The 72,089-nt window shown below is 37.5% G+C and overlaps 1 protein-coding gene across 3 annotated transcripts; it reads left to right on the plus strand.

Annotated features, from left to right (window-relative positions):
* Positions 1-6,072: 6,072 nt before the first annotated feature.
* On the plus strand, positions 6,073-44,140 carry LOC117415400 (heparan sulfate glucosamine 3-O-sulfotransferase 1-like). Of its 3 annotated transcripts, none has more exons than XM_034025685.3 (2): positions 6,073-6,576; positions 42,658-44,140. In XM_034025685.3, the coding sequence occupies exon 2, from the start codon at positions 42,806-42,808 to the stop codon at positions 43,748-43,750; it is 945 nt and encodes a 314-aa protein (XP_033881576.3). In that variant the 5' UTR covers positions 6,073-6,576; positions 42,658-42,805; the 3' UTR covers positions 43,751-44,140. The 3 variants fall into 3 exon arrangements, with proteins under 3 accessions (XP_033881576.3, XP_033881575.3, XP_033881577.3); XM_034025684.3 differs by having other exon boundaries at positions 6,073-6,555; XM_034025686.3 differs by lacking the exon at positions 6,073-6,576 and adding an exon at positions 6,589-7,435.
* The last annotated feature ends 27,949 nt before the right edge of the window (positions 44,141-72,089 follow it).

Below are 72,089 nucleotides of genomic sequence, written 5' to 3' on the forward strand. Positions count from 1 at the left end.
ATTACCATGATCTATTCCATGAGTGTATTTCAGGCAGAAATAGTATAAAAGTAGACATCAGGGGCTATATTTATCAATCGTGCGTACGCACAAATGTCATTCTAAACTGTGCGTACGCACAGTCTAACAGAAAGTATGAGCTTTAGCAACATACAACTTTGCGTGGAAATGTTCGTAAACTCATGCACACTCTGGACCATGCGTACGATCGCTCATAGCTGAAATTTTACTTGTCTATATAATTAGCCTAATATGATCAGTATTATTCACGCAGTGGATAATAATATTGATTATCACCACCATGAGTATTACAAACTAAATAGAAAACAATGTTTTTGTTGTTGTTAGTCCTTTCTGTCGTGCATTGTGGATTGCAAAATAATATAATACGTAGAAATAGACTTGCAGCCTATTAATACGTAAATATTTTAAGTTCACAGAATAATTGTAAATAATTGGGATTTTCATTTAATTGCTGGATTCCCCAATACCGTTGGTGCTACAGACTGTATCTTCTTCCAATTATTTAACATTAAGAAACAAAAACGACACAAATCCAATGTCTTTTGTGTGTGATTACGTCACCTACCTGCCCTACTGCTACCTACCCCCGTGCACGCTACAATATATACAGACGTGCTCAAATTTGTTGGTACCCCTCCACAAAAAACGAAGAATGCACAATTTTCTCTGAAATAACTTGAAACTGACAAAAGTAATTGGCATCCACCATTGTTTATTCCATATTTAATAGAAATCAGACTTTGCTTTTGATTTTTTATTCAACATAATATTGTAAATAATAAAACAAATGAAAATGGCATGGACAAAAATGATGGGACCGCTAACCTAATATTTTGTTGCACAACCTTTAGAGGCAATCACTGCAATCAAACGTTTTCTGTAGCTCTCAATGAGACTTCTGCACCTGTTAACAGGTAGTTTGGCCCGCTCTTCCTGAGCAAACTGCTCCAGCTGTCTCAGGTTTGATGGATGCCTTCTCCAGACTGCAAGTTTCAGCTCTTTCCATAGATGTTCGATAGGATTCAGATCATGACTCATAGAAGGCCACTTCAGAATAGTCCAATGTTTTGTTCTTATCCATTCTTGGGTGCTTTTAGCTGTGTGTTTTGGGTCATTATCCTGTTGGAGGACCCATGACCTGCGACTGAGACAGAGCTTTCTGACACTGGGCAGTACGTTTTGCTCCAGAATGCCTTGATAGTCTTGAGATTTCATTGTGCCCTGCACAGATTCAAGGCACCCTGTGCCAGGCGCAGCAAAGCAGCCCCAAAACATAACCGAGCCTCCTCCATGTTTCACTGTAGGTATGGTGTTCTTTTCTTTGAAAGCTTCATTTTTTCATCTATGAACATCGAGCTGATGTGACTTGCCAAAAAGCTCCAGTTTTGACTCATCTGTCCAAAGGACATTCTCCCAGAAGGATTATGGCTTGTCAATATGCATTTTAGCAAATTCCAGTCTAGCTTTTTTATGTTTTTCTGTCAAAAGTGGAGTCCTCCTGGGTCTTCTTCCATGGAGCCCACTTTCGCTCAAAAAGCGACGGATGGTGCGATCAGAAACTGACGTACCTCCACCTTGGAGTTCAGCTTGTATCTCTTTGGCAGTTATCCTTGGTTCTTTTTCTACCATTCGCACTATCCTTCTGTTCAATCTGGGGTCGATTTTCCTCTTGCGGCCGCGCCCAGGGAGGTTGGCTACAGTTCCATGGACCTTAAACTTCTTAATAATATTTTCAACTGTTGTCACAGGAACATCAAGCTGCTTGGAGATGGTCTTGTAGCCTTTACCTTTACCATGCTTGTCTATTATTTTCTTTCTGATCTCCTCAGACAACCCTCTCCTTTGCTTTCTCTGGTCCATGTTCAGTGTGGTGCACACAATGATACCAAACAGCACAGTGACTACTTTTCTCCATTTAAATAGGCTGAATGACTGATTACAAGATTGGAGACATGTGTGATACTAATTAAAGAAACTAATTAGTTTGAAATATCACTATAATCCAATTATTTATTATCTTTTCTAAGGGGTACCAACAAATGTGTCCAGGCCATTTTAGAATATCTTTGTAGAATAAGCAATAATTCATCTCTTTTCACAGCTTCTTTGCCTTATTCTATGACATACCAAAGGCATGCAAGGAAACATGATAAAATAGCTTTTAATTTCATCACTTTTCAGGAGGAATGAAGCATTATTTCAATGAGCTGTAAGGGTACCAACAAATTTGAGCACGTCTATATATATATATATATATATAAAGATGTGTAAATAAAATATGTCAGCATTGTCTATTAAGAAATATCTGTTTTGCACTGTATTTGTGTCGTTTTTGTTTCTTAATGTTAAATAATTGGAAGAAGAGACACTGTGATTATTAAATAAAAACACATTTCCCACAATTCCTTTCAACGTCCCGTCCCTGCCTACTGGCTGAGCGTCGCAGAGCAAGCAGGGGCGGCACATTCAAATTTCAAACTGTACAGACAGACACGGAGCATTTCGCTTATTTGTTTTTAAGTTACTAAGTGTCTCTGTTGAACCGAATACTGTTTTGTTTTTAGCAGTATTTTTATTTTCATCAGCAGACGCGCTCTGGATGCAAGTACAGTGCTGACATGTCATTTCCTAAAATTATATTAAGCGAGGTTTCGGGTAAATATATAAAGAAAAAAAGGGAGTGTATATTTTAGCACTAGTACAACAAGACCATGTACGGAATTAAAATGAATGGACTATAGAATAGTCCTTTTTTTGTAACAATTTAATTGGTTTAAAAACAAACAAGATTATCCAGAAACGAATGTTAATAGAAATAAAATATAAAAAGAGAATTTCGACAAAAGCTGCCGGGAAGCGCTGTTGCTGCTGATTGGTTGTTTCTACGTGCCTTGAAAAGGGAGTCTCGTCTTCCAGAATATCACTTACAATGTGCGCCATCAAAAATAAAAATAAAGTTTCTAAAAAAGATGATTTCAACAAGCTAAAACACCACACGAACAATTGTCATGTGACACTTCCTATATTGGCTTGCTAGCTTGCAATTGGCTGCTGGTCCGCGGCGGTGCAGCACTGAGCGCTGGTTTAACATGTTACAGGTGCATGCGTATCGGGTGATATATTATACCAACAAGTTTTAAAACAAGAAAATATTTACCTTATATAAAAGATAACATTTCTGGAAGTGTAAAATCAATTTTCTAAATACACATGATAATGGTAACGGGTCCCAAGCACATTATTATAAACTTAAACACTGGTATGAATTACTGTAACATACGTATTTGTAAAATAACATAACTGCCAATAAAGAAAATGAAAAGGAAACTGTGAAATCATAACATAACAGCGACAGCTGGAGTGGTCCAGACCACTGTGACTGAGTGGTCCAAGTGGTCCGGACCACTGTGACGTCACAGCGCTGAATGGTCCGGACCATGGGCCACAGAATGCTACAACCCCTTCTCCCAAATCTGAAGCAGCATTTTGTTGATCCTGTTTTTTTTTATGTTTATCCCTACTATCCCACACATCACCTGCCATTTTAGAAACTTTCACGCAAATTCTGCCGAGGATATCTGTGCAATGGAAAATGCGCTGTGATAATTATTTCTAATATTTATCAATGTAATTTATGGCGGACACTAACATGGAATCTTGCCTTCAAATTAATGTGCAGCAATGACCGTTCGAATATTCAGTTTCTCCCCACCAATGAGCACTGACACAAAGCGAAATGGGCGGAGATTTGTGAAGCATGCCAAAATGAAATCGATCAGAATGACAGCTTGGCCAATCAACATGCAGTGATTATACTGACGTTAACGGTGGCCAATAGCAGCTAACAGAAACAGAAGCAGCATCAGGAAACAGAATGCAAGCAGCTTAAACTTTGTTGAATGAAATCACATTTGAGAAACGTTGCACTAGTGGAGGCGGCACGGTGACGTAGTGGTTAGCGCTGCTGCCTCACAGCGCCAGGGTCCTAGGTTCGAATCCGGCCTAGGGTACTGTCTGTGTGGAGTTTGCATGTTCTCCCTGTGTTCGCGTGGGTTTTCTCCGGGTACTCCGGTTTCCTCCCACAGTCCAAGGACATGCTGTCCAGGTTGATTGGTCACGCTAAATTGCCATCTGTGTGAGTGAGTGTGTGTGTGTGGTGCCCTGCGATGGACTGGCGTCCCGTCCAGGGTGTAGTCTCGCCTTGCGCCCTGTGTATGCCGGGTTAGGCTCTAGCTCACTGCGACCCTGTAAAGGAGTAAGCGGTTAATGGTAATGGATGGATGCACTAGTGGACTCTGTGCGTGGATGGAATGTATCTGTATTGGATGAGATGGAGGAGGTAACATAAGTTCCGGTACAGAATATCAGTGAGTTACGGCAGAATTTCACCCCTGGTTAAGGTTCATTTACTTGTGTTCAGGAACTCTTCTTCAGTTCTAGTTGCCTTCAATAAATATATGTAACACAGATCAGCCAAAGTGTATTTATAGAAGTAAGCACCAGCGCCATCTAGTTCATTTTGTTTTGCTGGAGATACACTGTTGTGTTGGCTCTTACTAATAAAGACATTGTGACTGTGGCAGCAGTGTGGAGTAGTGGTTAGGGCTCTGGACTTTTGACCGGAGGGTCGTGGGTTCAATCCCCGGTGGGGCACTGCTGTCGTACCCTTGAGCAAGGTACTTTACCAAGATTGCTCCAGTAAAAACCCAACTGTATAAATGGGTAATTGTATGTAAAATAATGTGATATATGTATAATGTGATATCTTTGATATAACAATTGTAAGTCGCTCTGGATAAGGGTGTCTGCTAAGAATTAAATAATAATAATAATAATAATCCAGCCAACACAACATGAAGAACCAAAGAATTTAATAATATGGCAGATAACTAGAACAGAAGATTGACTCCTGAACTCACAGTCAAAACACCATACAGAGACTTTAAAAATAAACACATTTCTATATGAGTTATTGCATAAAGAAGCACTGGAATGATTGCAAGCATGATAAAAAAAAAGTTTGAGGACAGTAAACAAAGAGCTATTTCCTCTTTAACAAAGTTATACAATTCAGTCTCCTAAACACTTCGTTTTTTAACCTTAGATTTTTCACTATTCAGAAAGTAGGAGTTAATTGAAGACTGGAGTAACTATTTGAAAATATACCCCCACATCTGTATACTGGTGATTTTCTTTATACTTGGTCACCCATAATTAGTCCACATCCACACCAATACACTTTGGCACAATTGTTACAGAAATCAACAAAACACACTAAGTCAAAAGTAATATAACCTACACTTATTTTCTGTGATTTCGTCTGCATGTTACTCACCTTCCATGAGCACCAGTTTGAAAAAAACCAAAACAAAAACAGTACAAGATAGGACTGCAATGCATTTGTACTAGAGCTGTAACTTATTGTGATCTTATCTAGGAATTAGTCCATTTAGGCTTCTGGTAGTATCAGGAAAGCTGGTTTTGAATTAGGTTTGCCATTATCACTGTGACATATTTGTTTGATATATCAAGTGGTTCTGTCACTGTGCATCTATCCAGATATATTCAGTCCTTATCTAAACTGTATATCAATTTAGACTTCTGCTTTATAGTAAGTTCTCTTTAAGACTGTAGATTGATACAATAAGACAACAAAACATTAGCACCTTCATTGAAAAAGAAAAATTGTATACACTGTAAAATAAATAAGCTAGCAAATACAATACATTCAGAACATCTACGGTAGGTTCAGTTCTACTGTACCTTAATGAATAATTGAAAAATATTCAGTTGTTGCTGATCTCATACTGATCTAAATAACTTCACAACAGGACACGGTACTTGGTTGTACGTCCCTAAATTGATTCTAAAAAATCCATGTTTTTATCATTTGTCTTTTAAAGTTCTATCCCAACCCACTGTCAGCAAACAACGGATCATTAAAAACAAATAAAAGCATCGACGATGCATATGTAGCCTGTGTGGTTTAAAGGAGTCTAAATTATATAATACAACTGTATCACTTGCCAAGATAGGAAATAAAAACGCGCGATATTTTCAGTTCAGAATCACAGAATAGTATTGTTCTGAGATTGAGCATTAAAATACAAACAATTGGCAGGTATTGTAAGGGTTGGCAGCAATAGAAAACAAAGCCATTTTACCTGATCATCTGACGCGGGACTCCTCCCTTTTGGTAATGCCTTTACTGGTTTTGTGTACAAATGGGCTTTCGTGATTGTTGGTGAGGAGCATTTTGTTTCAGTGCAGGCGGTAAGGGATGGTGTTAAACTAAGGACTCTGGGGGGAAACGATATTTTTCCTGTTCCCTTTCCTTGTCTCTGGCTTTGAATTCATTAATAATGAAGAGGCTGCTGTTTTTAATTTGTTTCTATGGGAGAGACAGTGGTATAACTGGCTGCAACCTTAGCTCCTGCAGACTGGGGTGAAAAGTGAGTGGTTCGGTTCAGCTGCATTCAGTGTGACGGCGATGACTTAGAAATTCCTTCAAAGCCACTGGATTCTTTCAAGGTAATGTCAATTCAACTGAGAGTAAGTTATTGCAATTTATTTTATAGCTCAGCAAGATAATAATAATAATAATAATAATTATTATTAGTAGTATTATTATTATTATTGTTGTTGTTGTTATTTATTTCAGTTGTAATGTACGGGGTAAACTTTATTTTAATCCGTTCATGATTTTATGGAGATATTACAGTTACTATTTTGGGGCATTTGACTGAATTATCTTAAATGGTTATCTTCCTCAGCAAACCGCTATGGGCATTTGTACGCAGAGAACTGAAGATATGGTCATTATTTTAATGTGTATGTATACATTAATGAAAATGACAGCACCCAAAAAAAGTAAAGATAATAACCACGCATGCACTTTTTACCCATTTTATTATTATATAACCACACTAACACACAAGAACTGCACTAGCCTACTTAATGTAACAGAATGATGCTGATTATTATTATTATTATTATTATTATTATTATTATTATTATTATTATTATTATGCTTGAAAGGTACCACGCTTCTAACATAATTTATATATCCACTGTTAAATTTAAGAAGGTGACTGAAACTTTTGGCTCTGAGAAAAACAATAGGCTTTGACACGGTTTTGTTTCATTAACAGTTTAGCAGCTCTGTGTAGATACAGCGGGTTCTTTACTGTAAATAAATAAGCTAATTTTAACAAGCGTCGGACTTGTTTGTAATTGTGTAATGGCAAAATCAATTACAGGTGAAGCATGAAATGTCTCTGACTTGGTTTATGGTTCCAACTGTGCACTTAAGTGTTTAGGGAATGGGATGAATATTATTTTGTGCAAGTATCGCAGTCACATTCTTGAACACAGAGGATACGCCAACAAAGAATTCAGTTCTGCTACATGGGTGAGTGAAGGATGGCTGTTTTTCGGTAGTGTTTTAAAATGATTGCTCGATACTTGTTTAGATAGCTATCTTATCTGTGTTTAACTTTGTTCTAAATATGTTGCTTGACAAGACAGTAAAATGTGTATTACACGGCTCTGTTTCATCACATGAAGTTTAACAAAGCAATATCCAACAGCTATATACCGTTATATCGGTAACTGAATATTTTTGGCAAAAGGGATAGTTGTGTGTGTGTGTGTGTGTGTGTGTGTGTGTGTTTGTGTGTGTGTGTGTGTGTGTGTGTGTGTTTTCTTTTTTTGGCGTTTACTGGTTGTTAAGGACAAGTGACCTCTTAGCTTAGTTGACTATAAATAAAGTAATAATACAAATACTATATACATTGCATATATCCATTGTAAAGCTGAATTATTAATAGTGTTCTAGAATGTAGTACTACTATTGAATTAACTTCAATCTCTCATAGGAGTCTTTTCCTGTAGATAATTGCATTAGAGCTGCACTACATCTGTGTACTGTATGAATCCTAGCAATAGCAAATTACTAAAAGCAAATTCTTAATATGTGAACTCATTCAATAGCTCTCCGGAGCCTTGGCACTCCAGTCAGGTGTATAATTACTGGTATGATTATAAAGACGTTTGTATTATATCTTTTAAATATTGTCGTGTGTCCCTATAAAAATATTGCAGTTGTTTGTTTATCTTTACAAATGGTGCTGTAGTATGCAGTTAATTCAATAGCACTTACAGGGGGTCTGCTGTTCTATAATCTTGTTGCCTATAATTTGGTTACAGCTTTTTTTTTTCCCCATAACAGCACAAAGTGGCTAACTGACCTTGTATAGAGTCATATTTTTAGGTCAAGATATAATAATGTATAAGACTGAGGAGGGAATAAAAACATGATTTTAGTCAAGAGCTTGAAAAATGCCATGAAACCAGTCTGTAAAACTGAATCTCATCTTGTGCCAATAGCAGACCAGGGCTTCTATAGACTGCAATCCAAACCTTCAACCAGACATTACACTAAAGTCAGAGATTGATTCTTCATATAACTCATGATTTTAAAATGAACAGGATCATTTTTATATCACTTTCAATTCAAATATAGACAAATGGAAATGACGTATGCTATGTTAGAGACACTACAAACTGGATTTCTACACCATTAATGCAAAGTTACTATGTCAAAAATGTTCAAAATGCATTATGTGTTGTGCAGTATCCTCAAAACGGAAAGACAATGAACAGTGTTAAGAAGGCACATTTCAGGATTTTCAAATACCAGTGTTATTGTATTGGACTCGTGGTATAGTAACGAGAGCTTTAGTAGCAAGTGATTTTCAAATTAGATGTGTTAATTAAATCAATCCATTAATGCTTTGAAATTGCGTCGGTCAGGTCCTTAATGAACACATTTCTTGTCAAAAAGTGCCGCAGGTCACGTACATCACTTCCTGTCTCAGCATCTAAATAAGGGGAACTCGTTAAGCGAAGTGCATGTTAACGAGATGAAGAAAAAGGAATGGAAGCAAAATTCTCTCTTATGGAAACTAGTAGCGTACAGCGACACGGCTCTCCCACCAGCGAGCAGCAGCCAAATGGAAATACAAAATAATGTAAACTTCATTTAAAGTTGTGCATTTTGTCATGCAGAATGTACATTTATTTAGAACGCTTCACATATAAAATGTAAATGAAAACGGGATTTGGTATAATTTAATGATAACGCTATTAATAATAAATGAATCATGATTATAGCAGCAGTTTTTATTATTAGTTAAAAAGTACAATGTTGGGCTGTCAAATCCTGTTTTCAGAAAACATCAGCATGGACATTATATACAAACCAATGGAATACCGTTATGTATGCACGTGTTTGTGTGTGTTTAATAGAGACAGAGTACATGCACATCTCCAGTCATATGTGGTTTTCACGATCACTTCGCCTTAAGTTCTAGCCAAAATTGTAGATATTTATTAGTAGTGCCATAGTCTTATCTTTTCGCCTGTTGATTTGCTCCATTGCCACTGTATTTTATGCATCCATGCATCCCTTCCTGCGATGTCATTGGGCAGTGTGTTCTGGTCTTAGGGTTACACATTGTTAAAAACAAGTGAATAAATCTCATTCATAACCATACAAGTCTAAAATATTTTCATAACTAAAAATATTGAATTATCTAGGTAGTCTGTATCGTCTGCGTCACAGCCGCGGTCTGTTAAATTTCTGTTTCAAGATGAGATATACTGTTTTGTTAATTAAACCTATCCTTTTCCATGTGCAAATTAACTCCTGATAAATGATGACAATTAATGCTGATTTGCTTTTAAATTCCCACGCAAACAAAAGAAATAGTCGTAAGAAGCACTGCTGGTTAAAATATTAACATTATTTCATAAATCAACATAATTTCGGAAATCACGTTAGCATGTTATTTAATAACGAGATAGGCATAACGACCGCTTGAAAATGCCAAAATCAATATTGCATACCGATTTTTTGATTAACAGTGGAGTTACCATTTACGACCTTTTGAAAATCCTGCTCTATATGTTTCCCATTGGTGTTTTCCAGCAAAGGAGAATTATTGATCCCTTACACTGGCAAGGTTTGAAAAATTACTAAGGAGAACATCATGGTAAATGGGATTTAAAACATAATTTAAGATAATTTATGATATAATTGAGTAATTGAAAATGTACTTCTCATCCCCCCTATATGTATAAGTCGGGTAACCATTTTGTAAGGGAGGCCTAATTGTGGTTGCATTTAATATGCCTAAACTGTAAAAGAAGAATTCCAAGTTTCCCGATAATTGGTGCCATCAAACAGTTGAAGATGATATTGCCACCTTACCCAGATATCTGCATGCATGGATACTATACATCCTGTCTAATCAGTATCCAAAACAGATATAACACAATTAATTCACTTTTAAAGTTTCATTATCACAGTTTTACATAATGCCCTAGAAGAACAATGTGCTAGGAGCTGATAGAAATCTAAGTAGAAGGGCATCCCACAACACAAAAAATGTGTTTTCTTTGGGGGGGGGGGGGCGGGGGGGGTTCATTTCCTTCTTGTGAGGTAGCTCAGGGCTGGCTATACTTGCAGAAAGAATACAAAATAGCCTCTGTTTCCACATGTAGCCTCCCCTGGACTATGGTCTTTGAGGGTTTTTGAAAGAATCAGTATTTGACACGTGTGACTGCGAATTAAGCGAGTGAGGGAAAGCTCATTATTTTCATACTTACATTTCATAAAATAAACTAAAGCATATTAACCATAAGAAAGAAATCTGTGGGGTAAGAGCTGGTAGGTAGGCTGAGTGTATTTTATTTTGTGGTCTGTGGGAATCAAGTATAATGCATGGTGTTTAGTTAGCATGACAAGCATGTATACATTTGATCATTGATTTATTCTAGAACAGGTTGCTTGTTTTGTATTGTGTTTGGGTAATATTAATGCCTGAACTTTGTATTAAGGTGAAAAGAGGTTCATGATGACAGTGGCTTTCATCTTAATTGGATGATACATTGTAATACACACCATAATAATAATAATAAGAAACACCAATCAGTGTTATGCATGTGTTTTATATGCTATAAATAATAGACAAAGCTAAAGAGAATGCTCTATTTTAAGATGTAAATGTATTCAGAATTTGGCTAGAAAATGTTGACAAAGTCCCTTTGGAAATGATAAGATATAAAAGCAGCAATATTTTTCAGCATAATGCGTGTGAGTTTCAGCACCGTTTTCTAATGTCTAAGTTTAATTAATATTCTCTGTCATACATTATGCAAAAACAACGTACAGGCAAAACAAGATCCCAAACCTATAGGTGCTGCTGTTTGGATTTCAAGTTCAATTACGAGTGTTCAAACTTTAATTCTTTTGAGTGTGGTCACTGAAGGGCATTGCCAGAGATTACACACATATGGACTCCCTACCTCTGCTATAATCATGACCCCATGAATCCATTCAGCAATGGTAGTGATATGGGAAACTAACAAGATTTTAGATCAGCCTTCTGGGAGATGTTAATATTATGGTTAGCTTGTAAGAGCATGAAACCCTATAGAAGTGCTTGTTTATGATGGGAAATCATTACCTAATGCATTCTCTAGAGATCTCATTTAGCATGTAGTTTTAGCATTACAGCTCCCGCCAATGTTAATCCCTCTTTACATTGTTATATGTGGCTGTGAAACTTCTAAGAGTGAGCACTCGTACGTCATAATGGCAGTGCAAGTCTTTCCTTCTATCAGGTGGTCGTAAAATTATTAAAAAGTCACTGCCAGTTACTGTATGGGGAACTGGACTCGTACTATGATTTGAATATTAATAAATAGTTGTATTTTTTATTTATGTGTAAGTAAAGCCACGCTGAGCTAGAACTGGTAATTCTACTCGCTTCTAAGATACCATGCCTGTGTTAAACTGATAATGCATGTCAAAAATACTGTTTTTTTTTTTCTCCTCACTGGAAATAATGCCTGAACCTCATAATCAGCCTTCAGTTTTATTTGATGCCGATTGCTTCATAAGATTCTCAGATGACAAGCTTTGTGATTTCTTCCATTTTAAAATGATTACTACATCTTTTGACATTAATGCACTAAGGGAAAAACACAAAAGAAGTAATTTTGTGTTTCAGCTTTTTTTTTTTTGATTATTATTATTATTATTATTATTATTATTATTATTATTATTATTATTATTATTAGAATAATAACAATAATACACTTTTGGTAACAAACCTTTTTTTTTTTTAAGAATCTGTTTATGCATTTTTTATTGATGTTTGGAGTTTGCCTGAAAATTTTAAAGCCATTATGATTTGCTTTTGATGTAATCTAAATTAATTTGCAAGAAATTAGCGTTCAAACCAATGTTTAATTTATTATTGTTTGTTATTGATTTTTGGGAACAAGCCTCTTTTGTTCCCTTTGATATGGGGGTGTACGTTTTACAGAGATGGTTCTTGCAGATTGGTAGTGCTTGAAGCTAAATGAGAGATGTTCTTGAACATGGAAGAAATCTTTGACTTGAAAATGAGCTCATGTTTATTAAACATGCCCTTTTTCCTTCGTTTGGCCTCTGTGTAGGATCCGGTACAGAATATTTAATTTTTTTTTTTTTTTTTTTTTTATTTAAATGCATTTTACTGAAATGGGCTGTAATAGCATACATAGGCAGTTTCACTTGAAGGAGACCTGAGGATAATGAAAAGTGTTTAGCTGAGCTGCTGCTTGGTATGGTGATAAGAAGGTACCCCTGCAGCGCATTTTCGCAAGGAGGATTAACTTCCGTCTGATACGTATACAAATGATACAGTGGCTCCTCTTATGAAACTATCACAAAAATGAACAAAATTGTGTCCTTAGCAGTGTTAACAGAAATGAAATCCATCTCTCTGCTGCCAATGATATATTCATATCTCCAGATCAGGGGATCGTTTCTTTATAGCTAGATTGTAAGTGCCAATATAGTAGGTCTTTTAACCACAACTGCAACTCTCAATCAGTTATGGCCTTTTTCTATATTCCAGTCTAATCACAGTAGGGGTTATGTTTCAATACAACAGGTAGACTAAATAAAGCTACCCCATTCTACATGCCCTTTATCTGAAGATACATGAACCATGCAACCTAAGGAAAACGTTTAGTTAGAATGGTCTTGGAAACCATTGTGTGTTATTTATATAAGAAACAGAAACTATAGGTTTAAATTAAATGACCTAACATCCCATTTTCTATCTACCCTACATTCTGCCTGTGCTATACTAAAGAGACAGTTGCCACCTCTTGGGTATTACGTTATATGCAGCAATATTAAAAGAAAAATGTATTTTTTTTTTTTTTTTTTACTAGAACTGTGCAGTATCGGTTTGTCTTAAGTTTATTATGCCACACTGGAAACAGTAACAAAAAAAGGATGCAAAATAATATCGACATACTGTGTACTTTTCTGTGCCCAGGGCATTAACTATTTCAGTGATTTTTGTTCCATATTTTTTGTTTTTGTAGAATATCCAATTCTACTGCTGTTCTTTCTAAATGGCACTTTATTATTTTTTTGCTAGCTCGTCAAACAAGGTGCAGCTGGGCTTTTGTAAAATGTTCTTGCCGTTTTTTCTTTTTTAGTCTTGCATTCCTCCTCTGAAGGGACTCATTTTTTTCCAGCTTCAGGAGACTCCTTTCTTTCCTCCATTTTACCTTACTAGAATACCTGTACCACAAATCACCTGTATTACCTTTAGCTTATCAAATAAGTGCTTTATCCACCCAAAATAAATATGAATAAGGTTATACTTTTTTGTAAATAAACCCCTAAATGCGTATATTACTGGGGGCCCTTTCACCCACTCAGACCTGTTGCTTACTCTATACTTTAGTATCCCTGAATAGATCATTCAATTATTTTTAATGAGCAATACATGTGACAAGTGCAGCAGTCCCCAGACATGCTAACCATTTGCTGTGAATGCAGAGCCACTTTATTGTCCAATGTATCCCACTCAGACCCTGTGCTTTTCAAATATTGGGGTATTCCTAAATAGGTAGACATTTAAAATATCATCCATTTAGTCTCAATGCAGGCTGGATAAGACATTTGTTCTTCTTTTTACCCCCCCCCCCCCCCCCCCCCCCCACGCAAACGGGTTTCTGCAATTGCGACCCTAGAGACTGGCATTCATGTATATAATTATTTTTGTTTTTCAAAGTGATATCTCTGGAAGTGTTGCACACGCAGTTGGGTGTTTCTGCATTTAGCTCCAGGCTGCTAAGTCTGTAACACTATGGAGCCAGTGAACGAAGGGTAATGAGATACGTACTATCTTTTTCTTTTTTTTTTAGAATAAAACTACTGCATAGTTCAATTGGCTCAAGTCATGAGTTCAGTTATAGCCATTTATTTTACCAGACCAGTGAGTACACATTTGAATGTTTGGGGTGTTCAGTTATTTTATAAACAACACTGGCGGAAGCTATCAGAAGTTATTTTGTTTATTTTTTCCTTTGTCTTGAGATAATGGGACTCCATTTCTGGAGCTAATGATTCAGTAAATGTCTATGGATAATTGAGAGCCATATGTTCTTTAATGAAATGTACGTGCCCCAAAAGGCGAACTCACACATAAAGAATAAGAAGCTTTAAGTGTCATTTGGATTACTTTATGTTACATGTACCTTGCTTGTTTATAGTGTTTGCAATCAATGAGTGGTTCTGTTACTTCAGTACTGAGGAATTTTTTTTTTTCTAAATCTGCCTTTACCTGGCTTTGAGCTTGTTTGGTGAAAATGATGTGGCTGAACAGCTTTCGTCATTCTATTAAAGCTCAAAGCCAGGTACAGGTGGATTTTAATGTCAAAAAATAAATAAATAAATAAATAAATAAATACAAAAGTTGAAGCATAATAAATAATAATACAAAATTATTTCCAGTTTAAACACACTTGTTTGATAAAACAGAACTTTTAATTTGGCCGTGGAATGATACATATATGAAAAGTAATGATTTAGACTTATCCAAAGTTTTTCAACGGAAGGATGCATTGACTATATTCATAAAAGATTCAGCTTTCTTGAAATGTGTTTTCATTATGAGTGGTGTCCTGATAATACAGCTTCATTTACTTTCAGATATTCAGCCTTATTGATAATCAATGAACACATTCATCAGGCTATGAATGGCATTTTAATAGAACAAAAGCAATCCACCCACTCCAATTTTGAGGATATGTTCTATATTTGGAAGCTGAATTTACAAATGGAAATAGCATGTAGAAATAATGTATTCGTATTTTATTAAAAAAAAAGAATAAGATTCCAATTTTCTTTCTTTTTTGATGAGGTGAAAAAAATGAAGTACAAATCATTTGATCATTTGATAAGTTTTCATTCACAGTAGATTCTTTCTGCATTTTTTTTTCCAAATGTCAAAGTTGCTAGACAGTATTGGTGTTATAAATTCATTCTGTCAGCTACTGTACATATCTTGATGAATCCCAGCATGCATTTTCGAATGTTAAAATAATCCCTTTAAAAAAATCCAGTTTAAATACTAAATAATTACACATTGAGGCAATGAGAAAGTCTGCAGAAAGATTGAGAAAGACTGCAAAAAGCTGCCACAATAAAAAGTGCATAAACCAATGAGAAAGCTATATTGCACTTTGAAACCAATCAGTAATCACAGGATTTTGACATATAAGAAATATCTGTAATTCATAGCACATTTCCACAGTGCAACCTATCTGATTCTCTTATTAAACAGACTTTAAAAACAACAATACTGTATGTCGACTATTAAACTGCACAGCCAATAGCACCAATGTGTGCTCGCTAATAATAATGCTTATTGATCTATTAAAGTCAGCAAGTGGGTTTTTGGGTTGTTGTGAAGGAATGGTTTGTTATAAAAATGTGTAAATGTTCCTGTTTAGTTCCTCCACCATTAAGAAAGCTGTACATTCAGAAGTTCTAAACTGCACAAGTTTTCTTAGAAATGTACAAATAAACAACAAGAAAAAAAAACTGTTTGTGTGGTGCACATTGCGCATGCAGCTCAAGCAGTTATGAGGAAGCAAAATGTATGTATTAATGTGTACAGGAGGCCCACACTATAGGGGCCTTTCAATTTAAATTGAATAGTTATCTCTGGGGTCTTTGTTACATTGTGTAATTCCCATTCTGTTGGTCACCTCTTGTTTTCTTCCTCGCTTTCCCACCTATTACAAAGGAATAAATTAGATCAATTGTGTTGGGTTCTTCCGTTCAGACGTGGCTTTTCAAAATCAAACACACCTCTGAAGTTTTTTTTCAGCAGCTTAACATCAGAAATACAAGAGTATAGATTTTTTGTGCAAAGCAGTAAAGCCCAGATACACTCTAGTGCATAACATTAAGCAGAAGAAAAACAATCACTAAGGGCAAAGGTAATTGTGGTAAGCTGGCCTGAGCGGTGACATCAGACCCAGTAGAAACACACAGCACTGCGAGTGAAATGAAAGGAATCCACAGCAGATTGGAGTAATGAATGTGTTGCGGCACTTTTATTAAATGAACAAAATAAAAAGGTTTGAAGAAACAATAAACACTTTGACAAAATAAAGGGCACGTTGGCCAAATGAACAGACACTAACAAACAATGGACGAAACACACCAGTATCGTGCTGGTCCTCCAGCACGGGTAGCAATTGTTTTAATTCTAGTTTTTACTCTCCTGACTCTCACCCGTTCCTTCACTCTTGAACACACAACCCCAAGTGAGTGATTCGTGCCTCTATATATACAATTGTGCCTGGATTCAATTACTAATTAATTATTCATTTGAATCCCGGCACATGAACTAATTTGTGCAATCCCCGTGCTCACATACTAATACACATTTTATCTGCACGTGAAGTGATTGTGCAATCCCCCTGCCTAAATACATATTACAACACTCATGCTACATAACCCAATTTATATCCCGTGCACCAATATATATATATACCCCAACAATAACACACTACATACAACATATAACAAACTACACACAGTGGCAGCGCACCCCGTCACAGTGATAAATGAAAGACTCAGTGAATAAAATGATGACTTATTCAGTATAACCAAGAACAACACTTCCCTTTGCTAAAGAAAAAAATGAAGTTATTGAAGTTTTTATTTATCATATTATTAGATAAGCAAAGATATTTTTTTCACAACATAGCAAAATTGTGTTTGCATGCATGCTTTTCTTTCTTTTTTTTTACGCGATTTGTCTTGGGGTGGGAGGGTGAGGGACAACGACAAACTGTCGGAATTAAATTGCCAAATATTGTGTTACAGTGCTTTGTTTTTAATACTGCACTTTTAAAATAATTTTCACTGCTTTTCTTTGTGTAGTTCTTTGTTAATTTATAATGCCCCAACCTTAATAAAGCAACTACAATATAATAACTGAGATGCGATATTGTCACATACCCGATGGACCCCCTAAACCAATTCAATTGGATATGATAGATTACACTGTATTCACCTGTTAGTCAAAGAAAATATTGAGAGGTTACCCCAGTGCCTCACCTTGTAAAATCATTGCCACTTGGAGTGCAGGGTGAGTCATGCGATCATGGTTGAAGTTGTCGATCTTGGCTGGGGGCCCACAGAAAGTGATGCATTGGCGGCTATCCCACAGCGTTAGGGAGGAAAGTTGGCTGGGGAGAGCATCATGACGTGTCAACAACCCTGTAAAAGGGTAGGGGACTAGCTTAGAGAGCTACAAAATACAGGCGTTGTATTTGAAACACTGCTCAGGCTCCCATGGTTTATTTACGCACAAATCACAGACATTTTAATACATGTAGCGAATTGTCGTTTCAACATAAAAAAGTGCCTGTGCTACGACTAATGACAGTGGGCTGACAATGTACATCTGCTGCAGGACCTCTACTATCTAGCTAGTTCCTATGCAGTCACAAAACCAAGTTGTTTCTGTTTTCGTATTGTAATCCAGCTACTTGTTTACCTCAGTTAAGATGCAAGGCTTACAAAGCCTACTTATCCTGACTCGATTCAAGGAACAAAGCTAACATAGCTGCACAAGGAACAAAGCCAACAGAGCACCTGGCCCTTTCCTGATTATCAATCAGTTTGCTTCTAAAACCAGATTCCCCACGGAGCTGTGCCCACAGTTCAGTTGAGGGTGTACTGCACCTCCAGCCAACACTTCTCCCATTTGGAACCATTTCAATCCAGTAGCCGACTCCAAATCCTATGAGAGTCAGCGCCGGGTCCTCTCATGTCACAGACCCCTACTGGTGGTCATGTACCCAACGAGTCTCGCTAGGGACTTCCTAGGTTGGGTCCTTGCCTCCATGGTTCAGTAGCTTGGTAACATCCATTGCTTAGATAAGTTTGATATTCCGTCATACTGGCCAGGGTGGGTTGCAGTGGTGAGACGGTATACAAACTGCATTTCAAATTGGGTAGAAACATTTTGAAATGATAAATTGAAATACTAAATCTCCCTGGAGTAAAAAAAAAGAAAGAAAAAGAACAATATTGCATTACTACAGCAGAATGTGTTTGGCACACTCATTTATAAATAATGTTATACAGACAAATACAGAGTATATTTCATGGAATGTTTTGATTGGACATTTGAATATTTGTCTCAGCTCTACTGCAGTGTGTTCAGTAATAATGATACTTTTCCAGAAAGTCCTGTTGACATTAATATCCAGGAAATCAAATCATGAAAGTGAAGGGTGGTAATAAAGTAACTTAGCTTCTTCACGCTTCTGTTGTGGAAAATAAATATTCATAGCACTGAAAGTGGAAGCCCCAAAGGATGAGCAACAAGATGTTAAAACTACCACCCGAGTCTACAAGATTCATCGCTTTAAATGTAAAAATGTTTTTTTTTATTTTTCCATAGCAGTAGTGCCAAGTGACACACTAAAAACCGCTGTACACACATCAGCCAGTTAAAACCTCTCTACAGCTGGACCCTGGTTCATTCAAGCACATAACCAACTCTCTGGTCTGGAATATACACTATTATACAAAAAGTGTTGATTCAGATGTTTAATTTAGATTTAAACATACTTTTTCCCATACATTGTATTTGTTATATAAACAGAATACTCCATGAACATTCACAGAGTGCTGTGTTTATTTCACTAATAAGGATGGCCGCAGAAAATCCACTCAACCCCCTCAGATCCCTGCTCGTGGAATAACTACTGTACAGCTCTTCATGGAGTATTCTCTATATATCCATTCAGATAAATATTACACCATTTATAACCCTAAACTAAAAAGAGTAGCTGAAGAAGGTCTATACATGATGTACTTATAATCAATGACAATATGATACTAGAAATCAGTCTGCATAATCAGAAATGTTTACCCTTTTGAAAATGACTCTCAAATCAGAATCTCTGAATCAAATACTAAAGACGCTGTTGCTGGGGCTTAAAATGTTTATCAAATGAGAGAAAACCTTAAATCAGACTTTTCCTGTAGGACCGATTGGCAGAAATGCCTCTCGATTTAAACATTCCAGCATTTCAAGTTGACGTGACTTTTTTTATTATAAAAACAGGCCACACTGCCTGCAGAGCAAGGTCCATGGCCTCTAATAATGATATCTTTATTTTTATATATAGCATCTTTCATAGTGGACCACCATCACAAAGCGCTTTACAGAGGCAGGCTGTGAACTGTGTATTATATGCAGAGTCACTTACAATAGGACACTGATTTAACATCTCATCCACAGGATGGAGCACAAGGAGGTTAAGTGACTTGTTCAGGGTCACACAGTGATTCAGTCAGTGGCAGTGGTGGGATTTGAACCAGTGACCTTCTGGTTACAAGCCCTGGATTTTAACCACTGGACTACACTGCCTCCTTTTGCATTATGTCTGCGTGTATTGTTTACATGTGATGTTGTAACACTAATGTGATTGGTTGTAAGCAGGCACATGCCTGATGTAGGAAACCTACTATATGTGAAGATGTCATTTAGCTTGCTATTGCTTGCAGAGAATTTGGAACAATATGTTATGATAACAGATTACTTTAAACAGTGGCGGGTCTAAATAACGGCACTGTTAAAATGTGAGATTAGGACCAAATCTGTCAACCCTTACAGATGTTGACTTTCACAAATTACCCTTATTTTAATGATTCAAATTACGCCCCTGATGAAATGACTAGACCCCAAATACTGCTAATTACCGTAGACTATAATGAAATGCCATCTAATAATTAAGCAGGTATCTTGGGTACCTGCTAACATAAAGACAGTTATGTCAGTCAGCTAAATCTCTTCAGCTAATTATGTTTTTGTATCAGATCAACTTTTCAATTCAAAATGTATTATCTGGCTTGAGACAAAATCCTCAAGTGAAACATCTGAAATCAAGACTTGTTTCCCCCAGTACGTTTCTAGTTATCAGGCATTTACAACCATAATAGCTTGTGCCCTGCCTAATTAACAAACACATAAAAAATCCACTGACTGAACATAAGGAATAGACAAGAGAGAGCAGGGTGTCAACGCTGCAAGACAACTGGTGTGTTTAAAATGGCAGGAACAAACTGTATTCATTGAAGTTTTTTTCTCTATAATAACCAGAAGCTTTTTTTTCCTTTTTTTAAGCTGTGATTTCTTATCATTACCCATGGTAAACTCTTGAAATAATGTCAAAATTGTTTCTTGCAGAGAAACACTTATAGCTGTATATTTTAGTGATGGTCTGGGTCAGGGAAATCTATCGCAGCGTAAGTAATAAAGTGGAAATAAATGTCTCATTAGAGCACATTGCAGGCAGGTTTATCATGATATATTGAGTGCTTAATTGCATGGTTACATTGGCTGGGTTAACATAGGGGCAATTTCCATGGAAAAAGAAAAATAAATCTCACCTTTTTCTCACTCAGTTTTGGTAGTACTTTCAGGTTGTGTGTGTTTCCACGTATGTATTTATTTTTTTAACCAGAGAAAGTGTTATTCCAAATGCAAATAACCTAATTAATGTTAAAATACCAGAGGGTATATTTAGGTGTTTGTGTCTGAGTTCCAATTTGGCCTTGCGCGACTGCTCAAACTGGATTTCCACAAAGTTTTTAGGATGTATTAAAACACTGGAAGCCAGCCTGCCTCATTTGGCCACCAACAAAATGTAATAAAAAAAAGCACATGGGGGGGGGGGGGGGGGAAATGCAGACATAGCGTTAAACAAAACATTCTGTAAGAAAGCACTGTGTACTATCCTTGTACAAGGATAGTACACAGTGCTTTCTTATGGAATATATTATTTGTTAAACATTTTTGATCTGCATATATATTTATTATAAATCTATTATACAGTAGTAATAATAATAATAATAATACCTGAATTCGAATCCCACAGTGACAGTGTAAGGCTCTCACCAGTAGAATGTGGTTATAATATAATGGAGTAGTGTGGAGTAGTGGTTAGGGCTCTGGACTCTTGACCGGAGGGTCGTGGGTTCAATCCCAGGTGGGGGACACTGCTGCTGTACCCTTGAGCAAGGTACTTTACCTAGATTGCTCCAGTAAAAACCTAACTGTATAAATGGGTAATTGTATGTAAAAATAATGTGATATATTGTAACAATTGTAAGTCGTCCTGGATAAGGGCGTCTGCTAAGAAATAAATAATAATAATATTGTTTGTTCTTGTTGTTATCGATGAACCAGTATATTGGTAGTCTACTAGTTAAGCGCATTTCTCAGTGTTGTCCACCGGGACTTCTGGAACTTCGTTACGTAGTATATTAGTCTTGCAGCAAGCTGCTTTCAAGAACTGTATTGGTCTTTTTTTAACAAATTTGTGGAACAAATTATTATTATTTTTTCTTATTCATGGTTTCGTACTTTAAAACAAATGTTGCTCAATGAATTTGCTCAAGCCTAGTGTTGTAGGTAGTCGGCAGCAATAATACATTGAAGCTATTTGAATACACATTTTGGTCCAAATATGACTTTGTAGGTACCCATGATAGATTGTACTTATTGCTAAGGAGTACAGAGCAATCTAGGCTAAAACAATCAGCTATGTGATGACCATGCTGAAGATAACAAAAGACAGCGTAAAGAAGGGCTTCGTTATTTATTTACGTATTCATTGCAAAGGTTTTTGTTTTGTTTTGTTTTTGTTTTTTTGTAGTAGTAGCTTCAGTATTTTTTATAACCTTGCTTATAAAACAACTTGACTCATAAAAAGTGGTTTATACTTAAATGGCAATAAACTGAAACATTGAAAAAGAAAATTGATCAGTTGTACAGCTTTTCAGCGTGAGAAGACGATTTACCCATCCCTTAAAGTCGTACAATGTTTTAGACGCCCACTTCCTGTAGCGTGTGGAATATGCGTGGTATGTGCGTGCTACATCACATAAATAATGAACAGGGATCCTAGGAATCTATTTGCTGTGGAATAACACGGATTTTCTATGTTTTTGGAGATTTTTTAGTTTTACACTTGGGGAGGGTCAAAAAACATGCAAGGCTTTTTTTGTTTGTTTGATAATAACCAAATCAATACACTTATAATATATAAACATTCACACAGGCAACTTTGCTTTAAATTTACGTAAACATACCTGTCTAATAAAACTGCTTCTGGTATTCAGTTCAGTTTACTTCAGTGTTCACAGCTGTTCAAAGATGCCGAAACCAATAAAAATCAACCCTAAAGATCGGGTCAACGAATTTGGCAAGGACGAATTTCACGTCGATGGTAATGTGCTGTTTTGTACTTCATGCAGCAAGGCTGTAGATTACACTCATAGTCAGACCATTGTAGATCACATGGGAAGCGCCAAATATAACAGCTAAAACAGCAGGGCCGACCATTTCAGAGTCTTACAACTGCCAAAGAACAGCTTGAAACTGTTTCAGATTTTGTCAAAATCTGTGTAAAAGCCGATATTCCTCTGTACAAAGTGGATCAACCGGCAGTTCGAGATTTTTTCATCAAGTACATTAGGGAGGTGGTGCCATTCCAAAGTCAGACCAATTGTAGCTGGAATGCTGCAACTCTATTTTAACAATAGCCATCCGGATGATGAAGACTAACTCGGAGTTGAACTAACCTGAATATTATTATTATTATTATTATTATTATTATTATTATTATTATTTATTTATTTATTTATTTATTTATTTATTTTTTATAACAGGGAGCTATTTGTAATATTTGAAGTAAAAAAAAAGTATGTTTGTTTTATTGATTAATGGTGCTGGTAAGCTTGTAACTTGCTTAGAATTTGAAAATGTAACCATTTTTATTTTATTTATTTATTTAGCAGATGCATTTATCCAAAGCAACTTACACATGTTACACTGTAATACAAGGTTACAGTTCAAGAATAATTACAGTTATAAACTAAAACAGAACATAAAGAGACACAGAAAGTGTAACAAGACCAACAATAAATACTTCCTGTGTTAACTGTTACCCAGAAGTACTGTTTGTGTGTCTTATCATGTGGGAGGAAAAACTCATGTTTACCCCTTTTATTTTACTGGCGGAATAACGCAGATTTTTCTTCTTTTTTTTATCTGAGAATTTCTTTTATAGTGTAAATTTCTTTTATAGTGTATTTCTTTTATAGTGTAAATAAATGTGTAAATAAAACTAATTGTAAATAGAGAGAAGTTGAAATGAGATTATTGTTACAGATTTTCTATTATATTATTTTGAACATAATTCCTAATTTTTCCGGTTGACGATTATTTTCTTCTACAAATCAGATATCGTTAACTGTAAATATTTGCAAGTTGCGTCTGCTGAACTGCAATGTTCAAATGGCTTTAAACAAAAAGCAGGACTCACTTTATCCATTACTATTAAGTTGTATCAAATGAAAGCTTTTATTTGAGAGAAAATGACCACTGAAAACACAATTTGACCACTGAAAACAAAATCGATAAGGAGAGTCTCCTTCACAATAATGCATACCGATTTCACATTCACTTTCTGCACCATTTATTTTTTTTCCGCCAGCGAAGAAGCTAGTCACATGACTTTTTACATCACATCAGAAAGTATCCCTTTCTACATTGTTCTAACAACATGTAGACTAGTGTCCCCATGGCTTAAAAGCAACACTTGGGCCGATTAGATTGTCGTGCCAGTTATAGTTAAGCATATAACAGCTACAGTATTCAACTGCATGTGTGGAGGTGTATTTTTCTAAGTGTGTGTTCGAGCAGTCGAGAGGGGCCCACCAACCTTCATTTTCTTGGCCAGGGGGTGTGGCCGCACACCCTGCACCCCCGCTGGCTCCGCTACTGTCCCTATGACATTGTTACAGTGACTCACAAGCTCACTATAGCAACAGCTTGATTAAATAGGGTACATCATGTTATTAAATGGTCTTTATTAAGCTGTTCCAATAATAAAAATACCCTCAGAACAGTAAACAAGCATAGATAATGTTTTAATATAGAGCCTGTAGAAACCCGATGGTTCCATTCAAACCCTAAATAATCTCACAGGTGACATAGCCGAGGGAACAGCTTGCTCGAAATGTTTCAAGGACATTTGTTACAATAAGGTTTTTTACCCCTGCTTCCTGATCATCTTATTTTTCTTCTTGTTCTACCCCTTCATTCATTCAGAAGTGGCACAAGCCAGACTGATAAACTCCTTGAAACCCATTGAAATGAATACAAACTGTATTGTTTTGAGTTCTGTTTTATTTACTACAATACCACTTTCTAGTTTAACTTTGAAAAATTTTGAATTAATATAATATGAATGTCTACTTCATAATCATAATAGGTTGTCCTTGACTTGGGCATCAGATTCAATTTTATAATAATTAAAAGAACATTTTTAGAAACAAAAAAGTATACCCTGCAAAATGTAAAATACTATACACTTCATATGTGAATATATATATGTGTGTGTGTGTGTGTGTATTTAAATGTTGTGTTCTTATATCCTTGCATGTCTTATGCATATGAATTAGTATGTCGATGTGTAAAACAAATGTCTATTACAACAATGACCTTCATATTCCCCATAGCTCTGACAAACATACTTTAGAAATTAGATAACCTTATAACAACTTCATATACATGAGGAATAAAATAAAACAGTAATATTCTAGTCTTATGCTTGAGTTGGTGTAATGAGAAAAAAAGGATAAGAGGAATAAGGGTGTAATATTACGATAATGTTCCTTTTAAATTCATTTATAGTTGTGGATGAGATTTTTAGCACTTTGATTTGAGGTGCATTTAGATGCTGAGTACCCGCCTGTGTAAAGATATGGAATGGCATTTTAATAGCTAATTATTGGAGAAAATAGAGACCTTTTCCTTAGCCTGAAAAAAAAAATAAATCAAGCAGTAATGTAAGCTTGTGTTTTTCTCTATTGAAGAGGAGTTTGGCATAAACTGCAAATTAAAAAGTCCTTTCAAATGACAACCTTTCTTATCCTTCCTTTTTGATGTACATCTATTGCCTAATTTGATGTGTGAATAAAAAACAGATGTCCCCAAATTGTGCTTAAAACAATTAGTGACCCATTAATATGCAATATATTTATTGGGCTACACTTTCATGAAAAGGCTTAGTTTACAGCGGAGATAGAATACATATAATGATACAGAGGCATCCTCGTGAGGGGAGATTGTATGGGTTTGCTAATATCTCATAAACCATTTCACCTGGCAACTTTACATTTTCATTGTTAGTATCTTATATCTGAAACATTATTAAAGTTATAACATTGCAGAGTATCCCACTCCCCATGTTGGACACTCAATATCCCTTTCAGAGGAAATTATAAATTTTGTACTCTTTGGGACACCCTTCTCTTTAACTTTTGACCTAAGATAGTGCCATATTGGGCTTCTGTGGCTTTTGTCTCCACATGAAAAGAACTAAGGCTTTGAGATTTTGGCTTCATACATGGTACACATATGTATGCTATATTTGGATCATTGGGGGAGTTTCCATGTGTGTTCTAATTTTTCTCTAGACATTGTGCTCGAGCCAAATGAAAAATGACCCTATACATTTCGGGTTTCCATTGGCTCACGTCATGCAAATGAATGGGAAAGGAGAAGAGCGACATGCAAATTAGCCATGCGTAGCGTTTTAGTGCTGGTTTCGCAGACAGCTCGGGAAAATGTGGTTTCCATGAACAGAGAACAGGCACACCAGAGAATCTCATCTGGAAATCCATGGTTGTCAGGTGACATCTTGTTAGTGAAACTCCAAAGCACAGTGTTAAGCTCATGTAATAAAGCTGTGATTTGTAAGTACAAATGTATTGTGCAGTGCTTAGTGATATAAATGAATGCCTCGTGCCTGGTTGTTTAATAATATGTTTTACTGCTTGTCCAAATTGTTTTTCAGATGTCCATTGGTGGTATTGTTAGTAGTGACACGGATGTATTCATGACCCCTCAAAAGAGAGGAGGCCCCAAACCAAACTGTAGCGTGTAATCGTTTTGCACGGTAGCGAGCACCCAGGTGTCCGAGGTGCAAGCGCGGCAGCATTGCAGCTGTTGTGCGGAAAATGGAAGGGTCTGAGGCCGCAAGTCTTCAGGGCCCTTGCTGGGGCTGCTGAGGTGAGAGCGGAGCACTTGCTGAGATGCCTCACGTTCCTGGTAGGAGCGCTACAGGATCTTCTCCCCCGCCGGCCCAAAAGTATGCTCTGGGGACATCGGCGCATCTAATAACGCTGCCTTATCTACGTCTGGGACCCTCGCTTGCGACAACTGTTTGCGAGCTACCGCTGATCTTGCCAGGCTCCGGCCTAGGGCTTGCCCTTGAAGGCCGGAGATCTGGAGCAGTGTGCCTGACAGGAGGCACAACTCGGTAGCCACCGGCTCTGGGAGTGGGGCTTCCCTTAGTATGCTGTCCATGTATGTGGTCAGTATACCCGCCGTGTTTGCCAGGTGGGCAATGTGCGCCTCCACTGCATACGCCCGCTTGAGTTGTGTCTCCATAACCCTGCACTTCGGGTTCGGGCACACAGGGTCCTTGGGTAACCCCCCCACCAGCGGAGCCTTAAGCAAAGCCGCAATGGTGGAATCCACTGGGGGAAACCCTGCCAGGCACAGCATATCCGCGCCTTCCAAGGAAGCAAGCTGTGAGGCTTGCTTTGACATGCTTGGCGTCGAGGCTGGCTGATCCCAAGAGGAGCGCATCTCCTCCATAAAGTCGGCGGGGAGCTACGGCCTGCATCCAGAACACGGACCGGTGTGGCTCAGCCATCCCATCAGTGCCGAGCTCGACAAAGTTCTAAAGTGGGTGCACACTAGCTTCCGAGGCAACCTCAGAAGTAGGCTCCACCTCACTAGAGAGCGCAGGCTCCTCTCCTTCCTCCATCTCAATGGGGGCCACCCCAGGAGGCCGCTATAAATATCGCGTTCTCCTCTGCCATCAGTGATGGTGTTTCCCGCTTACCCTGAACTCCCCTGGGGAAGACAGGGGCTGGTACTGGGGGCGGCGACATCTATCCCCGTGCCCTAGCCAACCTATTGCGAAGCACCCAGGGCTGAAAAGCCTTGCAGATGTCGCAAAAGGTCTCATCCCCGAGGGCCAAAGTGGCATGCTGGACATCCAGGCACCGCGCACATAGAGTGTGCCCATCCTCCTGGGGCAAGTTTGCCCTACAGGACATGCAAGCATGAAACCAGGACATGCTCGCCGTCACTCCTTCAGTAACACCTGGTATAAGGGGCTCAGGCATCGGGCAAAATGCCTGCATGAAGTGCAAGGCATGGGAGCACTTAAACAACGTGTGCACCGAGGTACCGAAGCACAGGGGGGCAGCTAATAAAGCGATGCCTGCCCTGCCCCTCACACACCTGATCAGCGCGCAGCATAAACCAGGGAGACAAAAACAACTTTTTTGAAGGCCCGACACACCGGGGTGGGCGGACTGAGGCAGCCGGCGAAGTCTACTCTACAGTGGGGCAGATAAAAATGCAGCTCATGGTTGACTGGGTGCTGCTGTTGTTGTTGTTGTTGTTGTTGTTTGTTTTGTTTTTTTTAACTGCACTGCAGCTAATCCACAGCACAACGCAGGCAAGCTGGGTTGCGTGATCGGGTCACGGAACAACAACAATACCATTTTTTATTTATTTATATTTCACACTACTGCACGCACGGTAGTCGGCGGAATCACTCAACAGTGGGGATACAGCGAGGCCTAGCCCCAGTGGAGGAACTGCGTTCTCCCCAAGAGTGTCAGCAGAAAAGATACACACACTCACTCCTTTTAAATCAGTACTGTACAGGCAGTCGCTCACATACGACAGACAGTAAGAAAAGGCAGCCTGCAACGCAAGCGAGGCAGGCTGCTGAAGAAAGGAGAAAAAGAGGCTTTATTTTAGAGCCGCTGATTCCACAAAAGCAGCAAGCCAGCTTTCAGCACAAATGCAGGGGAATTGCAGTCGACTCAGAAAAGCTCTTTTTGAAATACGCTCAGTTCAACACGGAGGTCTTACCTTACCGTCTTGAGAAGCAAAAAGAGAACATGGCTTCTGTGGGCTGACTGTTTAATCCCTCAGTAGTCTGGATCGAGGAGGTCACCCCAGGAAGGGGACTATCGTCAGCTCTGATATAAAGAGCTCAGTAAATACCTACCAATAGGAGACATATCCCATGAGTAATGTTTTGGGGGTCGTCTTTGAATTGAAAGGAAACTCCCCCATTGATGTCCAATTTACCCTTTTGTGGATGTTTATTTTCAAAACAATGGCAAAGGATTGTGGTGCTATAATTAATCCTAGGATATGATTCTAAAATAATGGTGCTGGTACTCCCAAATAGTTTCATATGTACACTTTTCATCCAGACACACAGGCATATTGAATTGCAATACTGTTCCTTTTTTTTTGTAACTTATTACATGAAGTTTGTTAATTGTCTTTTGTATTTATATTATGGTGTTTGTCTACAGATGCTGCATGTGTCTGGGGTTTTATAATGGGGTGGTTACGTGGTTAGCCAAATATGAAACCAAATGTCACTTAATGGAAATCTATTATTCTAAAACTAAAATAAATGAAAATATCCCAATAGTCTTTCTGTTTGCAAATCTAGACAAATAGTACATTTACACACTGATAGTGGACTGGATTCAGGGAAATCAATGGTTGTATATATTGTTTTGGGGTTTATTATAAATTAAATTTCTATATATATATATATAATGACCACAAAATATAAACTTTTAGATTATTATTTATTTATATACATTTTTTAATAGATATTATTTTTTGTTTGAAAACTTAAGTTTTGTAATGTCAATTTAGGTCATGCAACAACTAGGGGTCTTTAAGGTGTCTGGTTTGTGGAGGAGTCACTTGTTACCTATAAATTGAGGTGGGCAAAGTGTTGTGGAAGAGTGGATTGTAAATTTAGGAACTGTAAAGGGAAAAATTGTTTGTCTGACATTTATTTTCACAAACAACTGTGGATACCTCTATACTACTGTGACAGGATGACGTTGTGGTGACGTCAGGCCAGATGCAGGAACAGAAAAAAAAACAAAGGCAGTACTGCCGTTTGGCTGCCTTTAATCCCAAAATATTAAGCACGGGAGAAACGTTAACGGCAAACCTGAAATGACAAAACCAAAGCTTTTGTGTTTTTCTTTATAAAAACAGAAATTCTTTATAAAGTTTTAAAACCACAGATACCGTCAAATTATTAGTAAATAACATAACATCATATATGCCACTGGAGCCTATCAACCTAAAAAAAATGATAATACAAAAAAAAATCATATACGACTAAGCATAGATGTAAACAGCTGGTGTTTCTCCCTGTGTTACATTGTCTATTATTATAAAGGCAGACACACTATTGAAATCAATGCCATTCTCCACAAGCGTCTTAATGATATCCTGACTTACTACTGTTGTGTGGAATCAGTGTATCTACTAAGCAGTAAGTTCCCCTGAATTAGCAGTTTTAAAGCTATGTGGGATGAAAATAATGTACAGACACAGTTGCCTTGATCATCAGTGTCCTTGTCGCAAACAACACAGTCTCAGAATCATTCATTTTTCCATTTAAATATTCTTTGTGTGCTGCATACACTTAAGGCCTTTGCACACTGGATCCGATAACGCATCCGATTTTAACGTGCGTCTAATTGTCTTACGACGGTGATGCGTCAGTTTTGTAATCAAAACAAGTTTGTTTTGATCCGATTTGCATACATAAACACATGGATTTTGTGCAGTATAGGGTATTGCAAGCATATTTCATATTTCATTTGTAGTTGAGGAAATAACGAAACAGTGGTTTAACCTGGAGACACATATCAGAGAAAGAAGCGTGACAGGGCAACCAAGAGCGGTCAGTGCTTAACAGTCAGAAAAGAGGGACAGTACATAAAAGTGATGGAATTTCTGGCTCCATACACAGAAAGTAGTAGAAGGTCATTGTTGTAAAGTATTTTCAGTAGCTCACTGTCCTGTTCTCCCCTGCTGATTTTCATTCGCCCGCCACTGCTTTAACCTGTGTGTCCCTGGTATATGCTGCGTAGTGACCAGGTGTGTGACTACACACGGTCAGGGTAGGCACTGCTGCTTTAGCTACTCCCCTGATCCTTCCTTGAGGTTGCACGCTCGCACCGCTAACCTTGGGTTATGCGGTTCTGATGCGTCCCTCATCAGCTGCCATTCCTTCTCCCTCGCAACGGTTCTGGTTGTCTTCAAATTGAAAGGGAACGTTAGGTTACTTACCGTAACCCTGGTTCCCTGAAAGAGAAGATGACCACCAACCAGCAAGGTCACATCGGTCACCCTCACGGGTTCGATGCAAAAAGAGAACATGGCTTCTGTGAGTTGACTGCTTAATCCCTCGGTAGGCAGGACTGAGGACGTCACCCAAGGAAGGGGCCTACTGGCAGCTCTGATGGAGCTCAGTGAATACCTACCAATAGGCAGGAATATCCCATAAGTATGTTTTGGTGGTGGTCTTCTCTTTCAGGGAACCAGGGTTATGGTAAGTAACCTAAAGTTACAGCTGTTTAGTAAATGAGGCCTTTAGTATCCTATTCAGAGAAAATTATAAACAGGTGTATAATTCACCTGGCCCACAGTGAGTAAAGCAAGATTGCACAGCATGTGAGGTGGAAATGAAAATATGTCTCATCACAAGCAATGCTAACATGGGGGACTCCAACAGGTGCAGAACCAACAGGAATAAAAGGACTGCTTTATCATTTTAAACCCTTAGATACTTTTCAAAGTGAAGAAAATGAATCAGAAATGAAAAGTTCAACAGCGTATCTCCCTTTTACTCAAATGTTGTCTGTACCAGAAAAATGATTAAACACAGGCTGTGAGATATTAACCTTCCTTATTATGTAAATACAACCATACATTTATCTTTAAGTAAATACAAAGTTGGTAGTGATGCCAACAAACCTGGAAATGATGATGGTTAATGGTTGTGCGTCTCCATTCTAAATAAAAAAAAACAAAAAACTGCTGCAATGTTCTGTATTTACACTAGATGGTGCTCTGAAGTCTAATGTTGAAGAGATGGAAATTGCAGACTCTAATCCCTAAGGCAGGGTTTCCCTATCCTGGTCCTGGGGTACCCCTGTGTCTGCTGGTTTTCATACCAACCGAGTTTACTTATATAGAACCCTTAATTTACATATTCATTAGCTTAATTAGACCTTTTTAATTGTTTTCAGCTTTTAAACAGTTTGAGATTTCAAGTTAAGTATACAATTTTATAAGTAACCTGAAATCGGCAACTTTTTAGGAGCTGAGAACAATTAAAAAGGTCTAATTAAGCATATTATTAGTTACATTATTAGTTTGATTGAGTAACTGAGAACTCAGTTGGAATGAAAACCAGCACACACAGGGGTCCCCCAGGACCAGTATTGGGAAACCCAAAGGAATAATAATAATAATAATAATAATAATAATAATAATAATAATAATAATAATAATAATCATCTTTATTTTATAAAGCGCCTAAATGCATGCATCTCAAAGTGCTGTACAAACACAAAAAAACACAGAGAACTATATATACATACAGCATATTAAGAGTATACGTAATTGTGACCAAGCTGTTGTTGAGTGGTGTGTGGGTGGTGACGTCACGGACCAGAAACAGAAACCAAAACAATTAATGGCGGTGGTGAAACTGCAGCGCTACGGCACTCAGTGATTTATTAAATAATAAAACAAAAGATGTAAACAAAACACCAAACAAAAGAGCACAAGGGCCAAACAAACAAACAAACAATAACGTTAACAAGTATAGTTATCTATAGCAATTGTTTTTCTCACTTACTTTGCAAAGCACGTCTCGCCTCTGACACTCTCCTCCTTCAGCGTGAACAGCTGCAGGCTTTTATATTCTGGCCGAGGGGTTAACTAGCTGTTAATTATATTATTGCCCCTCGGCCACAGTCTGCACGAGTTTAGTGAGGATGCGTGACTGTCAGCTAGTTAAATAATCGGTAGCTGATCAGTCACACATCCTCACAAAGTTTTTAAATATAAATATAAAACAATAACAAATAACAATCGGCTTTAGCCGTAATATAAACATAAATCATAATATAAAATAAATAATAAACAAATGGGCAGGACACTCCGCCACACATGCCCCCCCTTATGCGCAGCACGCATGGCCTCAAAAGACCACCTCCCCCTTAGTCCCAAAAGTCCTGGTTTACACCCCAGGTCCAGGAACAGGGGCAGCAACGGGCCAAAGGTGGCGGCCACGGTGGGAGGTCCTCCTTCCACCCCAACAGCTGTAGCGGCCAGGCTGACCGCACACAGGCCGGCTCCTCCGGCCAAAGCAATCTTGCGGCTGCCCGGCGGCCTGTGGGGGTGGTCTCCTGACCTCCCCCCCCCACTCTCTGTAGCCGGCAGCTCCCTCTTCTGGGGCTCTGGCCACCAAATTTCTTGCAGCGAAACTGCTGCGGGGGAAGGTGGTCTCCTGACCTCTCCCCCCATCTTCATAACCAGCAGCTCCCTCTTCTGGGGCTCCGGCCACCAAATTCCCTGCAGCAAAACTGTCTTTTGTTGTGAATATAATGTTGTGTCTCTGTACCTAACATCCACTAATAGTGTACAATGGCCAATGGCATTTGACACTGTAAACAGATGACAAAGAAATCAGTTGCAAATGTGTTTCCTTTTGTATAAATGTTTTAATTATAAATACATGCATCAATAACTCTTAAAATCCAGCTATAGTGATCCCAGTACATGCATCAATGACATTGGTGGAGGGCAACCCTTTCATCTTTATGAGGTGGTGCACCACACAACACAGTTGTGGTGTGTTATATGCACAGCCACAACAGTCCTTGCTTTGTGACATCCATTGAAAGGCTTCTGCTTCTTAATTTGGAGACATCACTGAATGCTACATCTGCCCGTATAGCCTCTGTCAGCTAGTGCAATATCATGTCATCTGCAATGTTTTTCAGGTCATTATAGTCAGAAGGCAAGTTTCTTGAATTATAAGAGGTGAATGTAGTTTAATTATAAACCTCATGGATTGTCTCAGCCCATCTGGTTCTGATTAGAGCATTAATAATATCCCATAGGAAGATGCCCTCTAAAGAACTCGCTTTATAATAGCACTAAGACCCTACGCCATTAACTGAAGATATTGGACCTTGGTTTTTGTAAAGTGGTGTAAATTATCTATAAGGTAATAGCCAGATAATAGTGCCTAATAAACATCAGCAACTTATTATTTTGTGTTCACTTCCCATCATTCACAGTGCAGTATATCTTGTTACTACAGAACTACTGTACCAGCCTCTTTTTCCTGTATATAAACTACTGCAGTTTCACACAGTTTTTTTAGGGTATAAAAAAATAAAGCTTTGGTCTACATATTTGTCAAAGGTTGTTCAGCTGGTGTTATTGTAAAAGTTTACCATCTTAATGTTGCAGGTTAAGCTTTCTCTAAACCTTCCAATACCATATTTATTTATTTATTTATTTTTACTGTGTTTTCCATTAGTTATCAGTAATGCACCATGTTTCTCAGCGCTTTTCCATTCTTCCACTATGATACTATGCTTTACTACACTTTATTATGTTTTACCACGGTGTAATGACAAGAAATCAAAGTCAGTTTAACAGGCAACTTTCAAACAAAACGTGGTCACTACGGCAACTTCTTATAAGTAGGGGTCTACTTAAATCACGGTAAATTTACGTATTTTTCACTGGTATGTTGCGGAATAAAATTAGGATTTCGCTGACATTTCGCGGACCTGTTTAAACATTAAATAAACCTAAGTAGACAGTATTTCAGAACACTATAAAGCCTAAAAATAGTGGTACTTGCTTCCTTACTAAAGTGCTGTCATTTGTTAAAGGCAAGCATGCAGCATCCCCCTGCAGTTGACTTGCCTGTACATCGAGACTACACGTTCTGCATCCACTGAATTGGTTGGAAGTTAAGGCAAAGCTTTGCTAAGTTATACAGATGTGGAAATCGATTAGAAACGGCCCAAAAACTCGGTTACACAAGGGCATCTGGCGTACTTTAATAAAGGCAATGTATGCAGCACGTCTGTTGCAATGCACACAGGACGGCAAGGAATAAAAAAGGGCTATCTACAGAAGGAAGATACGTACTTTGTGTCACTTGCGTTGTGCAGTAGTTCATTTAAAAGAGGTTTCTTTTTTTTTCCTGTCTGTATTTGTTTGTATGCATTGGCCCCTTAAGAGGTGAATTTCACGGTGACCCCTCAATTTCACGATTTAGGTAGACCCCTACTTATAAGTATTCTGTTATCCACAGAGACAGTTTGCCCTGTCATACTTCACTCATTTTAAACTCATCTGTAGGTTGAGTTGATCGAACACTGTCTATACATTGAAAGGCATCTATTTTAACCACAACGACATGTGGCTAGTTGACATGATGTATAATACTGTTGACATATAATGTACTTCTCATTTTCTCTGGAGAGGCGGAATGTGAAAACATCATCGATTACTTCCAGATTTAAGCATGTTTAATCCAACTGTTTTTAATCTTTATATGACAGAACCTATAATCCTACAAAAAGAACAATGTTACTATAATCCTATCACTTAAGATTTAGCTTTAGAAACAAACACAGCAATCGTTTTTTTTTTAATCAGCCTGATTTGAAAAGGGTTTACCTTGTCTTTTTCTTCTTTGGTTTGGGCACTTTCTTCTCCTTTGTGCACAGCCTGTCCATTTCTACACCCCATCTCCTGCTCTCTCTCATCTCCTGTGCAAAGCCAACAAGCTTGTTTTTGAAATCATGTCCAGGCCCCAAGCGGACCCAGGTAGTGGCAGGCCATGATGTTCAATCAATGCATGGGTCAGTGCATTTATTTCTGAAAAAGGAAGATTATATATATATATATATAAATATTTATTTATTCATTTATCTATTTTACAAGGCAGTGTGTTAATTAGTTATACAAACTGCTAATATCGGTTTGACAATAAGTGGATTTGAATAATTTAATTAGAATATCAAGTTCCGAAACATGTACTTAGAGATCAATAACTTCCACATGAAACCTTGTTAGAGTGTGAAATGTGATGGAATAGAAACTTCCATGAAACCACATAGCCTTGCCTGATGAAGTTTGTGGAAACATGGTTCAGATTTGGTACCCATTTCCATGGCCCCTTTATCATTTTTTATAGCCCCCCAGTGTTTTCTGTGCTGGGCAGAGTGTCTATTTCATTTCCCCACAGCCTCAGTAAATAAGGATGGCGTGAAGCATGAGAGGTTCTAACTGGACAGGGTCTCTCTGCCCAAGCAAAAAAAGCAGAGGGGATTTTAATCAGTATGTACCAGCATGCATGATATGGCTTTCCCCATTTCTAGCCTTCTTTAGACTTAGATTACAATTGGTTGTAATCTGTTGATTTTATACAGTTTCAATAATATCCTACCATGCACTTGCTTAGAAATATTAAGCTTGTAGATGAGTGTAGTGCACAGTAATGAGGACCCTCCTTACATGTGTGCTCTTTTCCTTATTATATTAAAACCAACCCTACAATGCTGGTTTGCTCTAGATAGATGAAACGCACAGGGTTTATTCCCCTTATAAAAAAGTGTAGCAAAGCATAGAGATAGTGTGTCAAAGCAATGGCAGTCATGGTTAAGCACAGAGAAAATAAAACATTAAGTTGATAATTAGCTTCAAATTGTGTGCTTTTTAATTTTTCCGTTGTGTTTGCAAAATTCCCATGTTGTTCCTATTGCAAATACCTTTATTCTGTGTTAAGGTTCTTTGACAAGTAGTGTAGAAGCTGCTAGTGATTTACCATAGACATATTTAATATAGGCTAGATCAGCCTATTGTCTTTATATTAGTAAGTGCCAGCACCATCTAGTGCACAGCAGTGTATTACCAACAAAACACAGGATTAGCAGATTACTAGCAATGTTTCTTAATTCCGTACTAGAACGAAAGAGCAGTATTTGAGGAATGCACACTTTGAGCATGTAAATAAATCAAATGTAACTGTGGAAATATACTATAGAAATCTGCATTGGTAGTTATAAAGATGAGATTAACTATGCATATTAAAGCAATGGTTCTCAAGGTCTCACTTAATGCTAATCTGGATAATTGAAGGCAAAGCTGTACTTAATTAATTTGATGCATACTTAATTAGTATGCATCAAATTACCTTACAGGGTAAACCTTATCCTTGTCAAAACTACACCATACATTTTACAATCCTAGAGAGGCTGGCTTCTAAATAGTAAATGGGACCAGTCACCCTGTGACAACCCCATTGATACAAAAGTATTTACTGAATATCAGACCATAGTGTATTCCGATTAGAAACTTTTAAATGATCAAAATAGTCAAATTTGAATATCTGTCCACCAGGGGGGCACTAAAAGCTAGTTAAAATACTGTTATTGAAGTGTAAATAACAACACCTAATAGGTTTATTTTTCCATTATATTGTGATTTCTAGGGGCAATGGGGCTGGAAGCTTTCATAATTTTCCATAAAGCTTATCTGATGTAAATACATTTAAGAGGCAGCCTAATTGAGATACATATTTTCTTCAAGCAGAATAGCAAGAAAATTGATTTAATTTGTCTTTGTCCTTGTCTAACATTCTGCTAATATCTTTTTATTTTACCATTCTAAAGTAGAGCAATCAACATTACCCTAACAATGGATCGTTCTCTAGCTTCTGCATTCAAATGAATAAAACCACAGCGCCTGAACCCTGGATAGTTGTTGAAGGGAGATATTTTTTTTTAAATATAAAATTCAGCCCTGCTGTCTCTGACCTATATTTTATATACACTCTTACCCACTTTATTAGGACCAGTATCTAACATCATGTTGGCCCACCATGTCCCTTGATCACAGTCTTGACATCACACAAGGGGCTGGAAGTTGTCTTGAGGGATGTTGATCTGTTCAGTCATTAATATTTCAGACTTAACAAGCCTCTCTAGTCTTTTCTCTCTGTCTGTCACTAACCTTTTGTGGCCACAGCTGTCTCTCTTGGCAACCACTGTCCCTTTGTTTTGCTCTTGCTGATAGCCCTGCCACCATGACTGTGCTCCTTACTGTGGCACCTGCTCGATGTGCACCCACTGCCATACCACTTTCAAATGCTGTTAGATCTTTGCCTTTCACCATTTCTGGTTGACTGTTTGCAATTATGTTGCTCCCACAGCTTTAAAGTGCTGCAGGGATCACTATATCAGCCTAAAATGGAGTTAAAGAGTTAGATCCATCACTCAATTTTCCCTTTCCGGTCAAAAAGACCGGAAATAGCCGAGAAAACCTTTCAATGGCCGATAGGAGACCGATAGGAGCCGAGAGAAGCCGAAAAAAAAGGGGGCAGATCTGAGCAATACACATTATTATTATTATTATTATTATTATTATTATTATTATTATTATTACTATTTATTTATTTAGCAGACGCCTTTATCCAAGGTGACTTACAGAGACTAGGGTGTGTGAACTATGCATCAGCTGCATTGTCACTGACAACTATGTCTCAACCGAAAAACGGAGCACAAGGAGATTAAGTGACTTGCTCAGGGTCACACAATGAGTCAGTGGCTGAGGTGGGATTGCACATTCCACAATGAAAGCTTTTAGTGCTGTTCTCATCAACTTAGTCCTGGGTCGATATTTTTTTTTGCTTTTGTAACACTTTATAACAGAGTAGATTCTACAATTATACTCATAACTGTCACTTTAGAAAATATATACATGGGTGAGTGGTTAACATACAGGTTAAAATATACTTCACCAAATTTGCGAAGAATGTTTCAATGGTGTTTGTGTGAAGACAATAATCTAAAAATCTAATTTATGCTGTCTTTTATTAAAGAATGATGAAAATGTTGTAACTCTCGTGTAATGACATTTAAGCAAGGCCCTTTCTTTTTTTATATAACATTTCCTGGGAATGTTTCCTACATCTCATCTGAAGGACAAAGCACAAGAAGGTTAAACGACTTACTCTGGGTCACACACAGTGAGCAGGGGTGGGGCAGGGCTGGAGATGCAGTACTGAGTGTCCTGTTGATATGCAGTGCCTTTTAAACCTGTTTTACTGTGAAAAAAATACTTTTAAACAGCGCGTCTAAAATAATCTGTGTGTGTGAAAATAAATTGGACCTGACACGCCTGAGATGCACTGAATAAATGGACCGCAAAGTGTTAAAGCTTGTTTCTTGGGTTAAATACAGTTGTAAATGCATGAGAATGTTCAAGCCTAATATCAATCCATAATTTAATGCTTTAATAATTTCTATTAACAACTTAAGAAAATTAGAACAACTGAAGAACAAAAAGAGGCCTCTTGGCCTATCAATGCAGTTCCAAGTTACTGATTGATCTAAAAACTTTGTATAACGAAGTGTCTCCTACCTTCTGTCCTAAATACATGAAATTCCCTCAAGCAGTCTTCATAGCAGTAAACATAATTAAGTATATTGCTGTTGAGTTAAACAGCGAGACATAAGAAATACAGTTGTATCTTTAAAGAGAAAGCAATGGCAGATGTGGAGGCCAAAGCTGTTATTGGCTACCGGCCTAAAGACAACAGGCTCCAGACGCCTGGCTGTTGTTTTTGTCGGTGTCAGGTAATACGGTGTGCTCTCAGTAGCAGGTTTGTACATTATTTAGTCTCTATCACTCTATCAATTTAATGTGCAACATTTGTTCAGAAATCTAAGCTTTCCTTGCAGTAACAAGACCCAGGAGCTTTGCCTTTGAGTATGAAAAGACATTGCTTGTTGTCCATGCATGCGAAACCAAACACCAGCCCTTCATAAAAATATTCGTGGGGTCAGAGGATAACTCCATTTTAATGTTTGGATTTTTTCACATTTTTTAATATTGTTTGCAGTCATTCTCAGTGAAGTTATTATTATTATTATTATTATTATTATTATTATTATTATTATTATTATTATTATTATTATTTATTTCTTAGCAGACGCCCTTATCCAGGGCGACTTACAATTGTTACAAGATATCACATTATTTTTACATACAATTACCCATTTATACAGTTGGGTTTTTACTGGAGCAATCTAGGTAAAGTACCTTGCTCAAGGGTACAACAGCAGTGTCCCCACCTGGGATTGAACCCACGACCCTCCGGTCAAGAGTCCAGAGTCCTGACCGCTACTCCACACTGCTGCCCTCCAAGTTGCTTCAATACTGAGAAGTATTAATTTCTTTCTTTAGTTAGAGAAGGCCTTTTTGCTTGTCCATTATCTGCTTCCTATGACATTTCTGAAGATAAAGCTGATTAAAAGAATTAATGGTGCAAGACATTTCCAATAGTCAGTGTCAAAAAAACAAAAAACAAACAACTTGACAATGCTAGTGGCCAAATCCGCCTGTAACCTCAAGAAGACATATTCAGGGCTGACCTTCGTCCTCCAGGGACCAGTAGCTTGTCAGTATCTGCTGTTGATCTCCTGGGTGTAAAGAGATGTGGTATCAGATGGGGGCACTCACTGACCTTCTGTTCTTCTGTGCTGTTATGGGGGGGGGGAGGGGGGTTAGGTAGAAAACAAGTTAAATAATTGTGCACTCTCAATATATAAATAAATGTTAGCATCTACTTAAATGTAAAGTTTGAGAATATACTTTAGATACACACTGATTTTAAAAAGTGCAATTTTATTACAGTGTAACAAGTCTTGTATTTACAAAACTTATGGGTAATTTAAAGTATGTTTTGATGGAATCAATAAAGTCTGATATTCATGAAACTGTTCTGGTGTTAGCTAATGGTATGTTTCATGCACCTAATACATGAAAACATTCTTTTAAAAATATTCTTCACGTGAATATGGTTGAAAGTGCCATGTAATGCAATTTATCAGGATTTTACTGTGCTGCTTCCGAAAACAAAAAGCTAGGGAATGCACCCATAGTGTTTGTGATATATAGTGAGACATTATCAGGTTCATACTCTGTGAGCTTGTGATTGTTGCTTTTATCAGTATGGGTGCACCATTAACAGAGCTGTAGTCACATTGTGACCCTTCGGAATTGAAAATATAACCTTCACAATAATGAACAGATGTGAGGATTTTAAAATGATATTTTTTTAGGTTGCATCTCTCAAGAGTTGTGATTTACAGCACGTGGCATCTAAACTAGGAACTCCGTAGATTGGGGTTCCTGGGAGGCAAAAATCTATTCTCTTTTTGATGCTAGGTTCTTAATGAACCCTGTCATTATAAATGAGGGGAAGGATGACTTCAAGATGTTCCCTCACTGCATAAAAGCTACTGTCTAGGCCTGCACAATTTAGTTTCTCAATTTTGTTTTGAATGATTCTTGAACACTCAATCCAGCTAACTGTAACCCAATTACTGTCCTGCATTCAGTTTTACATTTCCACCTATGAACATATATTTCCAAGGACAAGTTACGACAAATGTTTAGGTTCATTTTATTTTCAAATTAGTTTTATTCAGATTTTCCAGTAAAATATTCAGTTAATACCAAAATGTAGAGTAAATAGATATATTATTAATAATAAAATAATACATGGATTGAAAAGTTTTCAAAGTTAAATTAGATCAAACACCAGAGCCCTATGGATAATCAATACCCATTCAATCATATGCTTGACACTATTTCATATTGTTACTGTAATAATGTTTAGCAAATTAAATCAGGTTTTTATTAATCATAACCCTAAACCTAACAATAACCCTATCCCTAACCCTTAGTTAAAAATTAACAATGTTTGTTAACAGTTAATAAACACAAAAATGGCCCTTAAAATAAAGTGTGACTAAGTTTCCTTAGGCGATTTGCAATGCGTCCTTGGCTTTTAAAACCTGTGTCTTATCCACACAAGAACGAAGAACAGGTGAACAGGCGCACAAGGGCACACAGATCCACTAGGTATGTGATCAAGATCATTGACGTGGAATTTGCCTAAACATATGCCTCAAAAGTATAGAAAATGGCTATTATTCCCCACAAACTTTGCTTTTGTGACCAGGACAGTGATATTTTGAAATGTACCAATTTCCAATGAGAAAATGGGCGAATTTATGTCTTTTCGTTCACATAAAGTCAGAAAAAAACAACATATGAATCCAAATTAACATGTATTTATACTAAAGTAATACAAAAATGACTACAAAAGATTTAGAAGTGAGTAGTTTTTCGAGATTTACGATTATACTGTAAATCACTTTCACGAATCAGCCCCCAAATGTAGTCTCCCATCATGTTCTCGTTATACTGTTCATTGACGACCTCATCGACTCAATTTCAAAGCATTAACAGATTGATTTAATTAACACATTTCGTTTGATCAAATCACTTGTTACTAAAGCTCTCACTACTATATCATGAGTTTGATACAATAACACTGTTTTTTTGAAAATTCTTACTGTATATGATTCTTAAAATTCTATATACCATACCAATTGGCTGGTACCCCTTGTGTGATCTGTTACCACTGTAGTTTTAAATGACACCACATTTTGATTCATATGTATATGTAGTTCTGTCATAGTACACACCTACAGTTTCACATATATTTTGATGGGGAGGTTCGGGGTATGCACCACTTGGTATGTAGCAACAGTAGCCTATGGGAAGGAGGATGGTATGGTCCTTGAGGGCATTTCTGTAGTTGTTCAATGTAACCCTCATTTGTTTCCATTGAAACTGTTTCTAGCATTCTCTTTGGAGTCTGCAAAGTAGAGAGCAGAACCATGCTAGATATGGCAGACATTCGCCCAAGGATGGTAATGACAACCACCAAGGTTCACTAGAAGAACTAAGCAAAAGGATTCTGCTGTTTTTTTCACTGTATCCCAAGTAGGAAGCAATTCCTGGTATTCAGCCATTATCGCGGTCCAATTTATAGCCACTGTCTACAGTGCCTCTGGTGACCAACGTTGGTAGTGCATTGCCTTAGTCCTCCATCTCCGAGCATTCCTCACAGAGCAACTCAAAGTGACTGTTCTTAGCAGTTCTAAAACAGCTCTTTTTATTGCCAAGAGGAAGTTGTTCAAGAAGTCCACTTCAGGGATAAAGGGTTTACTATCATATTCCTTGGATTTGGGTACTTATAAGTTGAACATGGTGCATTCTTCTTTTAAAGCAAAATCATAATGCAATTGAGTAAAATGTATTTAATTAATTTTCACTTCTTTGTTCCTGACAGATGTACTTCAAACTGGCATCCCCTAATCAACTTTCCCAAACGCACCATCAGATGCTAGCTCAAGATTTCCTGCTCAGATGGTTTGACCTCAGCATTGCAGTGGAAACTTCCCTCTTTTAGTCATTTACTTTTTTGTGTTTTTTTCCTCATGGCCTACCTACTGGTTTTGGTTTTCTTCCTTGTGGCTTTGACACACGGCACTCCTAAAGAATATTCTCAGCAGGGGGAAGGAGCGCTATTGGACTCCCTGAAACAGCAAGTGGGATTACTCACTAATGAAACTAAGAACTACTCCCCACAGGTCCAACCTCCAGGGACAAACCGAAGAATCCCTCAAAGTATTATCATTGGGGTTCGCAAAGGAGGGACCAGAGCCTTGCTAGAAATGTTGGACATCCATCCCGAGATTGTAGTGGCCACCACTGAGGTTCATTTCTTTGACTGGGATGAGAACTATGCGAAAGGATTAGAGTGGTACAAGAACCTGATGCCTTTTTCTTATGAAAACCAAATCACAGTGGAGAAGACACCAGGCTACTTCACTTCATCCCTGTCCCCAGAAAGGATTCACGAGATGAACAGCTCCATCAAACTTCTGCTGATTCTGAGGGATCCCACAGAAAGAGTAATATCTGACTACACACAGGTCTATTACAACCGATTGGAAAATCAGAAACCTGTCCAGGTAATCGAAGAGATCGTGATTCGGAACGGGGCACTGAACACAAAATACAAGGCGATTCAGAGGAGTCTCTATGATGTCCATATGGAGAACTGGCTGAAATATTTCTCCTTGGACCAAATTCATATAGTAGACGGGGACACCCTGATTAGAGACCCGCTACCAGAATTACAAAAAGTGGAAAAGTTCCTCAATCTGCGCCCCAGGATAATGTCTTCAAACTTCTACTTCAATCAAACCAAGGGGTTTTACTGCATCCGGAGTGAGGGGCGGGAGAGATGTTTGCATGAGTCCAAAGGTCGTCCCCATCCTATGGTGAACAGTACCGTGCTGGAGCAGCTGCAAGCCTACTTCAAAGACCACAACCAGAACTTTTATAGAATGGTCAACCGTTCATTTGACTGGCATTAAAAGATGGATGAATGCTCTGTCCCTCATTCTCACTCACTTGTGGAGAGGACAATTTTTGAAACCAGTCCAAATCATAATTTGCTTATTTAACAATGTTGGCAAGTGAAAAGGACTTTATAACTGACATATTAATAAAGGATTTAGCTACTTTTGATTATCTTAGAAGTTGCCTTTATACAACTTTAGTGTCTTCAGATAAATGAATATATAAATACAGGATAAAAAAAAGAAAAAAAATGAAAGGGAAAAAAATGCTTGATCATTAACTAAGTGTACTACTGTACTATATGTAAAGATGCAGCTATTTGCATATGACTTTGTGAAACTGTATACAACTTTTTTTTTGTCTCTAATAATTGTTCTTAAATAAATTGTATTGCTTTAAATGTACAGCATTGGTCTGCAATCATGTTTTCCAGTTTTGAAAACAGTAAGCTGTATGAGAAACAAATTGTGATCATTTTGGAAGATATCTGAATTAAGGGTGAGCAAATTTGCTTCAGGTAACTGTTTGGTTTCAAATTCAAATGTAAAAAAAAACATGAGGGGAATGAGATGTGAAAGACAATATTGGTCAAGCTTACCAATTTAATTAGTGTCCAGCAATAATATACCAACCACTGCCTAATTAGCAGTTCATTCAGAATAATTTAGACTCTAGGGTAATTATCTCTTCTGTTATACATCTATGATGTACAATAATGTATGTCACTTATGTGGCTTAATTATATTTATATTATGTCATTAAAAGTTAGAGACTGGATATTTTTTTTAATTATTATTGTGACCTGCAGTATTGCTAATGTGACAGAGACAGAATCTACGGCTGCCACATCGCTTCCCTTCCAGGTCGATGACTTGGTGTACCGTAGCTCCGCTTCCTTTTTAGGTGGCCGACTTCCACCTAACCCTGGGAATGAATCACTCTGTTCTCTTTACACAGCGCCCTCACAGGTCGGGAGGGAGATTTATCACCAAGAATCATTCTGTCTCTGTCACACTAAGCACACTGCGTATCATTTTGAAAAAGTGTTTACAAAAAGCCATGTATGAAGAATGCACTTCTGTACACCCAGCTTGCCTGTTGGAAAGGACAAGCTCTGTACTGCTTTGTGAAATGTAATAGATTACCATTAGCTACCTTTAGATGATTTAGGGTAGCTACAGTCATCTTACTGATATCTTATTTAAAGAAAATATACACATTTGTGGCATAAACAAGCTATATCATGAAAAAACATGACATTCAGTATTAAAGTCATGGGCGGTGTGTGGTGGAAGGATAACGCCCAGAGGCTTGTTTGTTATCGACATCTGTCCATGACATAAATACCATATGCCATGGTTTTTCATAACATATCCTCTATATTATGCTTAAATACTGTGCCAGCATATGTAAACATGTCCACAAGTAACATTTACAAAATAAATTCTTCAAAGCAGTTAACGTTCTTGTTTACTATTCAAATGACAACGTTTTAATCAGCCTATCAGTGCGTCTTTACTGCTTTTATGTGACCTGTACTGTGCAGTAGGGGGTGGGACAAAGTTGGTGCTGCATTGTTTTGATTTAGGTTGCTAAAATCTAGTTTTCAGCATTGGAGGTAAAATAGTAGAAATGGACGACAAAGAAAGCAAAGTATATTTCGGCTGATGATCGTTTCAAGATATTTCCAAAATAAACTACATGCAGACTGAGGTGATTGTTTTCCATATCTTAATGTGTATTTGGAGAAAATACGATCGATCGCTATTTAGCTTCAGAATCACACATTAAACAAAAGGCTACTACAGAGGCTGCTGAACAGAACGTAAAACAAACAGCTTTCAGAAACCAAACTGGAAAGTCAGTCCAGACAAGAAGTATTCCTGTCTGCAAGTTAAATCAGTACTAAAACGATCCAGCACAGCCACCTCGCTTCAACCTGCTGCTTACAGTTGGAATTTTTGACCTGAATAGCCACGTCTTCTTTGTTTTGACTCGGTACTAATAAAATAAATTATTGGATGGGACAAATAACATGACAACGAACGTGCTGCATACATTGACTTTATTAAAGTATGCCAGATGCCCGCCCTTGTGTAACCGAGTTTTTGGGGTGTTTCTAATCGATTTCCACATCTGTATAACTTGGCAAAGCTTTGCCTTAACTTCCAACCAATTCAGTGGATGCAGACGTGCAGTCTTAATGTATGGGGGATGCTGCATACTCGCCTTTAACAAATGCCAGCACTGTTTTAGTAAGGAAGCAAGTACCACTATTTTTAGACTTTATAGTGTTCTGAAATACTGTCTACTTAGGTTTATTTAATGTTTAAACATGTCCGCGAAATGTCCACGAAATCCTAATTTTATTCCGCAACATATCCGTGAAAAATACGTAAACTTACCGCGATTTAAGTAGACCCCTAGTTATATGTGTAGTTTTACAAGAAGCACAGGTTATAGAATGCTATCTTCAAATTACAAATAATACCTGTTATTAAGTTAAAGATCCAGTATCACAGTTTTATCTCCATAGAGTTGTACATGCATTATTTTTCAATTATAAACATTCTGACCTTCCCTGAAAATGTTTTTTGTGCTGAGGTTTGCCGTTCTTCCATTTTCCCATTTCGGAGAGACCTGCCTCCTGCTGAGTTATCTGAGCGAATCCTTCATGTATTTTCGATTTAAATCCCAGAAATAAAATTCTAGCAATCAAAGTGCTGCTTAAAAAAAAGTCATTGGGGTATGCAGCTGGTTGGTTACATTTATAAAAGTTTACCACATTATTTGTGCACAGTATTTTCAAAGTTTTAACATACTTTCCCTATGACTATACTATGCATTTACCATAGTTTAACCTGGTTTGCCATTTTCTTTCATACCCCGCCAGTCTTTATAATGCTTACCTGTTCTTTACTGTATGTTTTATTACACTTTGTGATGCTTTTACTATAGTGAACTTTTACAAGGGTAATGACAATAAAGAAAGGTAATTTGGTTATAGAGCTGTCTTTAACCTAATATGGTGCCAGACATGATTTGTTTAAAGAGGCAATATGTCTATGTTTCTTTTTTTTTAAAAATGACACGTGTAAGACATACATAGTGCACCGCAGCTAAGATTTATGGAATCATTTCACTAGCTATAACCCCTTCAATGCATCATCACAGAGGAGAAACAAAAGACAGTAAAAATCTATACCAGGCACCTGTGGGGGGAATTATCTGTGCGGCAGACACAAACCAAGGCTAGTGAATGTTTGCAAATACTGCAGTTTTCTTTCTATTAATAAATGTTTCCTCATTCATACAAATTAATTACTGAACCCATGACATTAAGGTAAGAGATCATGAAATGTGTTAGTTAAGAAAAAATATATAGTAAATTGTGGGTGTGTGTATATACAGTCACCTCCAAAATTATTGGCATTCTTGATAAAGATGAGGAAAAAAGGCTGTATAAAATAAACAACACAGGTAATGAGCTATATTTTATGCTCATGTATATGGGGAAACCATATTCTTTTATTCTAATACAATTGCTCAGAGAAAAAGTTTTTTTATTAACAAGTAATAAAACATGTTCTCAAAAAGATTCTAAAGATTCTTATAAATAAAATCAAACAAAATTAAATCTGCATTAACATTCTACTTCTTTAAGTTCATCTCAGTTTTAATGAACTGTATTGTGGCCTTCCATGGCTTCCTGTTTCACTGGGGTATAAAAATGAGTTAACACGCATATGAAATCCATTTGTCATCCATCACCATGGGGAAAGGCAAAGAACTCACAAATGAAAAGAGACAAATGGTTGTTGAACTTCATAAATCAGGCAATGGGTACAAAAGAATAGCTAAAAAACTAAATATACCACTTACCACTATTAGGGCAATAATTAAGAAGTTCAAAACCACTGGAACAGTGGTAAACTTGCCTGGTAGAGGATGCAAGTGTATCTTGCCCCCACGCACAGTCACCAAGTCTCCAAATTTACAATTAAACACCACCTCCATGCCAATACACTATTTGGAAGGGTTGCCAGAAAAAGCCTTTATTGAGAGCAACAAACATAAGCACCTGGAGTTTGCTAAACGGCATTGGCACTTCGATTGGAACCGGGTGCTATGGTCAGATGAGACGAAAATAGAGCTCTTTGGCCACGCACACCAGCGGTGGGTTTGGCGTCAAAAGAAGGATGCGTGTGCAGAAAAGAACCTCATACCTACTGTAAAATATGGTGGTGGATCTTTGATGTTATGGGGCTGTTTTGCTTCCACTGGTTCTGGGGCCCTTGTTAAGGTCAACGGCATCATGAACATTTTAGCCAAAAACCTGGTTGCCTCTGCCAGGAGGCTGAAACTTGGCCGCAAGTGGATCTTCCAGCAAGACAATGACCCCAAGCACACATCAAAATCCACAAAGAAATGGTTAATTGACCACAAAATCAACATTTTGCAATGGCCTTCTCAGTCTCCGGACTTGAACCCCATTGAAAACCTGTGATTTCAATTGAAGAGGGCAGTCCATAAGCGCAGACCGAAGGATATCAAGGATCTGGAAAGATTCTGTATGGAGGGATGGTCTAAGATCCCTCCCAATGTGTTCTCCAATCTCATTAAACATTATAGAAAAAGACTCAGTACCGTTATCCTTGCAAGGGGAGGGTGCACGAAGTACTGAAAACAAGTGTGCCAATAATTATGACACTTCATTTGTTTGGAAATAAATTTATTATTTGAGAAATGTGTAATTTTGGTTGATTCCATTGAATCATTAAAAAAGTCAAATATATTACAAAAATTACAATATAGCTCAGTACTGGTATTATTTATTTTATAGTCTTTTTTGCTCATCTTTATCAAGGGTGCCAATAATTTTGGAGGTGACTGTGTGTATATATATATATATATATATATATATATATATATATATATATATATATATATATTTTTTTTTTTTTCAGAAAATGAAAACCTTGACCAGAAAACACATTCATGCCAATAGTTTCAAGGTCTTCATTTTGTTTGGTTTGGTTTTGTTTTCATTTTACGCCAGAGAGAAACTTATCTTTCAGGGCTGGGAAGAAAAATGATGAGCTCTTCAATACTAAATGTTTCTAAAATGACCTTCAGAGACTTGCCAACTCTGTGCAGCTTAGAAACCTGGCTTGAGGAGTAACCACTGCTGGCCTAATATCTTCACTGTGCTGTGACATTGGGCCATATTTGAAGTACAAAGTGAAAGGCATATGTTCAAGGAGGGAAAATTGGTTTAAAACCAACAGCAAAGAGCATAGTCCTCTATTAAATTGAAGTTGGGCGTTTGTTGTTACCATTTTATTCCTCTATCGAAAATATCTCTAATGTCTCTAACATCACCCAGGCTTGTTTTTAATGCATCGAAATGTCCCAGCCAGAATTATCATTGGAGTCAATTGGAACAAGCTTCTGATAATATCACTTCGGTTGTTATTACCTACATTTAGTCATACAAGTGATTTCAACTCCTTCACTTTGAGAAATAAAAGCATGATTAGAAGGCATACATGCAAGTATGTTGCTGTACTCTGTTGAATATTATGAATATAAAATAAAGTAGCACATATGTGATGTGTTGTACAATGTACATGCACACTATTGTAATCAATGCAATACGTAGTACTATGTTGAGTTCAACTGCAAAACAGGCACCTTGTTGTTTAAATCATTATTTTAACAGGTTAGTGGTGATGTCAACTCCATCGTCACTATGTTCAGGCCGTTTTGAAGTGATTGTAAAAAAAAATAAAAATAAAAATAGTTTATGCTTGTGACAAAGTGGTTGATTGCGTACAGGGGCAGAGGTGATGCAGGAATAAAACAGACAGAGATTGTAATCCGGTATGGAATAGGGTATGGTTTATTTTTATATTCCAGGTCTGGTGACCAAAACAGTGATCCCCGGCAATACACAGCAATGTGTAATGCACTGGGTTAATAATAACGGGTTGCAGTCCCAAACAATAAACACAGGTATCTCTCCCACAATATACAAACATGGTCACCAGTCCTGGGTGCGTGCTGTAGTGCTCGTGGTGGGTGATACAGTTTAATGAGTGACAAATAGTGCAGTGCTGTTCCGGGTTCAGTGCTGGCTCTTAGCGACAGCTCCGGAACGTGTTAGCCATCTATGAAAACACAAGTAACAATTATAGACAAGAAAAACAAACACTCACGATTTTTCACGATTACTGCACGGGTCCTCCGTCCCCCTTATATGCTGTCACGCATGACCCCTTGGTAAACAAATGCCTTTACAATCTGTGGCAAAGTGGTAGCTGATTATGTACAGGTGCAGAGATGATGCAGTACAGGAATAAACAGACAGAGATTTGTAATCCGGTATGGAAAAATATACGTTTTATTTTGTTATAATCCAGGTCTGGTGACCAAATAATAAACTCCGGTTATACACAGCGATGCGTAAAACACGGAGAACAGTAACAGGGATTGCAGCCCTAAACAATAAACACAGTATCTCTCCCACAATATACAACCACGGTCACCAGTCCTGGGTGCGTGCTGCAGTGCTCGTGGTGGGGGATACAGTTTAAAGAGTGACAAATAGTGCAGTGCTGTTCCGGGTTCAGTGCTGGCTCTTAGCGACAGCTCCAGAACGTGTTAGCCGTCTATAAACACACAAGTAACAATTATAGACAAGACAAACAAAACAAGCACTCACGATACTTTTAATACACAGTGCACGCATCCTAACTGGTCTATTTCGAAACCAAAAGTGAAGGAAAAGATTTACAATTCTCCTGACCCTTTTATGCGATTATGCATGCACCCCTTGGTAAACGATTTCAGCTGACTATTGCCTGCAGCTGCTACCTCGTTTACCTTCCAGGTCAATACGTTCCCACACCACAGTCTCGTCTTTTTCCAGGCTGACTGACTTCCCGACCCAGGGAATGAACTGTCAGGCCAACCTGTCCAAAGCCTTTCTCTTTCACTACTTAGTACTCCGGACAGGTCGTGAGGGAGATTTACAACCATTACTCATTATATTTCCGTCACAGGCTGCTACTTTGTTTCCTTCCGGGTCAATACGTTCTTGCAATGGAGTCTCGCCTTCTTCCAAACTGACCGACTTCCCGACCCGGGGAAAGAACTGTCACGCCAGCCCGTCCAAAGAACTCTGTCCTCGCTGCTTAGCGCCCTCACAGGTCAGGAGGGAGATTTACAACCAAGACTCATTATATTTCTGTCACAAGGCTCTATTTGAGACTTGTATTAAACCTTTGTTTTATAACAAGAGCATAATGAATTAAGCAATTGTGAGATTATTAGTTCTTTTGACCCTCCTGGGTGAGCAAAACTGTGCTCAGGTGAGTTTATTTTTCTCTTTTTTAAAGCTGTGGTTCTGCTCTTTTATTTTACAAACACTTACTAACCACTGTTCTGTGACATGGTTCCCAGGAGTAATGTGGGTCAATACATAAGCTCAGAGAGATATTCTAAAATGTAAGCAATGGACCCAGGCTTCAAGGGCTTAATGGTGTTGAAAATTCTGGTGCAATTGAACATGCTGTCAGAGTATATAATAAGAGGAACAGGAATGCAGCCAAGATCTACATTTTAGAGAGGTTAGAAATGTGGGGCAGCCAAGCAATCTATCTCTCTGAAGACCTGTGCAAAAGGTGGACAACAGAAGTGTAAATCACAAGATAAACAAGGAGGCATGCCTTTGAGTCAAAGAATGATGGTGCTGTACAGGAGACAAGGACAGAAACACACGAGACACACACAAATGTAAGCAGACGAGCATAGCATCTCAACAATGCTCACTTAGGGAAGGTAAAACAGACGAGGAACTGATACATTGGAAAATGTCCTTATCATTTTATACACCACACGTTTTTATGCAATCGGGTTCCATGAAGAAAGGTCATGATCCTCAGGTAACAAAACAATGTCCTCATATACACACCATATTTTTTCAGTTCACGATGACATTATCTTCTCAGCAGGCTTTAGCTGCTAGATATTTGACCTTGTCTTCTAGGGCACTCACTGTAGCCGCAATTCCCGCTGCGTCAGACATTAATGTCTAATTGATAAAACACTAAATATAACATGTAAAAATAAACAAACAAGGAAAAAGCCTTAAGGACAAACTCCAGTACATGTGTTAATAATGAATCACAGTTCAGTGTTAGTGCATTAACTGTATGCAGTCTCAATGAAGCACAGGAGCCAGTTCCAGGATCAAAATATTTTAAGGGGATAGAGGTTTCTTGGGGTATATATTTGCATATGTGGTATCTGGAATTATTTTTGACCACATGTTTTCTTAGCAAATTTGGTATGTACTTTATTATATGGATTTCAAATTAGCCTCAATAGCCAATACTAAAAAATCATATTTGAGAATATAGTGAAACCTTGCTTAAAGGATGCCATGGTACAAAGGCCCCCCACAAGTAAAACTATATTTTTACAGTTCCTATAACGAAGGCCACATTTTGCTGGTTTATTTTTTGGCCCAAATACAGAAGTTTCATTGGAATTCCAAACAAATATAATGTAGAGAGCTAACAACCCCCCCCCCCACACACACACCTCAAGTTTGCTGCATTTCAAATTGTTATTACTATTATTATTTATTTCTTAGCAGATCTAGGGCAACTTACAGTTGTTACAAAATACCACACTACAAAGTATCACATTACAAAATATCAAATTACAGAATATCACATTACTCATAAGAGAAGTTATAAAGTACAGTAAAATCAGTAGAAAATAAGATCAAATTCAAATAAGAGCAAAATAAAGAATACAGTAAATAATTAATTTAAGAGCGAATTCTAATTCTAATAGTAACAGCAGTTAAACTTATGTAAAGATATTTGCTTATAAAGAGTAAATTCCATTAACACTAGAACCACCGGATTTTCAAACTACCTAGAACTGCCATGTCGTTAGTAGTGAATACTGTTTCAACTAATTTATCTTACGACTCATTAATTAAAAATGAACTCGGGGGTATAAAATGAAATTGACCAACAGGTATTGCAGATCATCATGGATGAAAACCGGCAGAGACGTTATATATTGTAGCGATCTCTGTCAACGCAGACAGGTGCATCACACAGGGAGAGGCAATCCACACACAGGTGGAGTGCGGGCGCGAACCCAGGACCTCTCGCACTAAAGCATAGCTTTGATACCGCTGTACAAAAGAGCCGGCTCCTTTGCAAGGTGAACTGGGGCAGACTTGAGGCTGGCAGGGGAGAGTGTATTTAGCACGGGGGAAGCAGGTCTGGTAGGTGACGTAATCACACACAATGCCCCGCCCTCCGCCTGTGTGTGGATTGCCTCGCCCTGAGTGATGCACCTGCCTGCTGGAACTGAGGTTCGCTAAAATATATTTCTCTCTTCATTCAGACAATACAGCATATAGGGGATCAGGTGATGCTGCATATACTACCCTGGCTTAGAAACCCTACATGTCCGGACGGCTGACAGCTGCTGAGGAAGCATTCAACACCATGCTTGGGCAAATATGGGTAGTGGGCACTTGAAAGGGAGGTGGTGGATACTGATGAAACGGACTGAAGTTCACGTGCACTGCCTTTCAAAACAAGCCCAAAACAAGCGAAACCATGTTAGAGTATGGGTGTTTATGCAAATTCCAACCTGCGACTCTCAAAAAAACAAGCCCAATGGCAACTGTGCAGGTTACCTCAGCCGCCAGTTTCAATTGGACAGCAGCGATCTGAGGAGGCTCGTGCTGTCAGAGATTCTCTCCTTTCTTATACGTTGTGTTGGATTTACTGCTGTGTTAAATATTTATGATTAATGATGCAAACAAATAAAACACAATCAATATATTAATTAGTAATTTTATTTGGTCAGTTCTAAGAGGGCATCAACAACTTGTTGGATGCGCTTTTTTGGGCGATCGAGCTGGCTCATGACATCCAGTTCACCAACTATATTTATTAATGTGGAGGGCAGACATACATGTCTTTGGACATAGCTGGGATCAAAAAAAGGACGGGAATTAATACAGTTAGACAATTAAGCAGCTCACTTTCTCTTCGTGTTTAACTTTAGTGTAGGTTTTACAGCAAGGGTATTCTCAAACAGCTGCATTAATACTATTACTAGTTCATGGTAAGTGGTTTTGTACAGAACTGTAAACCCACAAGAGATATTACATGACAGACCAGACACCACTGCGAATCATAAAATCGCCCATCAGCCACTACTTTCTGCCGTCTTCGAGTCCACAGTATCAACTGACCTGCTACATTGCAATAGTTATAGTTAACGATAAACTCTCATTAACATTTACACGTGAAATGCGGGTTTCCATGCGAAACTGGCCGTGGATTTCCCCGTGTGTTTTGTCATTTGCATGAGTAAATGAGATTTACCCTATCCCTCTCTTTAGCCGTTTTTTTCGGCCACAAACCCGATTTACCCGAGTAATTCTCCCAAACGTGCACGCACATCGCCATTTCACGTGTAAATTGACCCGCATGGAAACCCCATGATTGACATTACTGGACCATGCCGCCAAAAGATGTTGTGAGACTAAAATCACTCCAAAACTCCAAGAATGTTATACAGACATTTCTGTATCAAAGCTGGCCATGTAGATTAGTGAACCGGTAGCTCCGGAAGCTAAGGAGTAGCTACAGGGTTGTAGATGAGAGTTGCCCTTATAAAAGATTACCCCATGTCATCAGGTGCAAGTGGTGTGAGGTAATTAAATGATTGTCCAGACAGTATGTCTCCCAAAAACAATCCGTATTTATTAAAAAACAAACAAAATATTAACACAAATAATCCAAGGGATTGTGCCGATCCAGTGCTCTCAGTGCACGCAATGGTGATACTGCAGGGAAGTGCTCCGGTGTGTCTGTGGGTTCCTCAGCCCTGGCTCCGCGGCGCTCAATTCTCCCCTGCAAAATAGAGAAACAAAACAAAACAAACGCTACAGGCTCCGGCCATCTGGTCACGTTCGTCAGCGCAAGGCGGCATACTGACGTAGCTGCTTCCCTTTTGTACCCACAAAGTCCTCCATGCAATCAACCCATCACCATGGTTTCTCCAATAGAGGACCGCCCCGCAGCTGATTGCAATGGAGTCTTTCCAGGTACGTGCAACTACACGCTCCCCCCAATATGGTCACCTTCCGGTTTCCACCTACCATCAAGGCGGTCCATCTAAGAGGCAGCATACCACCGACCTTACACAGCGCTCTTTCTGATTACGAGAGAGATTTGCAACATCAATCCTTTCTCTCTTTATCACACCCCAGTAAAAGCATTGCAAAGTGTGATAGAGCACAGTGACATCATGGTAAAGTGTAATAGAGCACAGTAAAAACATAGCAAAGTGTAATAGAGCATAGTGAAAACATTGCAAAGCATAGGGAAGCATTCTAAAGAATAGTAAGGCATGCTAAAGCATATTAGTAAAAAATGGCAAATCAGAGTAAATACATAGTAAAACCACGGTGAAACTGCAAAAATACCATGAAAAAATACTGTGATAATATTTATAAGGGTAGAGGAATGCAATAATATAAGGCAACAAAAGAAGGGCAACTGGCTATTTAAATATCCAGCCAATTTTGGTAAGCAACGTGTGTCGGTCTATACTTCATGCATGAAACTATTACAAAACACTTTTAATATCACTTGAAAAGGACTGCGCCTCGACAATGACAATAAGCAGAGTCGTCTTTATCAGGAGTTCACCAGTAACCTGACACAAAAAGCATTAGAACACAGAATAACATACTCATTACAGGGTTCCATGTGCTATATTTTACTACCATACTTTTCGGAACATGTAAACATTCTTTTGTTTTTATTTCCCAAAGTGATAATAAGTGGGGTGGAAATCAGTTTGACTGTTAAATGACAGTTTTATGTAATCTGTGTAGATTCACATTACCTGGAGTGTTCTTATAACCAAAGTTATATTATCAGGTTGCCATTGCCTCCCATTATATTCTGGCTGGGACATTTCAACGTGGTGCTAATAAGTGGGGGGTGATATTAAGCAGGTTTGGCTGTACCATGACACTGCAGTGACACTGTGGCTTGTTATAGCTGTATAACCTATTTTTTCACTACTGACAGATTGAGCAATTGAAGGCTAGGCTACACAATGTCTGGGAAACCATGTGTTCATGGTGCTGATGCCAGTAATGCACGAGGGATATGGACTGTACAGTATGTTGATACCTTTCCAAATTGTATTTTATTATTTGCTTTGAATAGATGCAGTCTAACAGACTGATTTCCAACATAGAGCAACATGTACAGCCATAGTGAATGGGAACTAATGGTAACTTTGATAACAATATCCTTGCAGTCGTATCTATATGATACTGCAATCTACTACAATCCCCACATGGTCTGAATGGTTTCCTTTTACACTTCACATTGAAAGTAATCAGAAAAGGCTGTAAATTACCCCCCAGAAAAGAGTCAACTATAGAGGCCAAACATAATCAGTAGTATATGGAACTCATCAAAGAGGCAGTCAAAAAGAGAGCTGTCTTATTATACAAACATACTACTTCACAGATTGTCTACTGGTTGTAATGAATATCTAAACAGCTTGGACACAGGAATGGAGGGTACTTGAAGAATAAACCAATAAGTATGTACTCAATTGAGCTTTTCTTCTATTTTGTAAGGCACTGTTTGTTTTATTTAGATTTTTCTAATCATATACAAGTGATGATTTCTGCATAAACCATGTTTAATGCTTCAATTACAGATGGGAAAGTCATCTCTTTCAACCTCATTGCCTCAGATTTAATCACAGCTGAAGCCTGACCGCTTATTTCAAATCTATAGTCGTTTTTCTTTTCATCTTGATTCAAGATGCTATAAAGATTTCACAAAAGCTACTGTATTGTCACATTAAAACCCATGAACCTATGAACTGGTCAAATTTGGGAGCTGGTGACGTTCACCTCTAAGGATCTGGGATAGAATCCAGCTTGGGTGTGAAGCTTTTGGTCTCAACTGACCTGCCAGTGGACACATGATAAAAAATAAATAAAAAAAAAAACACTACACAATTTGGAAGAATGTGCAGTCTCACTGTCTTATAAATTGTTATAATCTTGTTTGGTTGCTTTTAAACTTAATAAATGTATTATTATAATGTATGTATTATCAATCTGAATATTTGTGCTGTCTGAATGGTCTGAATTTGTGCTGAAGAATGGTACTTATGTATAAGTCTAGTTTAAAAAAAAAAAAAAAAAACACATTACTTTATCCTATCGCACCAATACATTTTTCAGCATAATCCCAATTGATTTGATATTTTAAGTCACACATCATGGGTAAATCAACAAAGGAATTTTTTAGGAATTTTTTTAGTTCAAATTTTACACAGGAACATTCTCCAGGCGAAAGAGATATTTTTTCTTCTAAACACCGCAGTGTCCAGATCACACTCCCTCCTGAAACAATGTTGTTCCTCTGACTGAAATAAGTTATTGAAATGTGGGAACAGAAAAACAGCATTGCTGCAGAAGGGAGCATGATCTGGATACACTGCGACACAGTCTACATGGGTCACAGCAATAATGTGCTTCTTGCAAACACTGAATGAGGTTCTGTAGCACTTTAATGGGGACACTCACTTTTGTATGGACAAAAGTTAAAGGACCATTTATTTTTGTTTATTTTACATTATGCTTTCCATTATTCTACAGTAATTAGATTCAGCTGCCTTAAGTGGGTACTAGGACTGGTACATTCATGTTTAATTTGTTAGAAGTATTGCTTATACAGCTATGGCCAAAAGTTTGGTATCACCCTTAGAATTAACTCATTTTGCTTCATAAAGTCAAATGAAAATGTTCCGAATAATGTTACGCTAACATATTGAATTACATGTCACTTTGTAGTTTTCCACATACTTAATGAAAAACTGACAAAAAATTTAAAAATTTGACATTTTGAAATTTAACATGAAATACTGTACTACTATTATGGCTTCCAGTAGACTTTTGCGATATTCATTTGTAGCTTCTTTTATTACATGATGTTAAATAAAATATCTAAATAATGTTCAGATAGTTTTTCTTTTAAATTATGTCTCAATCCTAAAATTCTAGGCAATGCTAAACTTTTGTAAATTACTTTTGACGCAGGGTTAGCATTAGCAATCCATGAACTAGATAAACAACAAATCAGTCCATGATTTTAAATTACAATCACTATACAGTAGTCGCTTGTCCAAATCCCAATAAAACAAAATTACCTATAATCTGAACCATAATAAAGGCATGCTGAAAGCATCTGAAAAAAAACCTTTGCTATCACAATTCTGTTGGAATGTGTTAAACGTGTACAGGTTGCTTATTCAAAGGGTTAAAAACATAGAGCAGAAACTCAACAAGGCATTGTAAGGTACTGATTGTGATCAGCATGAACAAATAAGTAATCTGAACAGGGTGTAGTCCCAACTGGGTTGGACTAGCGAGATTCTACTGTACATAACTGCAGATGACAACTATTTCTGAAGAGTCTTAAGACTTTTCCTTGAATCCATTGCTAACGGCCAGCACTTACACTGTCGCTTGCGTCTGTAGCCATATCTGGCAACGAAAGACGATGAATCGCTACAGAAAACTGTTCACAATTTGCTCTCCTTGTTTTTCTTGTACTAGCCTTCTGTTTTCACAAAATAAACTTTTCACCTTCATACTTAGTCAACACTACTTTTCTGAAATCTGAGGCAATGAAGCAAGTTCAAAAATTAAATAATTTTCTCTGTCAGTTTCCCCTCTTCATCTTGGGAAAGTGAATTATATGCACTGAAGTGAGATTATTTTTCCATTAACTTTATGGAAAAAAAAAAACACAGCAGTAGAAATTAAGTTACAATTAAGTGTCCTTTTGTGATGTTACACCTTTGAAGATGAAATTGTTTGAACAGAAAATTAAATATAGCTTTTCTGCTATTAGTTACAGTGCCATTAAACCAATGATTAATTGCTGGTGTTTGAAAGTAGAAACTTTCTGAAAGGATCCAACAAATTATAGTTTAAAAGCTTGGTGGACAGAGGAAACAGTATTGATTCAGTGAAATATTTACATAAATGGAGAGCTGCTTCAATAATTATATGAATATGTTCATAAACGGCTTCGCTAAGACAGCTTTTGTATTCATTTGTAATATTCTGCCGGCTTTTGATCTCAGACACTGCTCTGTGGATTATCTCTCTCTTGTTTAAATTTAAAAAATAAAATTTGGAAAATGTGCCAGTTTGAGTAAGAGGCTTACCCTTTCACAACAATATTATTCATATCAATTGAATTCCTGCAGTGTACAATGAAACAGTCAGAAAAGTAACTAACGGCTGGTTTCACAGACCCTGATTAGCACTAGTCTTGGACTACTTTACTAAAAATGAGCCCAAGATTAGTGACAATCAGGGTCAGTGAAACCAGTCAAGAGTGTTTGTGGTTGCTAATCAAACAAGAGTTTTAAAATCTGTTTTCTTGCCTCTTATTATCATTTGAAGAATTATCACTGGTCCAACTTCATACGTTAAAGATCATTTGTTTTTTGTTTTTTATGCTTTAACCTAAGATTTCAACATTTTCAAGAAGAACACTATAGTAAAAAGGAAACTGTTTCTACCTGGTATTTAATAACTTCCTGTGCTCCAAGTAGCATGTCCTAAAAATAGTAGGAAGTGATTTTGTAACACTTTAATGATAATATCTACACATTTGTTCCTGTATTAAGAACTAAAAGATCTTAACAGAAAATAAGAGGGGTCAATAATAGATAATAAAATGTATTTCAAAACCGTGATAATCACTTATTCAGGGTTCTCTTGTGATTTGCAAGCTTAAAGTAAAAACAGGTTATATTGTAAACAATAGCCTAATGCAGTGTTTTGTGTTATTCAAACCTACTAAAAAAAAAAAAAAACATAGTTATAAAATTAGACAAATGTTTTGACGAGAGTCTTTGCAAACAGAAAGCTTCCAGCCTACATTCTGCAATCTCACTTTGAGAGATGATATTTTCAACATGAGCTTATTAGGCATCAACCTTTTTAAATTCTTCAAAACTTAAATCATATGGGGCAATCCCATATAAATTTTTAGCATCGTAAAAACACAGCAAAGTGCAATAAAGCATAGAGAAAATTAAACATGGTATGGTAGAGCATATTAAAAAACCAAGTAAATCACAGTAAACTAAGGTAAAAGCATTGTATAATTATGGGAAAAGCATGGGTAAAATGCTAAATGACTATGCAAATGTACTGTGATAAATATTCACTTAATTGCAGTTTTAGCTGACTGGGCAATTGGTTTTGCACTTCCTCTTAGAACTGTGACTTCACTAAAAGAAAAGCTAAAATAAATAAATTGGAGCTATTTAAAAAACACGGCCTAGAGATTTCATGTCAAAGAACCTTGGAGAAATATAAATAGGCATCGAATCAATACACAGGGACTTCTAGGTCTGGTAAAAAAAATATATAAAAATGTATATAAACTCAGCGTCCTTCATAGTGGTGAAATTGTCCTTCATTTTTCAGGTGTTTACCCTTCATGGCATGCACTGTAAGCATGCCTGACATTTGGCTTCAGTACAGCTTTTCTGACATCAGTGCATAAGGATCTGCACAAATGATTCCCGGTCTGTGTGCCGGAAGGCATAACTTACTGATCTGTGTCAATAAAAGCAATTAAAACAAAGCTGTTGTTTTTTTCTCCACAACCGATCTGAATAACACTAAAATATAATTGCCGTCTTTCTTTTTCATTAAAAAATGCAACCCTAATCACCCTCTTTTTAATTCACTGCTTAGAATAACAAAATGAATTAGCTATTCTAAATATGGTTAATTAATGATAGCAGCAGATTCCAAATAGGCCTACTGTAAGCATTGTCAATTAATATTAAAATGCAGATTAAAGAAAAGCTTAATTATTTATTTGGACAATTTATTCGGTAAAGAGTAAATATTTACTGCTGGACATTGCTTTATTAAAAATATTGTTACTTAATTGAAGTAATAATAACCAAGGAGTATATTTTCTATGGGCTGCAAATTGGCCAGATTTGCGATAATGAAGTGTGATTCTCTGTACGATATTAATTTGCGATCTTAGTGTTGCTGCTAATCGCACTGCTCAGACAGCCCTAATCATTAATGTCCTTTTCTAGTTTGGTGTTTGCTGTTCACTTATGTTTGCTTATTTTTATTGTTCTGATTGAAAAGGGTTTTGTTGATTGATAGAAAAAGTCAAATTAACAAATTGAGCTAGAGTACCTGAAACTATTTAAATGATAAAACAAGTCCTTTTTTTTTTATATTTCAACAATGTTTATGGCCGAATTTCTAACGATTTGAAGCAAATGGGCATAAATCGCGGGTACAGTACACTTACCTCACACACTGATTTCTCATCCTTGACCTCAATTATATTAATATAAAGAAAAAGCGGAAAATAACAAAAATTCTCAACTTATTTACAAAAATGAGAGTACAACAAAATACAGCTGTACCATACATACAACTACGCGTCTCGTTGCGCTCGCACAGCTTGTTTTATTTAAGCACCCAGACAAAAAACAACTCTAGAAAGAATTGGATATCTTTGGGATATCTTTGACAAATCATATTTTTAAAACCTTCATTTTTTCCCTTCAACAGAACTAATTGAACTTTATAAAGTCATATAATCAGTCAAATTTGTGGATTATAAAGACATTCCAAATATAATGACAAAATATAGCAATACAAGATACAGCTGTACCGCTGGTCTGTTAATTTTTGAACAACATTTGTTTGCTCATCTTTTGGCAAATTGATTTAATTAACAGCAATAATTAATAATAACTGTCTTTCGTTGTGTGTGACGTTAGTAGCAAGGCTCGGCTCTGTAGTGGAAAAACAACCCAGGCTCCCCTTAAACGAACCCTGAGGGCTCAGTACCGCGGTTCGATTGTACAGTGGATTGTAAGAGGTATTAGTTTAATTTTCTAGGCAGAAGTAATGTTAGAGATGCAGGGCCTCTTGCCTCCTACAAGCCTACTAATTCTCTCCACTAAACTCTATACCTCTGCTGAACAGGAATAAAGATTTAAAAAAAAAACACTTAGCTTCTCCCAGTTCACTCAACCTAGAAAATGTTGTTGTTTTAGTTAGTAGAACCTTACTGAAAAATACAATCAGAATCTATTTATAATACCCCATCTATTATCCTGACCTAAAGAAACCTTAGCAATACAATTGGACACAAAAATAAAAACATCGCAATAAACTCTGGCACTGATATAGTGCCATGGCAACCATTGTAACTGCAAGTTCCCTTTCAATCTCGAAATGTCAACCATTACGAGTTGGGAAATGACCCTCGTGTCACACCGGGCCTATCAGGCAGCTTTTTAAATATGTGCTCAGGTCATGTGACATGAAGGTCATTTCCCAACTCGTAATGGTTGACATTTCTTTTTCAGGGAACCAGTGTTACGGTAAATAAATCTGTAAAATCTGACCTCCTTTTCTTTCCCTCCTCCTCCCCCTCCTCTGATCTCTCTATCTCTGTTCCTCTGGAATCTACCACACTCTCTCCATCTTCCTCTGCTAAGAACCTCGGAGTCACCCTGGACCCCTGCCTCTCTTATTCCCAGCACATCTCCACTCTGGCACGCACTTGCCGATTCTTCCTCAGCAACATCCGAAGAATCCGACCCTTCCTCACCAACTATGCTACCCAGCTCCTGGTCCAGGCCTTGGTACTTTCCCGCCTAGACTACTGCAACTCCCTCCTGGCTGGCCTCCCTGCGTCCACCACCCGTCCGCTCCAGCTCATCCAGAACTCCGCTGCCCGCCTGGTGTTCTCTCTGCCTCGCTTCTCCCACGCTACTCCACTACTCCGCTCACTCCACTGGCTCCCGATCACCGCTCGCTTCCAGTTCAAGACTCTTGTACTAGCCTACAGATGCCTTGACCAGACTGCACCCAGCTACCTCCAGACCCTCATCTCTCCCTACACCCCCACTCGACCTCTCCGCTCCGCCTGCACTAGAAGACTGGCTCTACCTCCTAGTTTAGGAGATCTGTTCGCCAGTTTGACACTGTACTTCAGTGTTTCCACCTCCCTTCCTATTTATTTTTCATATGGTGCTACTAATGTGGTTTACATTTTTTAGCTGATGAACTATCTGCACCCTCTAGTGACTTTATTAAGGTGTTGCAAGTATTTCCATATATATTTAACACTAGCAATGTCCAGTATCACAGGCCTCTTGTGACAGAGCATAAGCTCTGCACATGGTTGCACAGCTACCTAGTTCATTGTTTGATTGATTAATTAATGGTGAGTTTAAGAGTGAATGGAAAAGTGTGGAAGGTGGTCAGCTGGTGATGGGATGATTGAGTCATTCAAGCCTCTGGCCACATGGTATAAAAGGAAGAATGAAATGTTTGTTTGTGAGAGTGTGTAGGAGTGTGTAGGAGTGTGTAGGAGTGAGGAGAGGAGAGGAAGAGTGGAAAGAGAAAGGCATTGAAAGGAAACACTGGGTTAGCTGTAGCTTGAGTGTTTTGGGGTTGGTTTATGTTGAAGAGTTGTGTAGTGTTTTGTTTAAACCTATATTTTGTTCCAGGGTTTATTTGTTTATTTGGGAATTATTAAAAGTGTTTTAAACTTGTTTTAGACTGTGACTTTTTTGGCCTGATGTCTCAACCTTACCATCTTCTTCCATATAGTCTAGTCTTACAAGTTACTAGTCTGTGTAAGCCACACTGGATAATGTGGAAGATGTGTTCTCTGTTTTAAAGAGTAGCAAGATTCCAAAAAATATACCTTTACATATCCCCATGTGTTGCTACAACTGTTTAAATAATGTACCTATAATTTTTCTTTTCATTGTTAACATCTTGATAATTTCTTTTTACACATAACTCTAACACTGATAGTGTAAGGATTATTGCTCACAGGTAGCACAGCAATAATGATCCATGATGTGGTACAGAACAGAAAAGCTCTTGTTGTTATGTTTTTTTTTCTCTCTCCCTGCAGTGATTTAGAGGACAGATCTCAAACCCCAGTGCACTAGACATTTTGAAAAGAGCTTTGAAACAGACTTTAAAGTTATAAGTGTAAAAACATTGTCAGGTTGCAATGTGTTGTTATGAAATTCAAAACCATTTCAGTGTTATGGAAACTGCTATGGGAAAAAAAAGTAATGACATCCTTCTCTCTGACCTGTGAAAGAAGATGGCTGGCATATTGGGGTTATGTGCAAGACATCTCACAAGTAGAATGGTATCTTGAAATATTCTCCTTGATCTAGGAAAGCAGTACAACTGGGGATGGAAATTTGTTGCCAGATAATCTCACTCAGATTACATACTCACTAAATATTTTAGTATGTCTGGATAGATAATTGTGTCCTCTTTAAAAATATGCTAAGGATTATTATGAGCAACCTGTCATGCAAGTTCATTGGTACCCTAAATGGAATTACTACCAATGCTGAATGTTCTCTTTTTTAACCAGAAAACATCTGTGGTGACTAGTATAATTGTCAATGTGGTGTTGTCCTTGGCAGTCCTTAGCCAGAAACCTATTTTTGAGGATGAAGAAAAAAAATTATACCCAGTCATCCCACATTGGTAGTAAGTGGATCACATTTACAGTACCAGTGCGCTTGTGGGACAGGTGGCTCATTCAAATTGTGCATATTTATAAAGAGGAGACGATGATCTATTCAGGGATACAAAGATATTTAGTGAGCAAGTAATCTGAGTGAGGTTACCTGGCAACAAACTCACCATCCCCAGTGCCAGTACCAATAAATTGCTCATTAAAATATTATGCATATTTTTAAAGAGGATACTATTATCTATTTAGAGACCAAGATATTTAGTAAGCAAGGGGTCTGAGTGAGGAAAAATGGGCAATACAATCCCCACCCCTAGTCTTGCTGTAAATAATTAGATTTTCTCACTTAAGTTCCATTACTAGTGTTGTCCATTAAAAAAATAACTCTTTCACTACCGTATTGATACAGACAACTGGCTGCACTCTATGAATTGAAGTTAACCCTTTTGTTATAACATTGTTTTAACAATAAGAAGACATTATAGTGACGGTGGTGATGGAATTACAAACATATATACATAAACCTGATGGTGATGGTTAAATATATACAGGGTGATTTGAAAGTAAGTTTACCACATCAATGATATGGTGCGTTGAAGTGGTAAACTTTCTAATCACCCTGTATATTAGGGGTGCTACATAGTTAAAACTGGATTCAAACTAGATAGCTAACACAGTCTACCTCTACACATAATTCTAATATGCCGGTCAAAGAAAATATGCTTATATTCCCTCTCAAGATCTCTATGAGTTTCCTGGATTACATTTTGCATATAGAAAGTATGAGTTTGGACAATCTTCAGAAGAAGCACCAACATGTCCATATCACTCTCAATGAGGAATAAACTTGGTAAACAATTCTGTACACAAAAAAAATATTACAAATCTAAATGTTTAAGGCACATACTTTGCAAAACATAAAGACATACTTTTATCTAAAAATAATAAAAGAAAATAAAAGTTCTCTGCAGTGTTTTATCAAAGCACTTTGTATTTGATGGGTAGGGAACAGCAGTAATAGGAGACCAGTGCTACTGGATATAATAAATGCCCTTGTCTCAAAAAAGCAGATTGTTATGAACAAATATAAAGGCACTTCATAATAACTTCAATGCATTTGTATAAATTTGGCAAAATATATCTCTTCTTCGTTTCAGTGACAGTCACTCGGTGTGATGATGTGACAAGCTGTCATTACCACCATTACTGTAATAATGATAAAACATTTATTTCAAGTAAGGCTAAAGGAGGGCATCATGCATTCCAGCTTGTCTTGACATGCTTCAATTGGCTGAAGCTGCAACAAATGGAAGCCCTTCTGTTGGTCTAATCATGTGTTCAGTCTTGTGAGGCGGAAATAGTGGAAAGTACTCAGGTCTGTGTGCATTTTATCACACACAGCAAGCAATTATTTCACTCTACAACAATACAACACTATGGTATAGTGTCATAGAATTTGCTGTGATTGACAATGGATACATTGTCTGTAAGATAATATTGAAAGAATCTTCCAGAATCTGTCCTCATAGTGGGGGCTGAGCTGATGTTATAGCTAATAATGTTGTGTGTAGGGTGTCTCTTATTGTTGTAAGAAATGTGTACAAAATTTGTTTGATAAATGGGCAGCAGTGTGGAGTAGTGGTTAGGGCTCTGGATTCTTGACCGGAGGGTTGTGGGTTCAGTCCCCAGTGGGGGACACTGCTGTTGTACCCTTGAGCAAGGTACTTTACCTAGATTGCTCCAGTAAAAACCCAACTGTATAAATGGGTAATTGTTTATAAAAAATAATGTAATTGTATGTAAAAAAAAATAATGTGATATCTTGTAACAATTGTAAGTCGCCCTGGATAAGGGCGTCTGCTAAGAAATAAATAATAATAAATGACACTGTACACATGTCAAAATAACTTATTTTAAAACAGAAAATTGTACTTGATCTATGTAGGATTTCACTGGTATTGGCTGGATCTACAACCCATCACGCTAACCACTGCACAAGGACAACTACACTACCTCCATTTCCCTGTAGGGGGCACTGTTGTACAAATATATTCTGCATACATCTGGGAAACTGCATATCCAATTGTTATGAAACGTGGTATTAACATTATTTAGCACAAGTTATTGAAAATATCTAGGTGTAAAAAGGGGTGGCTATCTGTCCATCTTCTGTATGTCACACTTACATTTGTGCATACTGTATATCTGGAGAACCATTTATCCAATTGTTATGAAATTTAGTTAAAGTTATTGAGAATATCCGATTCTGGGGATATACAGGGATGTCTGTCTGTCCGTTCATCCATCTGTCTGTATATCACTTTTACATTTTGTTTGCATATTTCTGGATAATTGCTTATTAAATTGCTAATGTACTATTGTATAGTATTATTTTAATACTGTTGATATATGTCATGGTCATCCCATTTTTCATCATACCAATAACCAATAACCCATATTTTTGAATTTACAGATGTAGCTAGGAATGTGTGTTACTGGTTGTATGAAAGTTTGGGCATGAGAACTGCAAAGCATGCATACTGTATATATTGAAATAGCATACTGTCTGTTTGATTTCATCCAGAGCAAAAATGTAGCAACAATATCCAACTGTATTCCAAGCTTTTTCACAATGATTGCATTTCTTCACCTTTTGACTGCCGTAAAAAATAATTACACCACACACAAAATTCTGTATAAGAGGCTAAGATAACACTTTACTGGCCGTTTTAATAACATGTTAACCACTTTGTTCTATTGTTTATGAATGGTTAGTTTATGGTTAGTTAATATTCAGTGACCTATTTCTAGCCAAGTGCAGCCTTACTTTATGCCTCTTTGATTATTAGTTAAAAGGTATTTCAGTATGTTTATAAGGCATTTTAACAACATTATTTTCTAAAACTTTATAAACAAACGATTAAATACATGTTATTAACACAAGCCATTTGTTGTCAGTTAATATTCTTTTTTAGAAGAGCCAGGTTTTAAACTTAAAAAAAAAAATTCATTTCAATTCAATTCACTCAGCTCTATATACATTAGACACAGCAATAATCCAAAAAAATGTGTTGCGAAATGACTTGAAATTATTTTCTCAAGAAAATGCTTTTTATTAATAATACTGTTTATGACAAGACATCTCTAGCAAGCAGGGGGTATGTCAGATATCTTATGACAGCCAAATAATGAGATAATAGATCATATCATATGGGGACTGGGCATGAATGGGGCCAGCGGTCTGTTATTACCTACCTACTGACCCACAGTCGTGGGAACAGATTGCTTCACTACATGCGCACCGCTCACTCATTGTCGGTACACATGTACAGCCAGCTATTCTTTTGATTCTGCCTCCTCGGTAATGCTGTAGCTAGAACCATTGCCAAAGGCTGATAAAGAGATTCTTCAAGGTCTATCACACAGTGGGACACCAAAGAAACAAAGAAAGCACATTTCTGCATACGCTCGAAAAGCAGCTGAGCTTTTTAATACCCTGAAGCCTTGGAGCAAAACTTAATAAAGAATTACTGCAGGATTCCACTGAACAGTTTAAGGCCATGACCATTTTTCAATTATACTCTAGTCTGTTACAGTTCACTTTTAAGAAACTGCTGGTGTTCTGCATACTTTTGAGGTGAATTTGCTTTCATGTAAAGTACTCACTAAATGCACTGACATTCCTTTTTCACAGAAATGTGGTTTGGGGCTGTAGAAGTCAACCAGCAAACCAAAGAATAAAGTATTTATAATGTATACTGACTAGTTACTTTTCTAATTTCATCTAATTGTAATATAATTCTCCAGATGAATGCAATTCCAAATCTGTAATGTTACTATTCCAGAATGCATAGGTCCTAGCTCTTTTCACCTGCATGTTGAAAAGGAACCCATAGCTGTTTTTGTATAGCTTTCAAATATGCAAAATCTTCACAGTTTTAGTTTCTAAACCGCTTTCATCCAAAAAAAACCTGTCTTGCAGCAGAGTGGGTTACATACTCAGACAGCAGAGGAGATGAAATAATTTTTAAAAAACTGTCCTATTTCAAAACTTTTTTAGCCTACAAAAAAGAGGAACTACAAGCAACATTAATAATTAACTTGGCTAAATTAACCCACCTTTTTATTCAAATGCACTGCTTATTTCTCATAAACTATCAACAGATTGCATGTGCTGTGCATATAGATCTGTATAGAATGGCATTCAAACAATTGTAATAGTGATGAAAACATCAGTATAGTCACAGAAGTTACTACATTTTCTCTTGGCTGGTACTGTGACACTCGATATTATAATAATAAGAGAAGACTCGAATCACTCTTTATGAACTGGTAGAAGATAGCTCTTTTTTTGACCTTCAGTTTCATGATTTATAATGTCATCCAAAACTCCTATGCTATCTTTTACCAGCTTATAATTGATTGAATATTTTCAAAAATTATTTATTCCTAGGCTAATTTTACACTATTTTTGGGATCAATGCTGGGGCAAATGATTTATAGAAATCCCAAAGTAAAAAAAAAACAAAAAAACTGCAAATGAACCTGCTGTAGAACAGTGAATTATCAGCTTTTTCCACCATTATTTTCCTAATGTGGAGAAAGTTCAATTTCTTCCTTGACCCCACTCAAGCAGTACTCAGTCTCTTTGTGGAGAACTGATGTTGAAATTGATGTGAGATTCCCTGGGGCCTGACCATGCCTGTGCCAGATAAGCACCAGCCTGTGTGGGAAGGACATGTCATAGTGACTGTCTTTACCTTCTCTGGACACAAATTTCAATTTGTGTACAAAGGTTAACCAGAAGGTACAGTACAAAACAATATGTATATATTCTGCATTTTGTAATTTACAGGGGCATAGCTTAAAGAGCCCATGATGGTAAAGACTTTTTTTCCCCCTGATAATTCATACTGACAGTACAGTTCCTCCATGGACCAGGGCAGAAACTAGAATCCAGGTTATGGGCACTAGCATGACTGGTCACTCCTAAAATAAATGACATAGTCCTATATACTGTACAGAATGGACAATGGTCAAGCAGGCATGGCAGGTATAATATAAAGAAATGATTTAAGATCACTTTTATTGTTGGCCAACAAAAAATCAGGTTGTTGTCTTCAGGCTCTTTTAAAGGGGAGGTGCAGCTTCCCCTGGTACAGATACAGACAGACACATAGACCCTCTAGCCCAGGAGCTCTTTCTTACCTTCAGCAAATAATCTTTTATCAGCATATCTAGCAGCACTCAAGTCAGTGCTTGCGCCGCTTACAATACAAGTTATTCTTACAGGCTAGCTCCCCAAACTGGGCTTCTGTAGCCTTTTCTATTCAACTGTGGATTCATTAATCACACTGAGTGATTGGATAATTGAACAACCAATCAAATCCCCAGTTTCCCCCATTCCAGCCACATTCTCACATGGCTGGAATGGAGATAAGTGCCCACCAAAATGCTATCAGAACCCAAAATATACACACAAAATTGAAAAATACACAAAAGATGTGACAGGGGACACCTCACCGGAGAGCTGCCTGGCACTGAAGCTTGGTGCCTGGGTACATCACATGCACACATAGTCATCAGACCTCATGGACATGGCTTTGTGATTTCTTTTTAATAGAATACTGTATTTCCTGTTTGGAACACATCCTACATCATAATTACTGACTAATTATTAGGAAAGATAATGCAGTTATAGGATCATTAAACTGTAATCATAAGGTAATTATTTTTGTTCTATATTTTTACTCGGCACATCCAAATACAGCAATTTAGAACTGAATGATTATATTGTGATTATAAATTCAATATATGTATTTATTTTTTCTAATTATCCTCTTAAAATGGCAATTGTGCTCACAATGTGTTGTAATGTAGTTATTACATTGTAATTATTGCTAAAAGGTAATGTACTGTGCCTGTAACGGGGGAGATCTGTGCTGACTGTCTGGCGCATGCGTGGTTCTGCAGAAAGAGGGCAGCTACCTCGTAAGATCCGCCTGTCAGTCATGGCGATGACACGGAGAGATGGGGAAGAGGGTGTATTGGCTTTCCATCTCTCTGGGTGGCCTTGGTGGATTGCTCGGCCCATAAGTACTGCGCTTGGTTATGCATTCGGGTGGCCATAATTGGGAATACACAGAGATGCTGGCTGAGAAGGCCAGTGTAAACATAAACCAGGTAGGAAGGCCAGTGGTTGGAGCGAGCGACCAAAATAGGCAAGCACGGCTGAGGAAGACAGCCAGCCTAGAGAAAGAAAATAATATAGAAAATAAATTGTTACGTATCCGAGGGAATGTGTTTGAGTAAAAGGGGAAACTTGGCCAAACCAATGTATAGTGCATAACAGCGTAGGACAGAGACCTGAGCTGACCTGCTTAGCGACAGTGGGGGCACTGCGTAAGCAGCACCTTTATTTTGTAGTTTTATTACTGTATTTTATTTTCCCTTTTCTTTCGCCTTTTGTTATTTATTATTTCAGAGCACCTGTGAGTGCACCAGCTTTTAACTGTTTACCCGTATTGGTATTTCTGTAGTCCTGTTTACCATTGCCGGTATTCAGGCCACGGCCAACAGTGCCCTCTGCGGGCTAAAAGAAAGTATATAAAATAATAAAACTGGGCACCAGTGCAGTGTTTTCAATTCAACCTTCTGTCTCCCGTGTGTGTCAATGAATTGCCCACCACACTTCCCATGCCCTTAAAATATTATACATTCATTGTGTGCTTATTCACCATACAAACACACTCAGTACACAGACAGTAAAAGCTGAGGGACACAGTGGGTATATGTAACTTACAGTGGTAAATGATTGTTGATTCGCAATAACGTGAAGAGTGTATAGGAAATCCTTCTAGTTACAAAAGTATACTGTGACACATGCAACCACTGTGCTCAATTGCCAAGTGATGGCCTGTCTCTGATAATCTGAGCAGGCGAAATGAACAACATATATTTTTGAGGTAGTAATTTGCCATTACCTAGAATGAGGAACCTAAATGGAACTGTTTTGACAGGTACTGACAGTATTCAGCTTGACACACCACCTTCTGACAAAAAAAAAAAATTATATCCTTGAAAAAGCATGCAGATTTAATGCAGTTATGAAACCGCTTGCTTTTTCAATGAAAAGAAGCAATATGCTGGTGAGGCTTCATGTCACTTTTGAGCCTAAGGCAAGCTGCACTCTGGTGGAGGTTACTAATTAAGTTTCCTTCATCTATGCTGCACATAGAATCCAGGGTTAATTAAGTGTCACAGGTTGAAACACTCATTGCGCTGCTTTTTTTTTTTTTTTAAGAACAGTGTCACCCAAAGTCTCAAGCATTTCCTGGATTTTACTGAAATGATGGCTGCAAAATCACAGAATCACATAAAATGGATGGTTGAAATAAACAGGGTAATTAGATTGTGGGTTGTGCAAGTTTTTTTAGCTATTATGTCATCTATGCTCCCATTTAAAAAAAAAAATGTTTTTCTGCTGTTAAAGCTCAGTAAATTTTGTTTAATTCATATTTTTTTATCCGTATATATGAAAATCTGTACTCCAGCCCAGCATCCTGCATCGCAGTACCTGCCATTTGATTTTTTTTTTTCTTACGCTCACAACATAACACATTTTCATTTTATTTTTTTGTCCATGTCCTTAGAAAACAACAGTATTAAAAATCTAAGA

This window comes from Acipenser ruthenus, chromosome 7, assembly GCF_902713425.1.
Source record: "Acipenser ruthenus chromosome 7, fAciRut3.2 maternal haplotype, whole genome shotgun sequence".
Lineage (NCBI taxonomy): Eukaryota > Metazoa > Chordata > Actinopteri > Acipenseriformes > Acipenseridae > Acipenser > Acipenser ruthenus.

What these genes read in the sequence shown, in the direction of transcription:
- LOC117415400 (XM_034025685.3), top strand. Translation starts at nt 42,806, where the DNA reads ATGGCCTACCTACTGGTTTTGGTTTTCTTCCTTGTGGCTTTGACACAC.